Source organism: Thunnus maccoyii, chromosome 2 (genome assembly GCF_910596095.1).
Source record: "Thunnus maccoyii chromosome 2, fThuMac1.1, whole genome shotgun sequence".
Lineage (NCBI taxonomy): Eukaryota > Metazoa > Chordata > Actinopteri > Scombriformes > Scombridae > Thunnus > Thunnus maccoyii.
This window is the reverse complement of record NC_056534.1, coordinates 8,339,394-8,406,734: the sequence shown is the minus strand read 5'-3', so window position 1 is coordinate 8,406,734 and position 67,341 is coordinate 8,339,394. Positions and strand designations below refer to the sequence as shown.

Below are 67,341 nucleotides of genomic sequence, written 5' to 3'. Positions count from 1 at the left end.
GTGATGGAGGTGATCTGCTGGTAACCAGTGTGTCTTATTAAAGACAACATGAACTGCTGATTGGTTTTTGAGTTGATATGACTCGCTTGTGAAGCTGTAAATCACAGTCTGTATAATGACAACACATAATAATTACACAATTACACATTAGATATTTGAAAATACTTAACCATTTCATTTTAGAGATTGTGCCATAAAGACAAAATAAATGCAAGCTTCAGTATAAATCCAAACAATGTTTTACATTTTTTGCAAAAGACCAATATGATGCGTTTAAAAAGGCGTTTTAGCTGCTTTCACATTGTGTGATATTTCCTGATTTGCAGAAAACATGATTTATAAAAAAAACACCTGAACTTCTACCACAGATTTTTTTATTTAAGTATTAGGCAAGGCTACTTTAGCAGTTATTTAGAGTGACTCTATTTTAAGTCTTTAATTTATATTTCAGATGTTGATTATAATAACTGCTGGAGTGTAAATTACATCAGAAGGAGAATCTGCGCCCTGGAAGGCTCTTCAGTGGACATTTCAAGTGAATATTTGCATCCTGACAACCAGCAGCCTGTGTCTAAAGTTTGGTATAAAATGAAGAGTAGTACTGAGGAGGAAGCTGCGGAGCTGACTGAGGATGCAGTTCGCGTGCAGTATCTTGACAACATGAACAACCAGCACATCCTGAGAATCAAAAACCTGAAGAAGACTGACTCAGCAGAATACATATTCAGACCACAAATAGATAGATGGAGATGGACATGGAGACTAAAGGGTGATCCACCTGGAGTGACTTTGATTGTCTCAGGTAATTCCTGTCTGTATACTTTTTATTAGAAACTGTGCTGCTCCCTCACCATGTACTAACAGCAGTCAGCAGACTTTATTCTTTAATGCCTACAAGAAGACTAAAGGCTGGTTCATGCTTAATATGATAACACTAACAAAAGAGTAGAAAGTCAAAACGATATAACTATAAATTAAGTGCACACAATAAGCTGTATGCAGGGTCGTGCACCACCTGAAATTCATAACATCAAAGTGTAAAGATGCATCTGTGTTTTGTCAAAATCAGATCAGTGATTTCTTAGATATCACACAATAAATCATTCACAGTGAAGCCATGGTCCAATTATTAACTGTTTTAAGAACTTTAACAGATAAATCTTAATTTCCCAACTTTGGCTAAATTAGGAGCCTGTATTCTGTCTACTGCCTCAATGGTCTAATTAAAACATCATGCATATTTAAATGTGTCAAATCATTGTAGAAGTTGTATCCCCACTAAAACAGTGTAGGAGAGAGAGAGAGTTCAACATGCTGCAACTTCAAAAAAATGCATGTAAACAGGCAAATGAAGAAAACATTTTCACCACTTTGACACACAATATGAAGAAGTGTGCTTCAAATATAGGAAACAAGCAAATACAGAAACATTTCAAATCATACATAATAAAAGAGAAGTTACAAAAATAAAGAAGTGTCTGGGGGACATGAAAAACTGATGTCTGGATTTGCTTTTTAGTGTTCAAAAATGAGCTAACAATGTTTGTTTGAGCTTCAAATTTGACTTTGTGTGTAACCTACAAGCCTATTTACTACTCTGTACAGTTTGCATTGTTTATTTATTTACAGTGTATTTCTTTATGTCTCATATGTGTCAAAAAGTTGAAGGTCTTCATTTGTTTGTGTTTTAATAAGTTGCAGTGCATTGAGCTCTATCAGCCACCATAGTTAGAGAGGAGATCAGAATGGATGGATGAGCCTACAAAAGGCTGTGACTCTGACACAGGAGTCTGTGCTTCATGTCTCATCTTCTACAAAGCATTTTTTAACCATGATGGTGATTTTAACTAGTACGGTAGTTTTAGTTACCTAAACCTGTCTGGAACTTAAACATAGGAGTGGCAGATTAGAAAACACTTACTGTATATGAGTTGTTTTTTTCTGGAACAGTCATCTGGGTTGTTTTGAAGGACAGTGACAAACCTAGTTTGTAATTTAGGTATGAACACTTTTGAGATGATACGTCTCTTTTACATTTATTGACTAATCTAATCATCTTTCAGGCTTGGAAGTTAAGTTGCATCCTGCTGTGGTGACAGAGGGCCAGAGAGTCACACTGACCTGCAGTACCAACTGTCCTCTGACTGACGACACAAACTACATTTGGTACTTGAACAGTCGACTTCTGATGGTGCCAGAGAGCCAAAACAAACACCTGGTTCTAGACCCAGTCAGCATTCAACATGCAGGAAACTACTCATGTGCTGTCAAAACCCACCAAGACATCAGCTCTGGTGAAAAGACTCTCACTGTCCAAAGTACCACAGGAACATCAACAGCAGCAGTTGGAGTTATTGCTGCTCTCCTGGTTATAATACCACTCACTGAGTTCTTCTGGATTAGGTGAGAAACAATGAGCTTTGTTTCAGAGTCATGACATTTACACACTCACCTGACATCATCTATTCATTTTTATATTTACTCATTTCACTAAGCAGGAGAAAGAGGTCCTCCAGCCGTTCTCCTAGACTTGAAACATCAGACAATATGGAGCAGGTAAAATAAAATAATTTAAACAATTCTGCTACATAACATAACAATACTGACAACAACCCTTGTTAAATGCTTTTCTTGCAGGTTCTTATTTCTTCATTGTTTATCAATATTTTCAGTGTTGATAACTGTCTTGGAGAAACCCTAAATGGGAAAATGTATTTTTATTGTTATTCATGAAACTAGAATGTAAAGTTACCAAATATCTGTTGTTACACTCATTTAATATCTCTTCCAAAACCATTATCAGTTGTGTTCTACTTGGAATTGTTCCATATTGCTTTGGAGGATCAGCCAAAACTTTAACGTAATGTAGAATGATATTACTTACTTTCTTTATCAGCTAAACCCTGGTCCTGTGTATGAAGACATCTCAGCTCAAGCGACAGAGCAGGACGACCTTCACTATAGCAGAGTTAACTTCTCTAAGACCCAGACAGATCCGCTCTACACCACCGTCCAGCCACATCAGCCCCAAGAACAGACGCATGTCCTCTATGCTGCTGTCCGCTTTAGATCCAACACAAGCCCTGAGTAAGCATCTCTTCATTACAACTGATTATATTTGAGGGAAATAAGAATTATGTAGCTTATTACAGGTTGGGCTTTATGATATCTCAGACTCCACTGGTACTGTTTTAATAAAACTTGTGGGTCCTTTCACTTTGGTGTTTAAAATCTACATTGATAATCATTGAACACACCAATGATCAGATTTTCATGAATCTTGCTTAAAAGGTTACTGGAATGTAATTAAAGATTGTGAGACGTATGACGAGACTGCATCAACTGAGAAAAATGTCAGCTATAGCACCTAATCATTTACTCTTTGACAGCCATATCTGGCTGCTCTGTGTCATTAAACACTGCAGGAGTTAAAAATGGTGACTTTATTATGTTACCGTCTGGTGGTAACATCAAGGACACTGTGGCAGACAGCAACACACACCACCACCCACCATTCATAAAACATTTGAACACTAGTGCAGTAGGTCTAGTACCTTGTGGGACAGTAAGAGGCTGGAACGTGGCCGTGGTGGTATACGGGGGCTCTCTGTGGACAGCGAGAGGGTCATAGTTCCTGAAGATGTGCAGTTCTCCTGGATGTCTGTCAGCCAGAACACTGGTCACTATCACCCTGCACAAGAACAAATGTATGAGTGAAAAGATAATAGAGTAAATGTGAGCTTTAGTTCATGTTAAAAGTGTTCAAGTGATCAAGAAATTCTGATCAAAACCTGAAAAACCAGCACTTTGACAAAATTAGCTCATTTACAGATTCTGGATTCTCTACTACTAATTCTTAGCCATGCTAGCAGCATTGTTCATGTGATGGTGAGGTCTGTCTGAAATTTTCATGTCAGACCCACATGCTACCACCTTCACACTGAACAACAGTCAACTCATCCAAATGGTTCATACATTGTTAGTCCTTCCTAGTCATTGTTAGCTGTTACTTGGTCCCATCTGTGATTTGAACACTGCTTACAGTACATTACTTAGTGTCCTGATTAAATTCATGGGGGGCTGCTGACATTAAATGACCTATTGCTGTTAGTTTCAACTTATACTTTTGACAGTCTGGTCATTTTCCATCATCATACTGTATATGGACCTGTGAAAGAGAGACAGCTAACGCTAACTAGACATCCTTCTTTTGATAATTTGGGAATGAGTTGAAATAACATGAACAAAAATGACATCTTGTGGGAATCAGTGCTAACATTAACAAGCTAGTTTACATAGCTCTCACTTTCTGAGTGGAAGCTAGTTAGTCCAGCTCTCTAGTTTCCAGTTTCTGAGTGAAATACAAACTTCACAGCATGATGGGTCCTCCCAAATACTGAATATTGTAAATGCACAGATGTCTTTAATCACTAAGAGGACATAACCAACACTATGTGAACTTGTTGATAAGGGTAAAGGCCTGAAGCTAAGACACTGTTTCCACAAATATGTACAAAACGATTTGATTTTCTTTTGAAACAGAATTATACCCAATATCAAGACAAGATGTTTTTTCCCTTTATCAGCAACATTAAAGGCTATACAGAGTATGACATGCTCTAGTCAGTTGAGCAGCAGCGAGCTGACAGCGTGTCTCCTTACAAGACAGCATTCAAACGTCAGTCAATCGCTACAAAGGGAAACACCCACCCACAGGCCTGAAGCTAAGACACTGTTTCCACAAATATGTCCAAAAACGGTTTGATCTTCTTTTGAAACATTGAGAATTATGCACAATATCTGCAGTTTCATGATTGTTTATATTTCCTTTCACAAAATGTGGAGAGAATTCAAATTGCAGTTTGGCTTTAATGTCACGTCACTAAGATCTAAAACTCACATTGTAGGTCAATTTTACTTAATTAATTAAAAACACTTCGGGCCTTCATATACTTTCGAGTAAGAAAGTAAGATTTTTTACCTGAGTGTGCAGGATTTGCGGTTCCTTCTCAAAGAACAGAATATTTTAAATTGGGATGGGATGATCTTTCAAGTTACACAAAACAACACAGAACTACATTGTACAGTACCATTAGTTTTATGGGTCCAAATTTTGAAAGGTAGATGTGCTGTATATCTACAATTTCTTCTACTGCAGTCCACATTACACAGCTACATTAGTCTTCCAACACAAATCAGCCATTTGTAAATCATTGGATATGGATCAATCATTCATTCATTCATTCATTAATCATTTATCATTGATATCATGAAGATTACTCTGACCTAAAAACTATCTGTAAAAGAAAATAAACATATTTTAGACAAACTAATTATTCCTCTAAGGCTGTGAGGTCAGCAGTTACTCCTTATTATTAGAGGTTTAGTGCCCCACAATGTAAACTAATATTATTTGTCTTGTCTTCTCATCAGTTAAACCCTGGTCCTGTGAATGAAAACATCTCAGCCCAACCAACACAGCAGGATGATCTTCACTGTAGCAGAGTCGACTTTTCTAAGACCCAGACACATCCTCTCTACCCCAACGTTCAGCCACACAAACACTTTGACAAAGCAGATCGAGTGTATCTGAAGACTTTTTCACATTTGCTAGAAAGAAGACCACACTTGTAATATAGAGAACAATTATTGTGATACATATGTGTTTTGGCTTGTGTCCCTCATCAGTGGAACACACAGAGAAGATTTAAATGAGATGAAGTATGATGTATATATTTGGACCACATTTTCACATGCTGTCTTGCTTTGTGCCGATTTTTAGATTTGTTGTGGATTGTTGACGGACATGTTGTATCATTGAGAACAGAGTACTTATAGTAGTGTGCTATGGTGTGCTTCATGTTGTATTACTGTGTTTTCTGTTTGATTTCAAGCTATAACTGTAAAAATGCTTTTGTAAAACTTATTTTGCTCTCGGAAACATGTTCTACTCTGCATGTTCTGTAGTGTATGATGTGAACATAAAAACTATGTCTGCAGCTTCCTCTTCACAAGTGTTTTTTTTTCCACTGTGAAACAAACACAGACAGCCTCACACCTCTCTGACCAACGTGACAACTTTGACACCTTTTATGATAACTTGATGCAGCTTTACACTGCTGCATGTTGCATGATGAGCCGATACATTACTTAAAAATGAGAAACATTGACACCTTAAAGTAAATATGAAGGTTCTCCATGTCAAAATATGACATCAAAAACTAAACTACTGCTGCACTACATAAATTGTTTATCTGTGGTTTTACTAAGAATTATGATGAGGAAGGAGGTTTAATTTTGGTATCAGAGCTACATGCAGCATGTCTGCCAGCTGCCCTCACACTGACCAACAGTCTGTTCTGGCTTCAGTCATTTCTCTATAAACCTGCTCTTAATTTAGACTCTTCAGTAAGGTCAGCAGTTATGATGTAATAGATACAAACACTGTTATACAATCAACTTATAGACCCAGTATTGGTGCCAACATTGATGTTATTATTTACACCTGTAATTTTTCTGCTTGAAAAAGTCAAAGTGTTTGCTGTGAAAAAGGTCCACTGATTATAAGCGAGGGACTAAAACAACCATGTTGTTGGCAGAAGTTGGATGTGTGTTTACTGGTTTCACCCCGTACATCTTACATATAAATGTTTATCCTCTCTGATGTAATGATCATTTACTGTTAACTGTAAGAAATACACATAACATTTTTAATGGAGTTTAGGAGTTATAGTGTGAACAATTTGTAGAAAATTGTGGATTGATTGACAGAAAACAGAAAGGAAGAATAAAAAAACAAAAATGCTATTATTTGTCATATTCTGCATGCTCTGAAGTGTTTTAAGTCACCATAAACTTCTGCAGTTTCCACCACAGATACCACCATCACTGTCCATAGACAGCTTCACGTCTCTCTGTTCTCACTTCAGCAGTTTTTACAACTTCTCAATGAAAATATAATGCAGTTTAACACTAAAATATCTGGCATGAAGAACCAATTCACTATAAAAACAGAAAATAACAGTAAGAATTGTGATGAGATACAGAGTAAGAAAAATAATGGCACCCCCAAGTTAAAGTCAACATTTTCCTTCTCAAAATATGACATCAAATAAATACTGAACTATGTGAGGTAGATTCTGTACTAGAGGAAGAAGCAAGAAGGAAGTGAATTTTAGGTGTCAGAGCTTCATGCTGTGCATCTGCCCGCAACTCTCACAATGACCAACAGTCCATTCTGTCCTCTTAAGTCTTTACTCTGTAAGAGGACTGCTGTTGATTTTGACCATTTATTTATAGATTTGATGTTTTATGAGCTTTCATAAACACAGAAGGTGTGTTAAGGCCATTAAAAAATTAATATAATCAACTTTGTGTTTAGAAGCGGAGGGACTACAACAGCCATGTTGTTGGCAGAAGCTGGCTGTGTGTTTATGGCTTTCATTCTTTGCATCTCAGGTATGAATTATTATTTATCTCTTCTTATATAATGACTATAAACATGATGTATACAATATGAGATTATTAACTGTAATCTGTAAAAAAATAATGTTTTACTTGATTATAGGAGTTAAAGTGCAAGAACTTGAAGAAAATTGCAGATTATACAAATAATGTCCTTCATTTACAATATTTCATACTATAAATTTTTAGTGATTAGTACTAGAAGAACGTTATAATTATGAATTAATGCTTCTGTTAAAGGGGTTCAGGGACAAGCCAAAAGTATCTGTGCCTTAAAGGGTTCATCAGTGGATCTGCCCTGCTCAGCTCAACATCCCAATTCAAGCATGAAATGAAGAAGAGAGTCATCCAACTCTAACAATAAATGATCTAAGAGAGAGTGATGCAAAGTCTTACTATTGCAGCAAAACTACAGAGACACCAACACTCTGCTGGCTCAATAGAACTAAGCTCCGTGTTGCAAGTGTTTGACAAGAAATTCTGATCAAAACCTGAAAAACCAGCACTTTGACATCAAAATTAGTTCATTTACAGATTCTGGATTCTCTACTACTGAACAACAGTCAACTCCTCAAATTAAAGTCTTCAAGGAGACAGCTGTTGATAGTGTATTGACCAGTTGGGTTACAATTTTAATTCTTTGAATGAGGTAGAAGATCAGAGACTACAACAGCCATGTTGTTGGCAGAAGCTGGATGTGTGTTCATGGGTTTCATCCTGTACATCTCAGGTATGAATTTATCACAGTTAATAGCAATTATCTGTCAATGGAAATGTCACACATTCAGTGTGTTTTACTGAGTAAATTCTAACTGTTGGCTGAAATAGTCAAAGAAAAAATGAATAATGACTTGTAAATTGATTTATACAAAAAATAAAAAACAAAAAAAGGATGTAATGCCTTCCAACTGTCAGTTCCAAATGTTTCCAAATGAAAGCTTCTTTTAAAGGGGTTCAGATGAAGCAAACAGCATCTGTGCCTTAAAAGGTTCATCAGTGGATCTGCCCTGCTCACCTGAACATCCCACTTCAATCATAAAATGGTTCACTGGTCACAGATGGAAATCATGTAACATACAACATGTCTGAAGAAAGTGACTACACCCTAACAATCGAAGATCTGAGAAAGGATTCGGAGGTGAGCAACACTGTGCTCTGTTGCAAGAAATTACATTTCATTTCTAATCTGAAATCACTTATTCATGTATATACATTCATTCATTTCACTATCTAGAAAAACAAGGACTTCAGGTTCAAGATTTTGCACAACATTTAATTTTTAAAGTCAAATTACATTAAAATTCATTTTCGCAGAGAACTCTGTACATATGTCATTGGTATTTGTTTAGACTTATGTACTTGTGTACTGTAAATACTGAAAAGAAGAAATTTAAGGGGTTTGTTTTCTGCCTTAATAGCTCCCCCCACATTAGTGTTCTCCAGCTGACAATGATGGTTTGGTAATTTTATTGGTGCAACATCTGTGTGAGCAGGCACTGAAATGGTTCATACATAGTTAGTCCTTGCTAGTCATTCTTAGCTGTAACTTGGTCCCGTCTGTGATTTGAACACTGCTTACAGCATGTTACTCAGTGTCCTGATTCAAATCATGGGGTCTGCTGACATTGAAGGACCTATTGCTCTTAGTTTCAACTTATAGTTTTGACAGTCTGATCATTTTCCATCATCATACTCTATATGGACCTGTGAAAGAGAGACAGTTAACGCCAACTAGACCTCCTCCTTTTGATAGTGTGGGACAAACACAGCACTGAGTGTGCAGAATGACTCAGCAGGAGTTGAATAACATGAACAAAAATGACGTTTTGTGGGAATCAGTGCTAACATTAACAAACAATTTTTCATAGCTCTCACTTTCTGAGTGGAAGCTAGTTAGTCCAGCTTTCTAGTGTCCAGTTTCTGGGTGAAATACAAACTTCACAGCATGATGGGTCCTCCCAAATACTGAATATTGTAAATGGACAGATGTCTTTAATCACTAAGAGGACATAAACAACACTATGTGAACTTGTTGATAAGGGGAAAAAACGTCCCGATACAAGATGTTTTTTCCCTTTATCAGCAACATTAGAGGCTATACAGAGTATGACGTGCTCTAGTCAGTTGAGCAGCAGCGAGCTGACGGCGTGTCTCCTTACAACGACAGCATTCAAATGTCAGCCAATTGCTACAAAGGGAAACACCCACCCACAGGCCTGAAGCTAAGACACTGTTTCCACAAATATGTCCAAAAACGGTTTGATCTTCTTTTGAAACACTGAGAATTATGCACAATATCTGCAGTTTCATGATTGTTTATATTTCCTTTCACAAAATGTGAAGAGAATTCAAATTTCAGTTTGGCTTTAATGACAGGTCACTAAGATTTAAAACTCACATTGTAGGTCAATTTTACTTAATTAATTAAAAACACTTCAGACCTTCGTAGACTTTCAAGTAAGAAAGTAGGATTTTTTACCTGAGTGTGCAGGATTTGCGGTTCCTTCTCAAAGAACAGAATATTTTAAATTCTGCTGCATTGGAAAAACATCACCTTCGTCTGTCCTGCTTCCCCTCAGATGGCATGATCCTTCAAGTGACACAAAACAACACAGAACTACATTGTACAGTACCATTAGTTTTAGGGGTCCAAATTCTGCAGCGTAGATGTGCTGTACATCTAAAATTTCTTCTACTGCAGTCCACATTACACAGCTATATTAGTTTTCCAACACAAATCAGCCATTTGTAAATCATTGGATATGGATCAATCATTCATTCATTCATTCATTAATCATTTATCATTGATATCATGAAGATTACTCTGACCTAAAAACTAACTAAAGAAAATAATCATATTTTGGACAAACTAATTATCCTTCTAAGGCTGTGAGGTCAGCAGTTACTCCTTATTATTAGAGGTTTAGTGCCCCACAATGTAGACTAATATTATTTGTCTTGTCTTCTCATCAGTTAAACTCTGGTCCTGTGAATGAAAACATCTCAGCCCAACCAACACAGCAGGATGATCTTCACTGTAGCAGAGTCCACTTCTCTAAGACCCAGACACATCCTCTCTACTCCAACGTTCAGTCACACAAACACTTTGAAAAAGCAGATCGAGTGTATCTGAAGACTTTTTCACATTTGCTAGAAAGAAGACAACACTTGTAATATAGAGAACAATTATTGTGATACATATGTGTTTTGGCTTGTGTCCCTCATCAGTGGAACACACAGAGAAGATTTAAATGAGATGAAGTATGATGTATATATTTGGACCACATTTTCACATGCTGTCTTGCTTTGTGCCGATTTTTAGATTTGTTGTGGATTGTTGACGGACATGTTGCATCATTGAGAACAGAGTACTTATAGTAGTGTGCTATGGTGTGCTTCATGTTGTATTACTGTGCTTTCTGTTTGATTTCAAGCTATAACTGTAAAAATGCTTTTGTAAAACTTATTTTGCTCTCGGAAACATGTTCTACTCTGCATGTTCTGTAGTGTATGATGTGAACATAAAAACTATGTCTGCAGTTTCCTCTTCACAAGTGTTTTTTTTTTTTCCACCATAAAACAAACACAGACAGCCTCACACCTCTCTGACCAACGCTGACAACTTTGACACCTTTTATGATAACTTGATGCAGCTTTACACTGCTGCATGTTGCATGATGAGCCGATACATTACTTAAAAATGAGAAACAATGACACCTTAAAGTAAATATGAAGGTTTTCCATGTTAAAATATGACATCAAAAACTAAACTACTGCTGCACTACATAAATTGTTTATCTGTGGCTCTGCTAAGAATTATAATGAGGAAGGAGGTTTAATTTTGGTATCAGAGCTACATGCAGCATGTCTGCCAGCTGCCCTCACACTGACCAACAGTCCATTCTGGCTTCAGTCATTTCTCTATAAACCTGCTCTTAATTTAGACTCTTCAGTAAGGTCAGCAGTTATGATGTAATAGATACAAACACTGTTATACAATCAACTTATAGACCCAGTATTGGTGCCAACATTAATGTTATTATTTACACCTGTAATTTTTCTGCTTGAAAAAGTCAAAGTGTTTGCTGTGAAAAAGGTCCACTGATTAGAAGCAAGGGACTAAAACAACCATGTTGTTGGCAGAAGTTGGATGTGTGTTTACTGGTTTCACCCCGTACATCTTACATATAAATGTTTATCCTCTCTGATGTAATGATCATTTACTGTTAACTGTAAGAAATACACATAACATTTTTAATGGAGTTTAGGAGTTATGGTGTGAACAATTTGTAGAAAATTGCAGATTGATTGACAGAAAACAGAAAAGAAGAATAAAAAAACAAAAATGCTCTCAAGCTTTCTTCAGATGTCCTTCATGTACAACATATTATACTATTATTAGTCCTATTCTGCATGCTCTGAAGTGTTTTAAGTCACCATAAACTTCTGCAGTTTCCACCACAGATACCACCATCACCGTCCATAGACAGCTTCACATCTCTCTGTTCTCACTTCAGCAGTTTTTACAACTTTTCAATGAAAATATAATGCAGTTTAACACTAAAATATCTGGCATGAAGAACCAATACACTATAAAATCAGAAAATAACAGTAATAATTGTGATGAGATACAGAGTAAGAAAAATAATGGCACCCCCAAGTTAAAGTCAACATTTTCCTTCTCAGAATATGACATCAAATAAATACTGAACTATGTGAGGTAGATTCTGTACTAGAGGAAGAAGCAGGAAGGAAGTGAATTTCAGGTGTCAGAGTTTCATGCTGTACATCTGCCCGCAACTCTCACAATGACCAACAGTCCATTCTGTCCTCTTAAGTCTTTACTCTAAGAGGACTGCTGTTGATTTTGACCATTTATTTATAGATTTGATGTTTTATGAGCTTTCATAAACACAGAAGGTGTGGTAAGGCCATTAAGAAATTAATATAATCAACTTTGTGTTTAGAAGCGGAGGGACTACAACAGCCATGTTGTTGGCAGAAGCTGGCTGTGTGTTTATGGCTTTCATTCTTTGCATCTCAGGTATGAATTATTGTTTATTTCTTCTGATATAATGACTGTAAACATGATATATACAATATGAGATTGTGAACTGTAATCTGTAAAAAGAATAATGTTTTACTTGATTATAGGAGTTAAAATGTGAACAACTTCAAGAAAATTGCAGATTATACATCAAATGTCCTTCATTTACAATATTTCATACTATCAATATTTAGTGATTAGTACTAGAAGAATGTTATAATATATGAATCAATGCTTCTGTTAAAGGGGTTCAGGGACGAGCAAACAGCATCTGTGCCTTAAACGGTTCATCAGTGGATCTACCCTGCTCAGCTCAACATCCCACTTTAAACAAGAAATGGTTCACTGTACACTACGCTGGCTCCAAGCTTGTTCTCAATGAGCTGTTTCCAGATGGAAATCGTGTAACGTACAGCAAGTCTGAAGAGAGTCATCCAACTCTAACAATAAATGATCTAAGAGAGAGTGATGCAAAGTCTTACTGCTGTACAGAGAATGCAGAAAACCCACAAGACTGCATACAAAGTACAATCTCCCTCCATGTTGCAGGTACAGTGGTTTTCACTAATGTATTACTTTAAGAATGAAATCAGAATATGAATTCTTACATTATTCACCATCATCTCAGACCTGCAGGTGAAGGTGATTCCTGCCACAGAGGGACAGACAGTATCACTGATTTGCAAAACCAGTTGTCGTCTGACTGAAAACCCTGCAGCCTACATCTGGTACAAGAACAGAGAGTTTCTCTATCAGGACTGGTCTCCCTGGTACCAACAGCTGGTCAGCAGTGAGGAAGCAGTCAGATACTCCTGTGCTATCAAAGGCTACGAGCATCTCAGAGCTCCTGAAGTCTCAGTGGGTGAGTGACATCATTTGGCTCCTTTTCATGTTACAAAACTTCAAGTTAAACACTTTCAAGAATATCTTTACTATTTAAGCTTTGCCTTAAATTATAAAGCCTATGAAATACTGTAACTAAGTGTTTACCAGTTAAATTACTAAATGTTATTTGTTTTTGTTCAGATTCTGTCACATCGACCTGCTTTACTGTGACCTACGCTAAAGGAAGAATGTGTTCTGATAAGCAGACATCAGTGGATGAGTCCTGCTCCATCACATATCCCAGAGGTTAACTTTCTCCAAACAGCCACAAACATTTACACAAACACCACTCCCACCCCCCACACCTAGAACACCTTTAAAACAATATTTTGAGAACAGACATCTAAATGACCATGAATCATTTATTTTCATGTCAATATTTTCATGTCATATCTTTGCTTTCTTTCTTTTCTAATTTTTACTGTTACTAACATGTTTACTACAGTTCTACACATTCTTCTTTCCTGCACTAACCACACTTTAATAATTTTGTAATCAATATATTATTTTTATTTAATTCAACATGACACACATAAACTGTTTTTGACATCTCCTAACAGAAGTAGGTCTACAAAGGACTCCTGCAGATAAGAATCATGTTAGACTGACCTGTAACACCAGCTGTCCACTGACTGACAACCAAACTGTCTACAGATGGTACAATAACAGCCAATTAATGTCTGAGAAGAAACAGCAGCTTTCAGGTCCCAGCTCCTCTCCTGATGTCTTCTCCTGTGCTGTCAAAGATCACGAGGATCTGCACTCTGCTGAAGTCTGTGAGTATAAACCAACTTACAGTCTGTTATTACTGTTATTTTATAGGATGGCACATTTGTCTTTAGTTTGTATGCTTATTGGGCAACATGAAATATATTTCAGAGGTGCCGATTCAACCTGATTTTCATTTTCTTTGTAGTGTTATTAATCCATTATCTGACTTATGATTTAGTCAGTGATGGAGGTGATCTGCTGGTAACCAGTGTGTCTTATTAAAGACAACATGAACTGCTGATTGGTGTTTGAGTTGATATGACTCGCTTGTGAAGCTGTATATCACAGTCTGTATAATGACAACACATAATAATTACACAATAATTACACATTAGAAATTTAAAAATACTTAACCATTTTATTTTAGAGATTGTGCCATAAAGAAAAATTAAATGCAAGCCTCAGTATAAATCTAAACAATGTTTTTAATTTTTTATAAAAGATCAATATGAGGTGTCTAAAGAGGTGCTTTCGCTGCTTTCACATTGTGTGATATTTCCTGATTTGCACAAAACATGATTTATAAAAAACACCTGAACGTTTGCCACAGATTTTTTTATTTAAGTATTAGACAAGGCTACTTTAGCAATTATTTAGAGTGACCCTATTTTAAATCTTCAATTTATATTTCAGGTGTTGATTGTAAGAAGTGCTGGAGTATAAATTACATCAGAAGGAGAATCTGCACCCTGGAAGGCTCTTCATTGAACATTTCAAGTGAATATTTGCATCCTGACAACCAGCAGCCTGTGTCTAAAGTTTGGTATAAAATAAAGAGAAGTGGTGAGGAGGAAGCTGTGAAGCCGACTGAGGATGCAGTTCGCATGCAGTATCTTGACATGAACAACCAGCACATCCTGAGAATCAAAAACCTGAAGAAGACTGACTCAGCAGAATACACAATCAGACTCCTAAAAGATGATGTAATACGGAAGGGTGATCCACGTGGAGTGACTTTGATCGTCTCAGGTAATTCCTGTCTGCATACTTTTCAATAGAAACTGTGCTGCTCCTTCACCATGCACTAACAGCAGTCAGAAGACTTTATTCTTTAATGCCTACAAGAGGACTAAAGGCTGGTTCATACTTAATATGATAACACTAACAAAAGAGTAGAAAGTCAAAACGATGTAATTGTAGCTAAATTAAGTGCACACAATAACCTGTATGCAGGGTCGTGCACCACCTGAAATTCATAACAATAAAGTGTAAAGATCCATCTGTGTTTTGTCAAATCAGACCAGTGATTTCTTAAATATCACACAATAAATCATTCACAGTGAAGCCATGGTCCAATTATTCACCGTTTTAAGAGCTTTAACGGATAAATTTTAATATCGCAACTTTGGCTAAATTAGGAGTCTGCGTTCTGTCTACTGTCTCAATGGTCTAATTAAAACATCATGCACATTTAAATGTGTCAAATCATTGTAGAAGTTGTATCTCCACTAAAACAGTGTAGGAGAGAGAGAGAGTTCAACATGCTGCAACTTCAAAAAATGCACGTAAACATGTTCATCATTTTGACACACAGTATAAAAAAATGTGCTTCAAATATAAGAAACAAGCAAATACAGAAACATTTCAAGTCATACAGAATAAAAGGGAAGTTACAAAAATAAAGAAGTGTCTCGGGGACATAAAAACTGATGTCAGGATTTGCTTTTTGGTGTTCAAAAATGAGCTAACAATGTTTGTTTTAGTTTCAAATTTGATTTTGGGTGCAGCCTACAAGCCTATTTACTACTCTGTACAGTTTGCATTGTTTATTTATTTACAGTGTATTTCTTTATGTCTCATATGTGTCAAAAAGTTGAAAATCTTCATTTGTTTGTGTTTTAATAAGTTGCAGAGCATTGAGCTCTATCAGCCACCATAGTTAGAGAGGAGATCAGAATGGATGGATGAGCCTACAAAGGCTGTGACTCTGACACCGGAGTCTGTGCTTCATGTCTCATCTTCTACAAAGCATTTTTTTTAACCATGATGGTGATTTTAACTAAGTACGGTAGTTTTAGTTACCTAAACCTGTCTGTACCTTAAACATAGGAGTGGCAGATTAGAAAACACTTACTGTATATGAGTTGTTTTTTTATCATCATGTCATCTGGGTTGTTTTGAAGGACAGTGACAAACCTAGTTTGTAATTTAGGTATGAGGACTTTTGAGATGATACGTCTCTTTTACATTTACTGACTAATCTAATCATCTTTCAGGCTTGGAAGTTAAGTTGTATCCTGCTGTGGTGACAGAGGGCCAGAGAGTCACACTGACCTGCAGTACCAGCTGTCCTCTGACTGACGACACAAACTACATTTGGTACTTGAACAGTCGACCTCTGACGGTGCCAGAGAGCCAAAACAAACACCTGGTTCTAGACCCAGTCAGCATTCAGCATGCAGGAAACTACTCATGTGCTGTCAAAACCCACAAAAACATCAGCTCTGGTGAAAAGACTCTCACTGTCCAAAGTACCACAGGAACATCAACAGCAGCAGTTGGGGTTGTTGCTGCTCTCCTGGTTATAATACCACTCACTGTCTTCTTCTGGATTAGGTGAGACACATAAGCTTTGTTGCAGAGTCATGACATTTACACACTAACCTGACATCATCTATTCATTTTTATATTCACTCATTTCACTAAACAGGAGAAAGAGGTCCTCCAGCCGTTCTCTTAGACTTGAAACATCAGACAATATGGAGCAGGTAAAATAAAATAATTTAAACAATTCTGCTACATTACATAACATTATTGCCCACAACCCTTGTTAAATGCTTTTCTTGCAGGTTATTTCTTTACTAAACATTGTTTTTTTATTTTCATTGTTTATCATTATTTGTTGATAATTCTCTTGGAGTAACCCTAAATGGGGAAAAGTATTTTTATTATTATTTATTTACTTAATCATACAAAATGGAATGTAAAGTTACCAAATATCTGCTGTTACACTCATTTAATATTTCTTCCAAAACCATTATCAATTGTGCTCTACTTGGAATTGTTCCATATTGCTTTGGAGGATCAGCCAAAACTTTAAATACAACATATTGTAATATTATGTATTTTGTTTCTTTATCAGCTAAACCCTGGTCCTGTGTATGAAGACATCTCAGCTCAAGCAACAGAGCAGGATGACCTTCACTACAGCAGTATTAACTTCTCTAAGAACCAGACAAATCCGCTCTACACCACCGTCCAGCCACATCAGCCCCAAGAACAGGAGCATGTCCCTTATGCTGTTGTCCACTTTAGATCCAATACAACCCCTGAGTAAGCATCTCTTCATTACAACTGATTATATTTGAGGGAAATAAGAATTATTTGGCTTAGTACAGGTTGGACTATATGATATCTCAGACCCTACTGGTACTGTTTTGATAAAACTTGTGGGTTAGGTTCTTTCACTGTTGTGTTTAAAATCTACATTGATGATCACTGAACACACCAATGATTAGATTTTTAATAAGGACACATTTTTGTAAAGTTATGAAAATATTTCAGTCAGTGCAGCCCAGTAGAACACAATCATACCTGGTAATTATCTTGAAAATTACCAAAAAACACATCACTGACACTGACAACAAAAGTTTCTCAAAAATTTTTGCCTTTTAAATTTATTCACAAAATGGAAAAATTTGAAGAGCAAGATTCACTGGCAGCCATTATTAGAGAGCCATTGTATTAAATGACTAACTGTAAATTATTTTATATTGCTAGCTTGCTGTAGCTATGCTAGGTAAAACCAACGCACTGAGAAGCTACAGCCTTCTTTGTGGTTCCTAAAGCAAATTAGCTACTTTTTCCTGTAAAATTACCTTAAATTAACTTTCTTGTGCTATTAGTTTGTGTTAAAACTTATATGGGTAACAATACTGTATTTAATATGCTCATGTATGGTTCATGAAAAAAAACTCATCCAACATTATTTGTCTGCGTTGATACCTTTGTTGCCAATGAGTCATACTAATTAGCAAACTTAACTAACATTAGCTTCAGTGATCATATTTTGTATGTCAGTTTTTGTTTTGTGTTCTCTTGTTTATTTGTTTTGTTAAGAGCAGCTAAAGGTATATATTTTTCGGACATAACATTACAGCAGTTGCCATGGTGATAGCAGAAATTTTGAAATTGTCACATTATTGATTGAAAGGTAATGTTAGTGTCTTGCAAAATTTTGATTAAAGTACTATTGTATAATTGCTAAAACACATGATTATAAAAAAGGATATTGGACTAACCATGAAATGGTTAATAATTCATAATTACAGGTTTCATTTAAAGATGAAAATTAAATCAGAATTTTTTTGTTTAACACGATGTGACATTACAATTAATAAATGGTTTTACTTTCTCTTACAAAGCATCAGAGAATAATTAAAGCTTTTTAGCAGTTGTTGTCTTTAATGCTTTTCTTAAAGGGTCTTTCAACTAAGTTGAATGTAAAAATTAAATGCAATTGTATGTTTTGAGTTTTGATGGTGGGATGACCCTTTTCTTTACTATGGATTGTACCTTTAAATAAAGTTGACTTACTTAAACTGATGCTCTGAATTGTTCAATGGTCACACAGCATTTAATTCATAAAATAGGGATCTAATCTTACCCATGCTGAGTTAAATAACATGTCAGCTGAAAATCAAGTGCACAACAAAGAAACAAAACAGTCATGGACACAACTGAAGTCCATATTAATATATTTTATTACCATGTCAGTATACATTTCAGTATTTAATCCATATGCAAAAAAACATATGTAAATAATTTGTTACTTCTAGTTTAGGTTGTACAAACACCAGTGCAGTATTGTTTCTTTGTCTTTCAAGTAAGTTTATAATTCAAGTGTATAATTCCAGTTGTACAAGTACATGTTAAATATTTGTTCAAGATACCTTTATGAAAGGTTGTAACAAGTGTACAGTGTGCAAGCAAGTTAGCAATGGGAGTGAGGTTATGTTTAAAGTCAGTCTAAATAACCTATAAAAAGGCATGACAGTTTGATATGGAGAGAATGAAAGAAAACAGTACAAATTTGGGCCCCAGACACATAAGGCAGATCTGGTTCATCATCACCATCGTCCAAGCTGTGTTACAGTATATTGCAGATTTTGTTGCGCTACTACAGGGTCCTTCTGATATGCCTTAAGTAATATGTCTGTACATTGTCTTTGCAGCTACTTGGGTAAAAAAAAAAAAAAAAGAGGAACAACAAAATGAAGGATGACGAAGGGCGTTATGGTTTTATCACAACCAATGAGAACTGGATTCAAAAACTTCTCACGCAACACTATAGAGGGGGGAGGGTGACAGTAAACTGACACTATCACAGTCACAGTGTATACTGATCTTAGTATGATTTAGTTGGAACCACTTCCTCCTACAGTTCCCCTGTATTCACATACCAAAGAAGGGAAACTCCACACTCTATTTCAATGGTTTATATACAAACACGGTAAACTTGATAAGCTCAGTGATAAGGTCATAAGATGCTACATAACTTGTCTTCCAATAGGCGACATCCTGTCAGTTGTTTTCCTGTTAGATTTCAGTCTCTGCCATGTTTTATACATTTGCTATCGTGTACTGACATTTGAGTGTAAATATGAAAGTCACTGTGATCACATCGGCTCAAGGGGTTTGTCTTAAAGAAAGAGCACACCGACATAGACATCATAGTTTCGATTCGAACACATGTCTCACTAATCTTTGTGCGTCATCCAATCACTCTTGTCTTTGACTCCACTCAAAAGACTCTCCTTTGCTCTCCTTTTCTCCATTTTGCTTTCACATTCCTTTCTGCTCTTATAGCCCCATCTTCATAGCCTTTCCTCATGATTTTCGTGTGCTTTCAGTTGTCCATTAGCACTTTTGCCAGGGATTGGAGGACTTCTCTCTTCTCATAAAGGTACATTTGGGTTTCCCACAGCATGTCCACCAGGACTGCGTCACTTACTTCATCAGCTGGGGGCTCAATCTGTACAAAAGACAATAAATAAATAGTGAATTTTACATAGTTTTAAAGTACATTAGAGATAATAGACCAACAATGAATACTATAAATGCCCATTTGACAAACACAAACAGAAACAAACTTGATTAACATGCATCTCAGCCTGTAACGATGTGGGTCTCCCAAGCTGAGCTTCACCCGAGCTTCAAGCCAGATGGTGTTGGTTGGTAAAGTTATACTGTCTATGATGTTATAGAGCTGCAGTGATGTCTAGTTTAGGCCAGGAACATAGCAGATAATCATTTACTCTTGGCCAGCTGGAGTTAAAACAGAGAGCAGAGACAGCAGTAAATAAAAAACTGAAGTGCTGCAGATTCATGGTCAGCTGACCTGTGGTAGATGGTGTCGATCATTTCACACCAGGCTCTTGCTCTGTCAACTGCACAGCCATCAGAATCTCTACACTGTCCAGTCAGAGAGAGAGGAAATATTAGAATTAGAGACACTTTCTGAAATGTTATTGATACTGGTTGTCATGTTCAAAATATCAGGAATATTAAAAGGCTTCACAAAAAGTGGAGAACACAACTCTGGCAGGATGAATTCATATGAAAAAACATATAGTTTCAGCAGCGGATGATGAGCATTCAGCACTCATTGATTTACACAAGGAGCAAGGTAAATTTAAAAACAGGTGCTCAAACTATACTCACAAAGTCCACCAGCATCTTGCCCAGCTCTTTGGCTCCTACAAAGCTCTTGGCCAGCTCCAGAGGGTTAGAAGGCCGGAAAACATCCACAGAGCTCACAACCACCTGAGGAGGTTCACCTGGAGACACACGGGAGCACAGATACTGTACAGCTGGAGGAGCAGGAGGAGTTTCTAAATTTAGTTACTCACAATGAGTTGTGTTAATGTTTTTTGTTTAGTTCAGTGGTCAAAGCAAAGTACAAACATAGTAGGAGTTAGTGATGTAAATCACCCCCCCCCCCCCCAACAGCAATTGAATCATCATCCTCTAATCTATGCAATAATAATAATAATCAATAGTTTTCCTATTGTCAACAAATCTCATGTGCAGAGCCAAACCAACAATGAACTGATCCTACTTACAAGTATTGTGTGTTTATCCAAAGCCTGATACATCTTAATACTCTGAGCTCCCCTGTTGTCATTAAAAACACGTCATATTGACCTTTCATCTTGACGTGTCATCATCTCTTGACTTTGCACTGAAATTTACAAAGTCAAGAGGTTGTGACATCTAGCACAACAAGCTGGTGAAGCACTGTAAACAGAGTCACCTTAGCACAATGCATTAGCATGCATCACGCTCAGTAGGACCTGCATTACAAGGAACGTCTCTCCTGAGACTGAAAATGTTATCGCTGTTATTAATCTTTGGAGCCATTTCTAAACAAACTACAGTAACTATTGCCTTCGGGGGGAAGGAACATGTCACTCACAGCGGTGTGGCTCATTGACATGTTTTTAATATTTTTTGGAGAACAACAGAGGTCTATGGCACAGAGGAATATGATATATTAGGCTTTGGATACACAGACAATACTTGTAAGTAGGATAGGTTCATTGTTGGTTTGACTCTGCACATTAAAAGTAATCCAAAAATGTATTCTGGATAATATTTATACGTGAACAAATGGGAATTTGTGAGGTAATTTTGTGACTGACCAAGTTAAGTTCTTTGTGAACCTGTCCCTTTGTTTTTCACTCACAAACACACCTTCAGCTGTCACCTTCCTACGCTTTCTGGCTGGCTCCACTGTGTATCCTACTATCAACACATCCTCATCCTCCCATCCTGTAACAACAACATGGTTGCCACTCAAACAACACAACACAAATGGACTTCTCAGGCTTCGTTTTCTAAATAAATATATAATCCTGAATGAACTGAGTATAATTTACCACCATGTGTAGAGTTAGAAAATACTTTACTATGTCACCATCTGGTGGCGACATTAAGGACACTGTGGCAGACAGCAACACACACCACCAACCACCATTCATAAAACATTTGAGCACTACTGCAGTAGGTCTAGTACCTTGTGGGACAGTGAGAGGCTGGAACGTGGCCGTGGTGGCATACGGGGGCTCTCTGTGGATGGAGGGAGGGTCATAGTTCCTGAAGATGTGCAGTTCTCCTGGATGTCTGTCAGCCAGAACACTGGTCACCATCACCCTGTACAAGAGCAAATGTATGAGTGAAAAGATAATACAGTAGATGTGAGTTTAACATAAAAGGTGAATTTTAGTCAGATATCTCAGCTTTTGTTCATAATAAAAGTGTTTGTCAAGACATTCTGATCTAAACCTGAAAAACCAGCACTTTGACACCAAAAATTGCTCATTTACAGATTCTGGATCCTCTACTACTAGTTTTTAGCCATGCTAGCAGCATTGTTCAAGGGATGGTGAGGTCTGTCACTCATTCTTTCTTTCTCTCCACTTTGGTCCAGAATGAAATATCTCAATAACTACTGAACAGATTGGCATGACATTTTGAACAGATCTCCATTGTCCCCAGAGGACGCATCCTACTGACTCTGGTGATCGCCTGACTTTTCCTCCAGCGCCACTATGAGGTTGACATTTTTAGCTCTACTGTCTCTACTGCCTTTTTACACTTTTCTGCCTATTGCCTAGTGGACACATTTAACCCTAAAATCCCCTTCAGACTTGTGTTAAGACATAAAAATGTGTCTGATGTGGTTAGAAATTCTTAAAATGACATCTACTCTTTCTACCTCACTGAAAAATCCAGACTCTATGAATATGCAAATATTTTTTTATTTCAAGACGTCTCCTACTTCACTGAAAAGTCCATTCTCACTGTATGTGCACTGAAGGTTTCAAATCTCCTCATCACACTTGTGTAAGTTGCATACTGGACCAGAATTAGCAAACTAGTTGTGATGTCACAAATTATGCTCATACGTACACAACTTCTCAGTTAACACAGAAACTTTCCAGCTTCAGCAGTTGAATGTGACAACAGTCTTCTAGTGTCAAACTCTGCACATACATCATTCTGTTAAGTGAAGCTCAAACATTCAAGTGAAGTAACAACGACAAAAACATATTTCTTCTAGGATGAAAGGACTTCAATAAGTTTGACATGAACAGTTACCTGGGGTATTGGACGTCTGTCATCTTGGTGTTCTCTCCAAATTCTTTCTTCAGGAAATCCTCCAGTGGTGCTGATTCATAGGGTCGTGACCCTTTGAACACCTGCTCTTTCATCCTGAAGTACAGGCAGCGAAGGTACTCCATGGACTTTCCTACACATTGAAGAGACGCCATTATTGTTTTGATGCTAGGGTATGAAAACTCTTGGAAGCAGAAAGAAAAACACACTCACCGTGGATTATAGCGAGGGCCAGAACTTTTTTTACACCAGAACTTTTTGTCTCATCTAAGACAGAAAAACATACAATTAACATGTTTTCACGTTAAAGTAATAATAATATATTTTTAAAATAAACAACTTTGTTATTATTATTCATTATCCTTTTGCTACCACATAGCCAGATGCGCAGAATTCATGGAAAAAATATGAGACAAACTTTACTTTAAAGCAACATTATACAACTATTTACCTTAAAATAACAGTTTCATAATCATTTTGATGGTACACTGACTTGTAATAGAGAGAAAGGTGCCTCTTTCATTCCCACTCCGCTCCCTGAACACCTGTTCTTGCACAATGTAACTTGGGTTGAGCGGGTACGATCCCCCACAAGAAATAGTAGTTACCTGGATGTAACTCCAGTTCTATGAGTAGGTGAGTGTTCAGCTAATAAGCGACAGCTGGCGTGCCTGATGAGCCCTTTGGTGAATTATAATCACCTGTTATCTCACCAATATGTAGCTATATAGGTATCAATAGAATTAAGTTACATACTAGCGGCCACCAGACTGTATATTCCGTGGTGTGTGAAGATGATGTGGATCGCAGCATAAGTCAGTCAGTATAACGCTAGCTGTTAGTAGTTACATTTTAGCACACAGGTGCTGTGGGTTCAGACAATCATAGAAATAAGATCAGCCAGAGGCACAGCGAGGGATGTCACAACAGTAACACCGTGTCTAGACCGCAAGTGTAGCAGTGAGCGCTCCGTCTGTGTGTCTACACTGGAGACGTTCTGTGTAGACACACAGACGGAGCACTCACTGCTGCTGCTGCTCTGCTAAACGTGCTGCTCATGTCACACTTGCAGTCTAGATACAGCAAGTGTTGAAGTCTGTTCCCCTTCAAATAGTTTTCCCTCATGTTACAGTAGTGCGGTATCCTCACTGCTCAGATATCAACAGAATTAAATGCACCAGCATCTTTTAACTACCACTTGTGGCAGCAGAGGCCGCTGTTGCTGCTGCTCAGCAGAAGTTACATAATCTTGCTTTAACCATGAAAAACAGACGGGGAACTGTGGAATTACAAACATACTCACTTCCTTTTCCCCGTTTTGGGCCCGTCCACTTCAGATGTGCCTCTGGTCATTGCAGTGACTGCAGCCCCCACGAACATGATGTCCTCAAACCCTGTGAGCCAATCATAACAGCTATTGGTGTGGGACCAACACATGGCAACAGTATTGATCAAATTCATGTACAAAGGATGGAAAAGGAAAGGGGTCACTGGGTTTTCTACAAGCCACAGGGGAGTTATACCAAGAATGTCAAGCAGATATGCGTGCATGTTGCTTTTATGTAAGGATACTTGCTTTATCTTATTTAATTTACAGGAGCTTCTTACTCTCATACTGTCACATTCCTCAGCTCAGATTTCTCAGAAAATTCAGATCTTGTTGGGTCACTTGTGTACTCAAGTCATAATTCAAATCTAGCACTAAAAAAATAACCTCTTTCTGTTAAATACTTTCCTCACATTCCTTCTTTTTGTTATTTGGTATTTTAAGGATTAAGGATTATTCGAAAGTTGCACACAAAACATTTTTTTCACTAATCAGCAAACTAAAAAATGTAAAAAGTTATAGAAAATGTAAAATAGCTCAAACAGAGACATATTCTGTAGATGAGAGAAACATTGAAACAGAGTGCAGTGAAGGGGAGGCAGAGGATGGGACGTTGGTGTTACCTATGCCTGGAGGTGGGGCCTTGTTGGAGATGGGGGGAGGACTGGCAGGGGAGGGGGGGAGGCACCGCTGGACCCCTACACTACACAGCATGTCCAGCAGTATCTTTCTATTCGGACCTTTCGTTTTAACGAAAAAAAACACACACACACACACATGCACGCAAATGGAGTTAGACATGCACAAACACCACAAAAAGCAGAGGAGAAGAGATAGAGGGTGATAGATAAGAGACAGAGAGAGAAAGCAAGAGTGTAAGCAGGATGTTAGCAATTATCATGCATTTACAAAAATCAATAAATGACAACAAACTCCATTTACCATAATTTCTGCTTCAGAGCATCGAGTATGCGGTTTCATACACATTTGTCTCCATGTGAAAACAACAAATATGCTCATATAATCATCTTGTTTCAATAGGCAGACAAATCCAGTAGAAACAATGCACAGACTTTTATTAGAAATCACTGAAATGTCAAATTATTTTGCCTTTTGCATGGCAATGTAAATGTTGTTCAGCTTTTGCAACTGAAATGTTTTGTAAGTGCTGCCCTCTGCTGTTGAACAGGTAAAACATGTGCAGATGGAGAAGGAGACTGGAGCTACATCAACTGAGAAGTTTTCCACAAAATCCCCTTACAGATCAGAGAGCGAGCTCTGAAATCACTGAGTAGCTGGAAATGATCAAATCAAAGCTTTATACATATGCTGCAAATGTACAATGGAGTGTGTGGTGTTTTTACATCATCCATGGTAAAGTTGCATGATGCACCTTTAAAAAGAAATGCTGCAAGCTTTGTAACCATGCTGCTTCTAAACAGTCACAAAACAATGAATTAGTAGCAAGAGCGGTACAACTGGTCTTTATATTTAGAGACAAGGCACTAAAGATTGTTTCATTATATCATAACAACCATTTTCATGCATTGGCTTTACCATCTACATTGGAATACATGCTGTTAAATGAGACTATGGGTTAACATGTTATAATCTGATTAAACTAGAACAAACAGGCGTGTTAGGTCAGTCACATTAAGTTCTATAAATATAACACAGCTTTTCACTGTCCTAACTCAGAATTCCTACTCTGTTCCTTATTTTCCTGATTCAACTTCTGTATACCTTACAGTTGATATCTCTCTTTCCATCCATCCTGTCTCTCTTACCTTTGCTGGTGCGTGCAGCGATCAGTCCAGGCGTTTCTCCCAAGTCGTTGTGGATCTCCACATCAGCACCAAATACAATCAGAGCTTTGATCAACTCCATGTGGTCCATCTAATTAATGAGCACAGTGTCACACAAGTGGTGCATTATTATTATTATTTTCAAAAAAAAGTCTGCATTTCCATAGCAGAATGACAATATCCAGCTCTCTTTAATATATATCATTGATGTGTGATGTTCTTGTAGTGTAAGCATGCTGCCCATTACAGAAAAGCAGATCTGTGAAGTTTGTCCTTATGTGTAATGCAGCCTGATTTCCCTATTGTTTGGGATTTTTAGGATAAATCTCCTGTAATCTGAGTCGTAGCTCTTAGTGTTTTCTCCTCATACCGATACTGTGTTGCCACTACTCCTTTCATGAACACTTTGATTATCAGTAAGATTATTGTTTTCACCTGGAAGATAAGAACAAGGCAGGCGTAATATCTCGTACACTCACCTTCATAGCGAGGTGCAGAGCTGTGTTCCTGTCTTGTCCCTTCAGGTTGGCGTTGGCTCCGTGGGTGAGTAACACCATGGCTGCCTCAAAGCGGCCCTTCTTGGTCAGAATGTGGAGGGCGCTCTCCCCGGTCTTACTGAGATAGTTCACCATACAGCCATGCTCCAGCAGCAAACGACACATCTGGCACAAAGAGAGGAAGACTTTATTAAATGGACAGAACAACAGGACTTCTCCTGTTACTTCTTCCTAAAGCCTAACTTGCATGTCTTGGTGTGGGACGCCTCAATGACAGGCCAGCATTTCTGATTGGAAGCAGTGACATAAACTCATACAGGATGAAATTAGTTTTGTAAATGTTGTTCAAACTCGGGTTGCTTGCTCACAGAGGTCATCAAAGGTCATAGATCCATTATTCTCCTATCAAAGCTTCAACACTTTGGTTTCTCTAGAGTCAGACTACTAATTCTAACTACAAAACACTTGATGTTCCTCACCTCAGCAGTTTTGGCCCAGTGGAGAGGCGTCCCACCATATACAGAATCCTCAGCCTGGAGCTGGCCTGGGTCTGCTTTGAGGATCTCCTCCACACACCTGACAGAAAGACAAAGAGACTAGTCACATGTACTATTAACTTTAAACTATAGACTTTGTATTCTGGGAGTTTAAAACATTAGCTGAAGCACAACATTCAATATCTCTAAAACTGCAAAAAATCCACTCTGTTTTTATTTTGTATGCTGACAATTTCAGTGACCTATTTAAAAAGCCTCTATTTCTTAAAAGCACTGTCCTTGTTCTGTGGAAAAAGCATTTAACAACCTCTACAGATTCACTTCCGACCAAATATATTCTGATAATTCGGATACCCAGTACCACTCCTATACATTTATTGGATGTAGTGCTTCAGAGATGTAGTCTCCAGCATTATGAAATAGGTTTGCTGTTCTTATACCAAAGTCAATACACACTGGTCCTGTATGCATAAGTTCACAAGACTAGGTCAAAACCTGGTGTATGGCTGGACCGGGTATGAAACGTTAGAGGGATTTTAACTTGTACGTTGCCTGGTTACCATCAGACATGAACATTGCTTTAACTTTATTTATTTGTATTGCACTTTTCATGCAGTAGTTGTAACTCAATGTGCTGTACACATAAAAAATATTAAAAATACTTAAATACATTGCACCAGATTTTAGGTGTAGACTATATGGTGCTGGTGTGAGAAGGGTTGAGTTACGATTATTTTTTATATGTTTTATATTATTTCACTTACCCACAACCTAAAATATAGTTTTAATACAGTAACTGTCAAGTTACTCATTAATGCTAAGTATAAATAACCCTAATACAGTGTGTTTCATGTGTGTAAAGTTTGTATTCATACATTTATTTGTTATATTGCTTTTGTTTTATTTACCATGAACACAGAAATGCTTTATTTCAAAAAACAATGGTGTAACTGTAAGTGACTCAGTGACTCAGTGATGGACAGACGCATTTGAAGTCTGTGAGTATAAACCAACTTACAGTCTGTTATTACTGTTATATTATAGGATGGCACATTTGTCTTTAGTTTGTAAGCTTATTGGGCAACATGAAATATATTTCAGAGGTGTCAATTAAACCTCATTTTCATTTTTTTTTTGTAGTGTTATTAATCCATTATCTGACTTATGATTTAGTCAGTGATGGAGGTGATCTGCTGGTAACCAGTGTGTCTTATTAAAGACAACATGAACTGCTGATTAGTGTTTGAGTTGATATGACTCGCTTGTGAAGCTGTAAATCACAGTCTGTATAACGACAACACATAATAATTACACAATAATTACACATTAGAAATTTAAAAATACTTAACCGTTTCATTTTAGAGATTGTGTCATGAACATATACACATTATTACACTAACCACAAATATCCTGACTTACTATTTAGCCTACAGTAGGCTTAGTATGTATGATGATTCACTTCCTGAAAAATCCCCAATCACTATGCTGATGAGGGTCTCTGGGTGTCACAAATAGGCAAATAAACCAAAAGTTGCTCTGGAAAGTAGGGTTGGTCACTCTACTCTGTGATGCAATAATGATCTTGCAGATATTAAAAAGTTGCTTTCACAACTTGTGGACACTAGATGTCCCTGTGCGACCCTGTCTGATCAAAGAGTCAATGAGGGGAAACAGGAGCATTTTCTCATCATAAAGCTATTCATAAAACTACAAATTGGACTACAGCTATAAATTGATGAAACCATTTCTTTCTACAACACTCAACTGTAAAGAACAGAAAATTTAACTGAATTTACAAATTGCCTTAGACTGTTTTTTCTGTGACTCTGAATGAACAAAGGTGCCTGTGAGGAGTGTGCTCTTGTCAACTTACTGCACATGCTCACAGCAGAAAAATGCACAAACCTTCAAAACTGAAATAAGATTTAATTTATAATATATGACTTATTTTTTGATAAGGTTTGTGGTCCACCTCAAGATTTTATGTGTAGTTTATTTGCAAAAATAACAAGAATGAAAAAAAAAACATTATGCATTAAAGGAGCAAAAATAGATTGTGCTGGTGAGATTTTAAAAAACCCAAAAGGGCTCATAAAGACAACTCACCAAAATGAAAAAAAAACTGCATCTGAAGTTGAAGTTCTGATGAAGAAAATAAAACATACATACTATGACATATATACATATATTCAACATATACTGTACATTGAAAACTGATATACACTATATTTTTCTATCTTGATGGAAAAAGAAAAACTTGATCTGTTTTTTTCTTTTTGCATTTTCCAAATTGGATAAAATAATTGATTGAAGATATTTAAAGACATTGCAAAAGAATGACAATGGTGGAAACTGAATGAATAGTCATTCGGACATTTAACCTAAAAACTACTGTAAGTCTATTCAGTCTGTTCTGTCTATTTCAGGTGTTGAGGATAAGAACTGCTCAAGTGTGAATTATGTCAGGAGGAGGATCTGTGCTCTGGAAGGCTCTTCAGTGAACATTTCAAGTAATTACTCGTATCCTAACAACCAGAGGCCCAAGTCTAAATTATGGTATAAAATAACGGCAGGTGGTGAGGAGGAAGTTGAAAAGGTGATTGAGCTTGCAGGTCGTGTAAAGTATCATGACAGAGTGAATAACCAACACATCCTGAGAATCAAACAGCTGAAGAAGAACGACTCTGCAAAATACACATTCAGATTGGGACAACATCATGGAGGACGGAAACAGTCGGATTTTCCTGGAGTGACTTTGGTTGTCACAGGTAATTCTTACATTTAAATGCTTTGTAATGATGCAGATTGCAGAGTGGGTTTGTCTAAAAAATAGAAACAAGAATGATTGATTGATTACAGTGCTGTTTTGTTTATTTTTCCTTATTGGAATTTTTTTTTCCTTATTGGAAAAATAAACAAAAGCTGCAGCTGAAATATCAATTTGTCTAGTTAGGTGATTAAGGTAATTAAATACCAGAGACACAGTATTTTTCTTGCAGTCCAACTGTCTTTAATAAATCAGTAAAGCGTTTGCATACGAGCTCCCTGAGCTGTGCAGCAAGAGGAACACCTTGAACAGCTCACACAAACACTTTATACTTTCAGCCTCCACCCAACACAACTGTTAACAGACACACTTTGTGCGTAGTCAAAGTGCGTTGTCTGCAGACACCTGTTTCCTGTAAGATAATCAATAACAATTGCATATATTGTGTCATGCCTGTCTTGTACAATTTCCAGTTTGCATTTTGTTCATTTTTCTAACTATCACTTCTTAGAATCAGAGTCAACGTGTATCATTCACTTCAGATAACCTTTTCCATTTCTTCTTTCCTAACAAACTAGACATTAATTTGCCTACATTAACAAGGTGCGAGACATTTTACTTAAAACAGAACAATGTGATTACGACATATAAACGTCAATATACAAGGTCAAGAGTGCATCATGTTATTTAAAGACAAAATCGATCAGTTGATCACACTTCTACACTGGATTAATGATCATCAAAATACAATAATATAGTAATTTCTCTAACAGTACACTTCTAATATCATTATTTCCTCCACACTTCCTCCACCAATGTTACAGGTTTGACAAATGAGGAATTTGGTCATTTAGGAATAAGGACTTATTATTTAGGTTTGATGACTTATGGATATCTTTTTCTTTACATTTACTGACCAATCTAACCATTTTTCAGGCCTGAGAGTGAAGTTGCATCCTGCTGTGGTGAAAGAGGGCCAAAGAGTCACACTGACCTGCATGACCAGTTGTCCTCTGACTGACAACACAACCTACATTTGGTATTTGAACAAACAACTTGTGAACCTGCCGCACAACAAAAGCAAACAACTGGTACTAGACTCAGTCAGCAGTCATCATGCAGGAAACTACTCCTGTGCTGTGACATCTCACAAGAACTTCAACTCCCGTGAAAGGACTCTTACTGTTGAAAGTAAATGCACATTTGCTGCAGCTGCAGGAGCTGTTGTTGCTCTCCTAGTTATAACACCTCTTTTTGTCTTCTTGTGGATTAGGAGGTAAGCAAAACCCTGCTCTGTTGCAAGAAATTACATTTAATTTCTAACCTGAAATCACTTATTCATGTATATATATTCATTTGTTTCACTATCTAGGAAAAGAAGGACTTCAGGTACCGAAGCAACAGTCAACATGGAGCAGGTAAAGAACAGAAATTTCAGAAACATTTTGCACAACGTTTAATTTTTAAAGTCAAAATTACGTTAAAATTAATTTTCACTGAGAACTCTGTATATATGTCCTTGGTATTTGTTTTGACTTATATACTTGTGTACTGTAAATACCAAAAAGAAGAAATTCAATTCAATTGTGCCTTAATAGTTCCCCCCACATTAGTGTTCTCCAGCTGACAACGATGGTTTGGTAATTTGATTGGTGCAACATCTGTGTGAGCAGGCACTAAAATGGTTCATACATTGTTAGTCCTTGCTAGTCATTGTTAGCTGTTACTTGGTCCCATTTGTGATTTGAACACTGCTTACAGCACGTTACTCACTGATTAAATTCATGGGGGGCTGCTGACATTAAAGGACCCATTGCTGTTAGTTTCAACTTATAGTTTTGACAGTCTGGTCATTTTCCATCACCATACTGTATATGGACCTGTGAAAAAGAGACAGCTAACGCTAACTAGACCTCCTCCTTTTAATAATGTGGGACAAACACAGCACTGAGTGTGCAGAATGACTCAGCAGGAGTCAATGTAAACTAATATTATTTGTCTTGTCTTCTCATCAGTTAAACCCTGGTCCTGTGAATGAAAACATCTCAGCCCAACCAACACAGCAGGATGATCTTCACTGTAGCAGAGTCCACTTCTCTAAGACCCAGACACATCCTCTCTACTCCAACGTCCAGCCACACCAGTCTAAAGAACAGGACGATGTCGCTTCTGCTGTTGTCAACTTTAGACCCAACAGGACCCCAAAGTGATCAACCATTACAACTGATTCAAGATCCACTTAGTGACCTTGCTCATCTTGAACAGTACTATTTTCAACAACCCTTCAATACACATATAGTGTTGGGGTGTATCTGACACACCACAGGTCTGATGTTAATAAATCTTGGTGAGATGTTTCGCAGTGGGAAACCTTTCTGCCTGATATATGCCAGACTTCAATGTCACATTTCAAGGTTTCTAATCTCTGGCACCATTACACTCCACTCCACGTTTAGCATCAGTTACCCAAAAGTACTGAACACTTTGAAACAGCAGATCAAGTGTATCTGAAGACTTTTTCACATTTGCTAGAAAGAAGACAACACTTGTAATATAGAGAATAATTATTGTGATACATATGTGTTTTGGCTTGTGTCCCTCATCAGTGGAACACACAGAGAACATTTAAATGAGATGAAGTATGATGTAAATATTTGGACCACATTTTCACATGCTGTCTTGCTTTGTGCAGATTTTTAGATTTGTTGTGGATTGTTGACGGACATGTTGCATCATTGAGAACAGAATACTTATAGTAGATTAACCAATGGCATTGCCAGACCACAATGCAATGACATGTAAGCTTATTGAAACATTTTGTGGTTTTTTTCTGGTGTGCTTCATGTTGTATTACTGTGCTTTCTGTTTGATTTGCAGTTATAACTGTAAAAATGCTTTTGTAAAACTCATTTTGCTCTCAGAAACATGTTCTACTCTGCATGTTCTGCAGTGTATGATATGATCATAAAAACTATGTCTGCAGCTTCCTCTTCACAACTGTTTTTTTTCACCATGAAACAAACACAGACAGTCTCACACCTCTCTGACCAACACTGGCAACTTTGACACCTTTTTATGATAACTTGATGCAGCTGTACACTGCTGCATGTTACATGATGAGCCGATACATTACTTAAAAAGAAGAAACAATGACACCTTAAAGTAAATATGAAGGTTTTCCATGTAAAAATATGACATCAAATAACTAAACAACTGCTGCACTACATAGATTGTTTATCTGAGGTTTTACTATAAACTATTTACTATTCTCTATAAACCTGCTCTTAATTTAGACTTTTCAATTACATTTTTTATGAGCTTCATAAAGTCAGCAGTTATGATGCAGCAGATACAAACATTGTTATACAATCAACTTATAGACCCAGTATTGGTGCCAACATTAATGTTGTTATTTACACCTGTACTTTTTCTGCTTGAACAAGTCAAAGTGTTTGCTGTGAAAAAGGTTCACTGATTAGAAGCAAGGGACTAAAACAACCATGTTGTTGGCAGAAATTGGATGTGTGTTTACTGGTTTCAGCCCCAACATCTCAGGTATAAATGTTTATCCTCTCTGATGTAATGAATATTTACTGTAAACTGTAAGACATACACATAACATTTTTAATGGAATTTAAGAGTTATAGTGTGGACAATTTGTAGAAAACTGCAGATTGATACAGAAAACAGAAAGGATGAATAAAAAAAGGCTCTCAAGATTTTCACTTCATCTGGCAGAATGAGCTCTTCAGATGTCCTTCATGTACAACATATTATACTATTATAAGTCCTATTCTGCATGCTCTGCAGCGTTTTAAGTTACCATAAACTTCTGCAGTTTCCACCACAGAATCCACCATCACCGCCAATAGACAGCTTCACATCTCTCTGTTCTCACTTCAGTAGTTTTTACAACTTTTCAATGAAAATATAATGCAGTTTAACACTAAAATATCTGGCATGAAGAACCAATACACTATAAAAACAGAAAATAAAAATAATAATTGTGATGAGATACAGAGTAAGAAATATAATGACATCCATAAGTTAAAGTCAAAGTCTTCTTTCTCAAATTATGACATCAAATAAACACTGCACTATGTGAGGTAGATTCTCTAATACAGGTTTGACTAAGAATAACAATGAGGAAGCAAGTGAATTTTAGGTGTCAGAGTTTCATGCTGTACATCTGCCCGCAACTCTCACATTGACCAACAGTCCATTCTGTCCTCTAAAGTCTTTACTCTGTAAGAGGACTGTTGTTGATTTTGATGATTTATTTATAGTTTTACAGCTTCACATCTCTCTGTTCTCACTTCAGCAGTTTTTACAACCTTTCAATGAAAATATAATGCAGTTTAACACTAATATATCTGGTATGAAGAACCAATACACTATAAAAACTGCAAATAACAATAATAATTGTGATGAGATACAGAGTAAGAAATATAATGACATCCACAAATTAAAGTCAAAGTTTTCCTTATCAAAATATGACATCAAATAAATACTGAACTATGTAAGGTAGATTCTCTAATAGAGGTTTGACTAAGAATAACAATGAGGAAGGAAGTGAATTTCAGTTGTCAGAGCTTCATGCTGTGCATCTGCCCGCAACTCTCACAATGACCAACAGTCCATTCTGTCCTCTAAAGTCTTTACTCTAAGAGGACGGCTGTTGATTTTGACCATTTATTTATAGATTTGATGTTTAATGAGCTTTCATAAACACAGCAGGTGTGGTAAGGCCATTAAAAAAATAATGTAATCAACTTTGTGTTTAGAAGCGGAGGGACTACAACAGCCATGTTGTTGGCAGAAGCTGGCTGTGTGTTTATGGCTTTCATTCTGTGCATCTCAGGTATGAATTATTGTTTATTTCTTCTTATAAATGACCGTAAATATGATATATACAATATGAGATTATTAACTGTAATCTGTAAAAGAAATAATGTTTTACTTGATTATTGGAGTTAAAATGTGCACAACTTGAAGAAAACTGCAGATTATACATCAAATGTCCTTAATTTACAATATTTCATACTATCAATATTTAGTGATTAGTACTAGAAGAATGTTATAACTATGAATCAATGCTTCTGTTAAAGGGGTTCAGGGACAAGCCAAAAGTATCTGTGCCTTAAAAGGTTCATCAGTGGATCTGCCCTGCTCAGCTCAACATCCCACTTCAAGCAGTAAATGGTTCACTGCACACTGGGATGGCTCCAAGTCTGTTCTCAAAGAGCTGTTTCCAGATGGAAATCGTGTAACATACAACATGTCTGAAGAGAGTCATCCAACTCTAACAATAAATGATCTAAGAAAGAGTGATGCAAAGGTTTACTGCTGTAGAGAGAATGCAGAAAACCCACAAGACTGCAGGCAAAGTGAAATCTTCCTCCGTGTTACAGGTACACTGGTTTTCACTAATGTATTACTTTAAGAATGAAATCAGAATATGAATTCTTACGTTATTCATCATCATCTCAGACCTGCAGGTGAAGGTGATTCCTGCCACAGAGGGACAGACAGTATCACTGATTTGCAAAACCAGTTGTCCTCTGACTGAAAACCCTGCAGCCTACATCTGGTACAAGAACAGAACGTTTCTCTATCAGGACTGGTCTCCCTGGTACCAACAGCTGGTCAGCAGTGAGGAAGCAGTCAGATACTCCTGTGCTATCAAAGACTACAAGCATCTCAGAGCTCCTGAAGTCTCAGTGGGTGAGTGACAACATTTGGCTCCTTTTCATGTTACAAAACTTCAAGTTAAACACTTTCAAGAATATTTTTACTAGTTAAGCTTTGCCTTAAATTATAAAGCCTATGAAATACTGTAACTAAGTGTTTACCAGTTAAATTACTAAATGTTATTTGTTTTTGTTCAGATTCTGTCACATCGACCTGCTTTACTGTGACCTACGCTGAAGGAAGAATGTGTTCTAAAAAGCAGACATCAGTGGATGAGTCCTGCTCCATCACATATCCCAGAGGTTAACTTTCTCCAAACATCCACAAACATTTACACAAACACCACTCCCACCCCCCACACCTAGAACACCTTTAAAACAATATTTTAAGAACAGACATCTAATTGACCATGAATCATTTATTTTCATATCAATATTTTCATGTCATATCTTTGCCTTCTTTCTTTTCTAATTTTACTGTTACTGACATGTTTACTACAGTTCTACACATTCTTCTTTTCTGCACTAACAACACTTTAATACTTTTGTGATCAATATATTATTTTTATTTAATTCAACATGACACACATAAACTGTTGAAAAATGTTTTTAACATCTCCTAACAGAAGTAAGTCTACAAAGGACTCCTGCAGAGGTGAATCATGTTAGACTGACCTGTAACACCAACTGTCCACTGACTGACATCCAAAGTGCCTATAGATGGTACAATAACAGACTCTTAATGTTTGAGAAGAAACAGCAGCTTTCAGTTCCCAGCCCCTCTGCTGATGTCTTCTCCTGTGCTGTCAAAGACCACGAGGATCTGCACTCTGCTGAAGTCTGTGAGTATAAACCAACTTACAGTCTGTTATTACTGTTATATTATAGGATGGTACATTTGTCTTTAGTTTGTATGTTTATTGGGCAACATGAAATATATTTCAGAGGTGTCGATTCAACCTCATTTTCATTTTCTTTGTAGTGTTATTAATCCATTATCTGACTTATCATTTAGTCAGTGATGGAGGTGATCTGCTGGTAACCAGTGTGTCTTATTAAACATGACATGAACTGCTGATTAGTGTTTGAGGTGTTTTGACTCACTTGTGAAGCTGTAAATCACAGTCTGTATAATGACAACACATAATAATTACACAATAATTACACATTAGAAATTTGAAAATACTTAACCATTTCATTTTAGAGATTGTACCATAAAGAAAAATTAAATGCAAGCTTCAGTAAAAATCCAAACAATGTTTTACATTTTTTGTAAAAGAGCCATATAAAATATTTAAAGAGGCGTTTTAGCTGCTTTCACATTGTGTGATATTTCCTGATTTGCAGAAAACATGATTTATAAAAAACACCTGAACTTCTACCACAGATTTTTTTATTTAAGTATTAGGCAAGGCTACTTTAGCAGTTATTTAGAGTGACCCTATTTTAAGTCTTTAATCTATATTTCAGGTGTTGATTATAATAACTGCTGGAGTGTAAATTATATCAGAAGGAGAATCTGCGCCCTGGAAGGCTCTTCAGTGGACATATCAAGTGAATATTTGTATCCTGACAACCAGCAGCCTGAGTCTAAAGTTTGGTATAAAATAAAGAGAAGTGGTGAGGAGGAAGCTGTGGAGCTGACTGAGGATGCAGTTCGCATGCAGTATCTTGACATGAACAACCAGCACATCCTGAGAATCAAAAACCTGAAGAAGACTGACTCAGCAGAATACACATTCAGACTCCTAAAAGATGATGTAGTACGGAGGGCTGATCCACCTGGAGTGACTTTGATTGTCTCAGGTAATTCCTGTCTGTATACTTTTCAATAGAGACTGTGCTGCTCCCTCACCATGTACTAACAGCAGTCAGTTGACTTTACCCTTTAATGCCTACAAGAGGACTAAAGGCTGGTTCATGCTTAATATGATAACACTAACAAAAGAGTAGACAGTCAAAACGATGTAACTGTAGCTAAATTAAGTGCACACAATAAGCTGTATGCAGGGTTGTGCACCACCTGAAATTCATAAGAACAAAGTGTAAAGATGCATCTGTGTTTTGTCAAAATCAGACCAGTGATTTCTTAAATATCACACAATAAATCATTCACAGTGAAGCCATGGTCTAATTATTCACAGTTTTAAGAACTTTAACAGATAAATCTTAATTTCACAACTTTGGCTAAATTAGGAGCCTGTATTCTGTCTACTGCCTCAATGGTCTAATTAAAACATCATGCATATTTAAATGTGTCAAATCATTGTAGAAGTTGTATCTCCACTAAAACAGTGTAGGAGAGAGTGAGAGCTCAACATGCTGCAACTTCAAAAAAATGCATGTAAACAGGCAAATGAAGAAAACATGTTCACCACTTTGACACACAGTATAAAGAAATGTGCTTCAAATACAGGAAACACAAGCAGATAAAAGGGAAGTTACTGAAATGAAGAAGTGTCTGGGGGACATGAAAAACTGATGTCAGGACCTGCTGTCTGGTGTTCAAAAATGAGCTAACAATGTTTGTTTCAGTTTCAAATTTGATTTTGTGTTTAACCTACAAGCCTATTTACTACTCTGTACAGTTTGCATTGTTTATTTATTTACAGTGTATTTCTTTATGTTACATATGTGTCAAAAAGTTGAAGATCTTCATTTGTTTGTGTTTTAATAAGTTGCAGTGCATTGAGCTCTATCAGCCACCATAGTTAGAGAGGAGATCAGAATGGATGGATGAGCCTACAAAGGCTGTGACTCTGACACAGGAGTCTGTGCTTCATGTCTCATCTTCTACAAAGCATTTTTTTAACCATGATGGTGATTTTAACTAAGAACAGTAGTTTTAGTTACCTAAACCTGTCTGTACCTTAAACATTGGAGTGGCAGATTAGAAAACACTTACTGTATATGAGTTGTTTTTTTTATCATCATGTCATCTGAGTTGTTTTGAAGGACAGTGACAAACCTAGTTTGTAATTCAGGTATGAGGACTTTTGAGATGATACGTCTCTTTTACATTTACTGACTAATCTAATAATCTTTCAGACTTGGAAGTTAAGTTGCATCCTGCTGTGGTGACAGAGGGCCAGAGAGTCACACTGACCTGCAGTACCAGCTGTCCTCTGACTGACAACACAAACTACATTTGGTACTTGAACAGTCGACCTCTGATGGTGCCAGAGAGCCAAAACAAACACCTGGTTCTAGACCCAGTCAGGATTCAACATGCAGGAAACTATGCATGTGCTGTCAAAACCCACCAAAACATCAACTCTGGTGAAAAGACTCTCACTGTCCAAAGTATCACAGGAACATCAACAGCAGCAGTTGGAGTGGTTACAGCAACAATTCCTGCAACTGTTGAAGTTGTTACGGCAACAACTCCTGCAACTGTTGGAGTTGTTGCTGCTCTCCTGGTTATAATACCACTTACTGTCTTCTTCTGGATTAGGTGAGAAACACTGAGCTTTGTTTCAGAGTCATGACATTTACACACTAACCTGACATCATCTATTCATTTTTATATTCACTCATTTCACTAAGCAGGAGAAAGAGGTCCTCCGGCCGTTCTCCTAGACTTGAAACATCAGACAATATGGAGCAGGTAAAATAAAATAATTTAAACAATTCTGCTACATTACATAACATTACTGCCCACAACCCTGTTTAAATGCTTTTCTCACAGGTTATTTCTTTACTAAACACTGTTTTATCATTATTTTCAGTGTTGATAATTCTCTTGGAGAAACCCTAAATGGGGAAAAATATTTTTATTGTTATTCATGAAACTGTGACATAAAGATACCAAACGTCTGTTGTTACAATCATTTAATATACCTTCCAAAACCATTATCAGTTGTGCTCTACTCGGAATTGTTGCATATTTCTTTGTTATGGAGGATCAGCCAAAACTTTAAATACAACATAGTGTAGTATTATATATTTTGTTTCTTTATCAGCTAAACCCTGGTCCTGTGTATGAAGACATCTCAGCTCAAGCAACAGAGCAGGACGACCTTCACTACAGCAGAATTAACTTCTCTAAGAACCAGACAGATCCGCTCTACACCACCGTCCAGCCACATCAGCCCCAAGAACAGACGCATGTCCTCTATGCTGTTGTCCACTTTAGATCCAACACAACCCCTGAGTAAGCATCTCTTCATTACAACTGATTATATTTGAGGGAAATAAGAATTATGTAGCTTGTTACAGGTTGGACTATATGATATCTCAGACCCTACTGGTACTGTTTTGATAAAACTTGTGGGTTAGGTTCTTTCACTGTGGTGTTTAAAGTCTACATTGATGATCACTGAACACACCAATGATCAGATTTTCATGAAACTTGCTTAAAAGGTTACTAGAATGTAGTTAAAGATTGTGAGACGTATGACGAGACTGCATCAACTGAGAAAAATCGCTTTTCTTGTTTATTTATAAATAGCCTATTTTGAAACATAATGAACCCTCATTACACTTATTCTTTTCTTTTTTCTTTTTTTTCAGGTAAATGGCCAGATGGTGGATCCCTAAAATTACACAGCAAACAAAAACTTCAAGAGAATGAATGTAACCTTCCTTCATGATGTACAAAGGGATATGTTTCTGGTCTTACATGAGCGAGCACCTCAGGAGCACACTGGCAGTGATGGACATCCATAGAAACAAGGACCTTTTACAAGACATCCTGTTAAACCATTTTAACTCAATACAGTAATTTCACTATTGCCATGAAATGTTGAGCAGACTTTCATAGTGTCAACATACAAGAGTTGGACTACCTAATGCTCTTCAATACACAGAAAAAAAATCCTTTAACCACTTCTGTAAAACATAATAAGGACACAGTTTTGTAAAGTTATGAAAATATTTCAGTCAGTGCAGTCCAGTAGGACACAATCATACCTGGTAAATATCTTGAAAATTACCAAAAAACACATCTCTGACACTGACAACAAAAATCAAAAATTTTTGCCTCTCTTGCCTTTTATATTTATTCACAAAATGGAAAAATTTGAAGAGCAAGATTCACTGGTAGCCATTATAGGAGAGCCATTGTATTAAATGACTCATGGTAAGCTATTTCATATAAATATGCTAGCTAGCAGTAGCTATGCTAGGTAAAACCAACGCACTGAAAAGCTACAGCCTTCTTTGTGTTGCTAAAGCAAATTAGCTACTTTTTCCTGTAAAATTACTTTAACTTACTTGTGCTATTAGTTTGTGTTAAAACTTATATGGGTAACTTTTGCTGTATTTAATATGATAATGTATGGCTCATGAAAAAAAACTCATCCAACATTATTTGTCTGCGTTGATACCTTTGTTGCCAATGAGTCATGCTAATTAGCAAACTTAACTAACATTAGCTTTAGTGGTCATATTTTGTATGTCAGTTTTTGTTTTGTGTTCTCTTGTTTGTTTGTTTCGTTAAGAGCAGCTAAAGGTATATATTTTTCGGACATAACATTACAGCAGTTGCCATGGTGATAGCAGAAATTTTGAAATTGTCACATTATTGATTGAAAGGTAATGTTAATGTCTCGCAACATTTTGATCAAAGTACTATTGTATAATTGCTAAAACACGTGATTATAAAAAAGGATATTGGACTAACCATGAAATGGTTAATAATTCATAATTACAGGTTTCCATTAAAGATGAAAATGAAATCGGAATTTCTTTGTTTAACACAATGTGACATTACAATTAAAAAATGGTTTTACTTTCTCTTACAAAGCATCAGAGAATAATTAAAGCTTTTTAGCAGTTGTTGTCTTTAATGCTTTTCTTAAAGGGTCTTTCAACTAAGTTGAATGCAAAAGTTAAATGCAATTGTATGTTTTGAGTTTTGATGGTGGGATGACCCTTTTCTTTACTATGGATTGTACCTTTAAATAAAGTTGACTTACTTTAACTGATGCTCTGAATTGTTCAATGGTCACACAGCATTTAATTAATAAAACAGGGATCTAATCTTACCCGTGCTGAGTTAAATAACATGTCGGCTGAAAATCAAGTGCACAACAAAGAAACAAAACAGTCATGGACACAACTGAAGTCCATATTAATATATTTTATTACCATACCAGTATACACTTTGGTAATTAATCCATATACAAAAAAAGACATTTGTAAATAATTTGTTACTTCTAGTTTAGGTTGTACAAACACCAGTGCAGTATTGTTTCTTTGTCTTTCAAGTAAGTTTATAATTCAAGTGTATAATTCCAGTTGTACATGTTAAATATTTGTTCAAGATACCTTTATGAAAGGTTGTAACAAGTGTACAGTGTGCAAGCAAGTTAGCAATGGGAGTGAGGTTATGTTTAAAGTCTAAATAACCTATAAAAAGGCATGACAGTGTGATGTGAATGAAAGAAAACAGTACAAATTTGGGCCCCAGACACATAAGGCAGATCTGGTTCATCATCACCATCGTCCAAGCTGTGTTACAGTATATTGCAGATTTTGTTGCGCTACTGTAGGGTCCTTCTGATATGGCCTTAAGTAATATGTCTGTACATTGTCTTTGCAGCTACTTGGGTAAAAAAAAAAAAAAAAGAGGAACAACAAAATGAAGGATGACGAAGGGCGTTATGGTTTTATCATAACCAATGAGAACTGGATTCAAAATCTTCTCAAGCAACAATATAGAGAGGGAGAGGGTGACAATAAACTGACACTATCACAGTCACAGTGTATACTGATCTTAGTATGATTTAGTTGGAACCACTTCCTCCTACAGTTCCCCTGTATTCACATACCAAAGGAGGGAAACTCCACACTCTAATTCAGTGGTTTATATACAAACACATTAAACTTGATAAGGTCAGTGATAAGGTCATAAGATGCTACATAACTTGTCTTCCAATAGGCGACATCCTGTCAGTTGTTTTCCTGTTAGATTTCAGTCTCTGCCATGTTTTATACATTTGCTATCGTGTACTGACATTTGAGTGTAAATATGAAAGTCACTGTGGTCACATCGGCTCAAGGGGTTACTTGAGCCGATGTACAAAAGACAATGAATAAATAGTGAATCTTACATAGTTTTAAAGTACATTAGAGATAATAGACCAACCATGAATACTATAAATGCCCATTTGACAAACACAAACAGAAACAAACTTGATCAACATGCATCTCAGGCTGTAACAATGTGGGTCACTCAAGCTGAGCTTCACCCGAGCTTCAAGCCAGATGGTGTTGGGTGGTAAAGTTATACTGTCTATGATGTTATAGAGCTGCAGTGATGTCTAGTTTAGGCCAGGAACATAGCAGATAATCATTTACTCTTTGCCAGCTGGAGTTAAAACAGAGAGCAGAGACAGCAGTAAATAAAGAACTGAAGTGCTGCAGATTCATGGTCAGCTGACCTGTGGTAGATGGTGTCGATCATTTCACACCAGGCTCTTGCTCTGTCAACTGCACAGCCATCAGAATCTGTACACTGTCCAGTCAGAGAGAGAGAAGAAATTTTAGATTTAGAGACACTTTCTGAAATGTTATTGATACTGGTTGTCATGTCCAAAATATCAGGAATATTAAAAGGCTTCACAAAAAGTGGAAAACACAACTCTGGCAGGATGAATTAATATGAAAAAACATATAGTTTCAGCTGTGGATGATGAGCATCAAGCACTCATTGATTTACACAAGGAACAAGGTAAATTTAAAAAGCAGGTGCTCCAACTGTACTCACACAGTCCACCAGCATCTTGCCCAGCTCTTTGGCTCCTACAAAGCTCTTGGCCAGCTCCAGAGGATTAGAAGGCCGGAAAACATCCACAGAGCTCACCACCACCTGAGGAGGTTTACCTGGAGACACACAGGAGCACAGATACTGTACAGCTGGAGGAGCAGGAGGAGTTTCTAAATTTAGTTACTCACAATGAGTTGTGTTAATGTTTATTGTTTAGTTCAGTGGTCAAAGCAAGGTACAAACATAGTAGGAGTTAGGGATGTAAATCACTCCCCCCCCCCCAACAGCAATTGAATCATCATCCTCTAATCTATGCAATAATAATAATAATCAATAGTTTTCCTATTGTCAACAAATCTCATGTGCAGAGCCGAACCAACAATGAACTGATCCTACTTACAAGTATTGTGTGTTTATCCAAAGCCTGATACATCTTAATACTCTGAGCTCCCCTGTTGTCATTAAGAACACTTCATATTGACCTTTCATCTTGACGTGTCATCATCTCTTGACTTTGCACTGAAATTTACAAAGTCAAGAGGTTGTGACATCTAGCACAACAAGCTGGTGAAGCACTGTAAACAGAGTCACCTTAGCACAATGCATTAGCATGCATCACGCTCAGTAGGACCTGCATTACAAGGAACGTCTCTCCTGAGACTGAAAATGTTACTGCTGTTATTAATCTTTGGAGCCGTTTCTAAACAAACTACAGTAACTATTGCCTTCGGGGGGAAGGAACATGTCACTCACAGCGGTGTGGCTCATTGACATGTTTTTAATATTTTTTGGAGAACAACAGAGGTCTATGTCACAGAGGAATATGATATATTAGGCTTTGGATACACAGACAATACTTGTAAGTAGGATAGGTTCGTTGTTGGTTTGACTCTGCACATTAGATTTGTTTACAATAATAAAAATATAGAAAACCACCAGCCTTATACTTTAATAGACTCATGTTGAATAGTGAAGATGGGGTAAGACATAAACTAAGCTAACTAAACTAAGTGACCATTGGTTTTGCATGTAGAAAAGTTAGTGTGAATTACATTATTTGCCATTGCAGACACAACTGTGTGGCTTACCAGTTCCAAGGGAGACCACTATACCCAGCTTCTTGACCTCCGTCCCATGGCCCTGAGAGAGAAGAGTTAAAAAGAGAGATGACACATTATTTGATTTTTTTTTAAAATCCATGTTTAAACGTGCAGTTAACAGACGATCAAAGGTGGACTAGATAATTAAGGTGTTAGGTTACCTACCTCTGCTTTTAAGGCTTTGTTGTACTGATGGATTTCTGACATGGCGTCTAGTGTCGGGTTGTTGGCCAATAGCCCTCCGTCCAGAAAGCGGCCCATCGGTCGGAAGTAGGTGGGGGCAGCACCACTGGAGCGGGCAGCTCGCCACACAAGTTGTTCTGATATTAAGATTTTAAAAAGGCATGAAACAATCAATCTAATCGACTAGTTTATCATTCTGGGTGCAAGCTTAAGTACAAAGTGAAATGTGCCAAAATGTCACTGTGTATCAATAACCGAGTTTTAAACAGTGAAGAAGTAAACACATTCATCCATGTTGAAAAGGGTGTGGGGCTGAAACATGTTTTTTGCTGCTTTGCTATTTAAAGTATTCAAAAGCATGTATTCTGGATAATATTTATACGTGAACAAATGGGAGTTTGTGAGGTAATTTTGTGACTGACCAAGTTAAGTTCTTTGTGAACCTGTTCCTTTGTTTCTCACTCATAAACACACCTTCAGCTGTCACCTTCCTACGCTTTCTGGTTGGCTCCACTGTGTATCCTACTATCAACACATCCTCATTCTCCCTTCCTGTAACAACAACATGGTTGCCACTCAAACAACACAACACAAATGGACTTCTCAGGCTTCGTTTTCTAAATAAATATATAATCCTGAATGAACTGAGTATAATTTACCACCATGTGTAGAGTTAGAAAATACTTTACTATGTCACCATCTGGTGGCAACATGAGGGAAACTGTGGCAGACAGCAACACACACCACCACCCACCATTCATTAAAACATTTGAGCACTAGTGCAGTAGGTCTAGTACCTTGTGGGACAGTGAGAGGCTCGAACGTGGCCGTGGTTGCATACGGGGGCTCTCTGTGGACGGAGGGAGGGTCATAGTTCCTGAAGATGTGCAGTTCTCCTGGATGTCTGTCAGCCAGAACACTGGTCACCATCACCCTGTACAAGAACAAATGAATGAGTGAAAAGATAATAGAGTAGATGTGAGTTTAACATAAAAGGGTTAATTTTAGTCAGATATCTCAGCTTTTGTTCATAATAAAAGTGTTTGTCAAGACATTCTGATCAAAACCTGAAAAACCAGCACTTTGACACCAAAATTAGTTCATTTACAGATTCTGGATCCTCTACTACTAGTTTTTAGCCATGCTAGCAGCATTGTTCAAGGGATGGTGAGGTCTGTCACTCATTCTTTCTTTCTCTCCACTTGGTCCAGAATGAAATATCTCAATAACTACTGAACAGATTGGCATGACATTTTGAACAGGTCTCCATTGTCCCCAGAGGACACATCCTACTGACTCTGGTGATCGCCTGACTAGTGTCTCTATTGCCTTTTTACACTTTTCTGCCTATTGCCTAGTGGACACATTTAACCCTAAAATCCCCTTCAGACTTGTGTTAAGACATAAAAATGTGTCTGATGTGGTTAGAAATTCTTAAAATGACATCTACTCTTTCTACCTCACTGAAAAGTCCAGACTCTATGAATATGCAAATATTTTTTATTTCAAGACATCTCCTACTTCACTGAAAAGTCCATTCTCACTGTATGTGCACTGAAGGTTTCAAATCTCCTCATCACACTTGTGTAAGTGCGTATTGGACCAGAATTAGCAAACTAGTTGTGATGTCACAAATTATGCTCATATGTACACAACTTTTCAATTAACACAGAAACTTTCCAGCTTCAGCAGTTGAATGTGAAAACAGTCTTCTAGTGTCAAACTCTGCACATACATCATTCTGTTAAGTGAAGCTCAAACATTCAAGTGAAGTAACAACGACAAAAACATATTTCTTCTAGGATGAAAGGACTTCAATAAGTTTGACATGAACAGTTACCTGGGGTATTGGACGTCTGTCATCTTGGTGTTCTTTCCAAATTCTTTCTTCAGGAAATCCTCCAGTGGTGCTGATTCATAGGGTCGTGACCCTTTGAACACCTGCTCTTTCATCCTGAAGTACAGGCAGCGAAGGTACTCCATGGACTTTCCTACACATTGAAGAGACGCCATTATAGTTTTGATGCTAGGGTATGAAAACTCTTGGAAGCAGAAAGAAAAACACACTTACCATGGATTATAGCGAGGGCCAGAATCCCTCCAGTGCTCGTGCCAGCCACCCAGTCGAAGAGCTCTCCACCATCTAGACACAGCAGTCTTTCCATCCTGCAGAGGAGAGGAGATATCACTTTTTTTACACCAGAACTTTTTGTCTCATCTAAGACAGAAACACATACAAATAACATGTTTTCACGTTAAAGTAATAATAATATATTTTTAAAAACACAACTTTGTTATTATTATTCATTATCCTTTACACCACATACTACCACATAGCCAGATGCGCAGAATTCTTGGACAAAATATGAGACAAACTTTACTTTAAAGCAACATTATACAACTATTTACCTTAAAATAACTTGGGTTGAGCGGGTACGATCCCCCACAAGAAATAGTAGTTACCTGGATGTAACTCCAGTTCTATGAGTACTGGCAGGTGGGTGTTCAGCTAATAAGCGACAGCTGGCGTGCCTGATGAGCCCTTTGGTGAATTATAATCACGTGTTATCTCACCAATATGTAGCTATATCGTTATCAATAGAATTAAGTTACATACTAGCGGCCACCAGACTGTATTTTCCGTGGTGTGTGAAGATGATGTGGATCGCAACATAAGTCGGTCAGTATAACGCTAGCTGTTAGCAGCTACATTTTAGAACACAGGTGCTGTGGGTTGCTGCTCATGCCACACTTGCAGTCTAGATACAGCAAGTGTTGAAGTCTGTTCCCCTTCAAATAGTGTTCCCTCACGTTACAGTAGTGCGGTATCCTCACTGCTCAGATATCAACAGAATAAAATGCACCAGCGTCTTTTAATTACCACTTGTGGCAGCAGAGGCTGCTGTTGCTGCTGCTCAGCAGAAGTTACATAGTCTTGCTTTAACCATGAAAAACAGACGGGGAACTGTGGAATTACAAACATACTCACTTCCTTTTCCCCGTTTTGGGCCCGTCCACTTCAGATGTGCCTCTGCTCATTGCAGTGACTGCAGCCCCCACGAACATGATGTCCTCAAACCCTGTGAGCCAATCATAACAGCTATTGGTGTGGGACCAACACATGGCAACAGTATTGATCAAATTCATGTACAAAGGATGGAAAAGGAAAGGGGTCACTGGGTTTTCTACAAGCCACAGGGGAGTTATACCAAGAATGTCAAGTAGATATGCATGCATGTTGCTTTCATGTAAGGATACTTGCTTTATCTTATTTAATTTACAAGAGCTTCTCACTCTCATACTGTCAAATTCAGATCTTGTTGAGTCACTTGTTTAATCAAGTCATAATTCAAATATAGCACTGAAAAAATAACCTCTTTCTGTTAAATACTTTCCACACATTCCTTCTTTTTGTTATTTGGTATTTTAAGGATTAAGGATTATTCTTAAATTGCACACAAATCATTTTTTTCACTAATCAGCAAACTAAAAAATACAGTAAATGTAAAAAGTTATAGAAAATGTAAAAGAGCTCAAACAGAGACATATTCTGTAGATGAGAGAAACATTCAAACAGAGTGCAGTGAAGGGGAGGCAGAGGATGGGACGTTGGTGTTACCTATGCCTGGAGGTGGGGCCTTGTTGGAGATGGGGGGAGGACTGGCAGGGGAGGGGGGGAGGCACCGCTGGACCCCTACACTACACAGCATGTCCAGCAGTATCTTTCTATTCGGACCTTTCGTTTTAACGAAAAAAACACACACACACATGCACGCAAATGGAGTTAGACATGCACAAACACCACAAAAAGCAGAGAAGAAGAGATAGAGGGTGATAGATAAGAGACAGAGAGAGAAAGCAAGAATGTAAGCAGGATGTTAGCAATTATCATGCATTTACAAAAATCAATAAATGACAGCAGACTCCATTTACCATCTTTTCTGCTTCAGAGCATCGAGTATGCGGTTTCAGACACAATTGTCTCCATGTGAAAACAACAATTATGCTCATATAATAATCTCAGGACAGATCCAGTAGAAACAATGCACAGACCTTTATTAGAAATCACTGAAATGTCAAATTATTTTGCCTTTTGCATGGTAATGTAAATGTTGTTCAGCTTTTGCAACTGAAATGTTTTGTAAGTGCTGCCCTCTTTTGTTGAGCAGGTAAAACATGTGCAGATGGAGAAGGAGACTGGAGCTACATCAACTGAGAAGTTTTGGTTCCACAAAATCCCCTTACAGATCAGAGAGCGAGCTCTGAAATCACTGAGTAGCTGGAAATGATCAAATCAAAGCTTTATACATATGCTACAAATGTACAATGGAGTGTGTGGTGTTTTTACATCATCCATGGTAAAGTTGCATGATGCACCTTTAAAAAGAAATGCTGCAAGCTTTGTAACCATGCTGCTTCTAAACAGTCACAAAACAATGAATTAGTAGCAAGAGCGGTACAACTGGTCTTTATATTTAGAGACAAGGCACTAAAGATTGTTTCATTTTATCATAACAACCATTTTCATGCATCAGCTTTACCATCTACATTGGAATACATGCTGTTAAATGAGACTATGGGTTAACATGTTATAATCTGATTAAACTAGAACAAACAGGCGTGTTAGGTCGGTCACATTAAGTTCTATAAATATAACACAGCTTTTCACTGTCCTAACTCAGAATTCCTACTCTGTTCCTTATTTTCCTGATTCAACTTCTGTATACCTTACAGTTTATATCTCTCTTTCCATCCTTCATGTCTCTCTTACCTTTGCTAGTGCGTGCAGCGATCAGTCCAGGCGTTTCTCCCAAGTCGTTGTGGATCTCCACATCAGCACCAAATACAATCAGAGCTTTGATCAACTCCATGTGGTCCATCTAATTAATGAGCACAGTGTCACACAAGTGGTGCATTATTATTATTATTTTTTAAAATGTCTGCATTTCCATAGCAGAATGATAATATCCAGCTCTCTTTAATATATATCATTGATGTGTGATGTTCTTGTAGTGTAAGCATGCTGCCCATTACAGAAAAGCAGATCTGTGAAGTTTGTCCTTATGTGTGGTGCAACTTAATTTCCCTATTGTTTGGGATTTTTAGGATAAATCTCCTGTAATCTGAGTCGTAGCTCTTAGTGTTTTCCCCTCATACCGATACTGTGTTGCCACCACTTAGCAAAATCACTCCTTGACATTTCTCCTCCCTTTCATGAACACTTTGATTATCAGTAAGATTATTGTTTTCACCTGGAAGATAAGAACAAGGCAGGCGTAATATCTCGTACACTCACCTTCATAGCGAGGTGCAGAGCTGTGTTCCCGTCCTGTCCCTTCAGGTTGGCGTTGGCTCCGTGGGTGAGTAACACCATGGCTGCCTCAAAGCGGCCCTTCTTGGTCAGAATGTGGAGGGCGCTCTCCCCGGTCTTACTGAGATAGTTCACCATACAGCCATGCTCCAGCAGCAAACGACACATCTGGCACAGAGAGAGGAAGACTTTATTAAATGGACAGAACAACAGGACTTCTCCTGTTACTTCTTCCTAAAGCCTAACTTGCATGTCTTGGTGTGGGACGCCTCAATGACGGGCCAGCATTTCTGATTGGAAGCATTGACATAAACTCGTACAGGATGAAATTAGTTTTGTAAATGTTGTTCAAACTTGGGCTTGCTCACAGAGGTAATCAAAGGTCATAGATCCATTATTCTCCTATCAAAGCTTCAATGCTTTGGTTTCTCTAGAGTCAGACTACTAATTCTAACCACAAAACACTTGATGTTCCTCACCTCAGCAGTTTTGGCCCAGTGGAGAGGCGTCCCACCATATACAGAATCCTCAGCCTGGAGCTGGCCTGGGTCTGCTTTGAGGATCTCCTCCGCACACCTGACAGAAACACAAAGAGACTAGTCACATGTACTATTAACTTAAAGCTATAGACTTTGTATTCTGGGAGTTTAAAACGTAAGCTGAAGCACACCATTCAATATCTCTAAAACAAACTGCACAGAATCCACTCCGTTTTTATCTTGTCTGCTGACAATTTTACTGACCTATTTTTAAAAAAACTCTATAATTTGTGTAAGCACAAAGCCTTTATTTCTTCTTATTCTATGGAAAAAGCAAAAAAAACAACCTCTACAGATTCCCTTCCGACCACATATATTCTGATAATTCGGATACCCAGTACCACTCCTATATGTTCATTTGATGTAGTGCTTCTGAGAGGTTCTCTCCAGCATTATGAAATAGGTTTGCTGCTCTTATACCAAAGTCAATACACACTGGTCCTGTATGCATAAGTTCACAAGACTAGGTCAAAACCTGGTATATGACTGGACCGGGTATGAAACGCTAGAGGGATTTTAATTTGTACGTCGCCTAGTTACCATCAGACATGAACATCGCTTTAACTTTATTTATTTGTATTGCACTTTTCATGCAGTAGTTGTAACTCAATGTGCTGTACACATAAAAGAAATAATAAAAATACTTAAATACATTGCACCAGATTTTAGGTGTAGACTATATGGTGCTGGTGTGAGAAGGGTTGAGTTAAGATTATTTTCTATATGTTTTATATATTATTTCACTTACCCACAGCCCAAAATATAGTTTTAATACAGTAACTGTCAAGTTACTCATTAATGCTAAATGTAAATGACCCTAATACAGTGTGTTTCATGTGTGTAAAGTTTGTATTCATACATTTATTTGTTATATTGCTTTTGTTTTATTTACCATGAACACAGAAATGCTTTATTTCAAAAAACAATGGTGTAACTGTAAGTGACTCAGTGACTCAGTGATGGACAGACGCATTTGAAGTCTGTGAGTATAAACCAACTTACAGTCTGTTATTGCTGTTATATTATAGGATGGCACATTTGTCTTTAGTTTGTAAGCTTATTGGGCAACATGAAATATATTTCAGAGGTGCCGATTCAACCTCATTTTCATTTTCTTTGTAGTGTTATTAATCCATTATCTGACTTATGATTTAGTCAGTGATGGAGGTGATCTGCTGGTAACCAGTGTGTCTTATTAAAGACAACATGAACTGCTGATTAGTGTTTGAGTTGATATGACTCGCTTGTGAAGCTGTAAATCACAGTCTGTATAATGACAACACATAATAATTACACAATAATTACACATTAGAAATTTAAAAATACTTAACCGTTTCATTTTAGAGATTGTGTCATGAACATATACACATTATTACACTAACCACAAATATCCTGACTTACTATTTAGCCTACAGTAGGCTTAGTATGTATGATGATTCACTTCCTGAAAAATCCCCAATCACTATGCTGATGAGGGTCTCTGGGTGTCACAAATAGGCAAATAAACCAAAAGTTGCTCTGGAAAGTAGGGTTGGTCACTCTACTCTGTGATGCAATAATGATCTTGCACATATTAAAAAGTTGCTTTTATAACTTGTGGACACTAGATGTCCCTGTGCGACCATGTCTGATCAAAGAGTAAATGAGGGGAAACAGGAGCATTTTCTCATCATAAAGCTATTCATAAAACTACAAATTGGACTACAGCTATAAATTGATGAAACCATTTCTTTCTACAACACTCAACTGTAAAGAACAGAAAATTTAACTGAATTTACAAATTGCCTTAGACTGTTTTTTCTGTGACTCTGAATGAACAAAGGCGCCTGCGAGGAGTGTGCTCTTGTCAACAGTTACAACTTACTGCACATGCTCACAGCGGAAAAATGCACAAACCTTCAGAACTGAAATAAGATTTATTTTCTAATATATGACTTAGTTTTTGGTGGGGTTTTTGGTCCACCTCAAGATTTTATGTGTAGTTTATTTGCAAAAATAACAAGAATGAAAAAATCGAGTAAAAATAGATTGTGCTGGTGAGATTTTAAAAGCCCAAAAGGGCTTATAAAGACAACTCACCAAAATGAAAAAAAACTGCATCTGAAGTTGAAGTTCTAATGAAGAAAAGAATACATACATACTCTAACATATATACATGTATCCAACATATACTGTACATTGAACACTGATATACACTATTTTTCTATTCTTGATGGCCACAGAAAACTAATTGAAAAATAATTGATTGAAGATATTTAAAGACATTGCAAAAGAATGACAATGGTGGAAACTGAATGAATAGTCATTCGGACATTTAACCTAAAAACTACTGTAAGTCTATTCAGTCTGTTCTGTCCATTTCAGGTGTTGAGGATAAGAACTGCTGGAGTGTGAATTATGTCAGGAGGAGGATCTGTGCTCTGCGAGGCTCTTCAGTGAACATTTCAAGTAATTACTCGTATCCTAACAACCAGAGGCCCAAGTCTAAATTATGGTATAAAATAACGGCAGGTGGTGAGGAGGAAGTTGAAAAGGTGATTGAGCTTGCAGGTCGTGTAGAGTATCATGACAGAGTGAAGAACCAACATATCCTGAGAATCAAACAGCTGAAGAAGAACGACTCTGCAGAATACACATTCAGATTGGAACAACATCATGGAGGACGGAAACAGCTGGATTTTCCTGGAGTGACTTTGGTTGTCACAGGTAATTCTTAAATTTAAATGCTTTGTAATGATGCAGATTGCAGAGTGGGTTTGTCTAAAAAATAGAAACAAGAATGATTGATTGATTACAGTGCTTTTTTGTTTATCTTTCCATATTGGAAAAATAAACAAAAGCTGCAGCTGAAATATCAATTTGTCTAGTTAGGTGATTAAGGTAATTAAATACCAGAGACACAGTATTTTTCTTGCAGTCCAACTGCCTTTAATAAATCAGTAAAGTGTTTGCATACGAGCTCCCTGAGCTGTGCAGCAAGAGGAACACCTTGAACAGCTCACACAAACACTTCATCCTTTCAGCCTCTGCTCAACACAACTGTTAACACACACACTTTGTGCGTAGTCATACTCCTTTGTCTGCAGACACCTGTTTCCTGTAAGATAATCAATAACAATTGCATATATTGTGTCATGCCTGTTTTGTACAATTTCCAGTTTGCATTTAGTTCCCTTTTCTAACTATCACTTCTTAGAATCAGAGTCAACGTGTATCATTCACTTCAGATAACCTTTTCTATTTCTTCTTTCCTAACAAACTAGACATTAATTTGCCTACATTAACAAGGTGCGAGACATCTTACTTAAAACAGAACAATGTGATTACAACATATAAACGTCAATAGAGAAGGTCAAGAGTGCATCATGTTATTTAAAGACAAAATCGATCAGTTGATCACACTTCTACACTGGATTAATGATCATCAAAATACATTGAAATCTTTATTGTGTGATTGCTGGAAGCAATGACACATTGTTCTTCTCACTCTTTATTCTTATTCCGTCTTCCGTACGTTTTTTGCCGCGTTTCAACTGCTGCGTAGTTTGTGCTATAAAAACCATTTAACTGTCAATCTGTGTAATGGCAGACTATGGGATGAACCATCCACCTAAATTGGAACTATTGTCACTTTGACACTCAACTGCTTGGATGTCCCTTATCCTACAGACGCCATTTAAACTTTAAAATGTTCACAAAACTTTGAATTTTCAAAGTTATCAGATTGTTTAGTGATATCTTTTATAATTTTTCAGCAATTTAAGCCAAAAGTCAGGGGTTTGGCAGACTTTTTCAGGTCTCACAGTGTGTCATGTAATCAGGCACAGTGGAGAGCACAGATATTTTTAGGCCAGAAATGTTTTTCTAAACGCTGTCACTCCCACAATTTTAACTCCTCACGCACATATCTTGCCTCAGTATGTTGCCACAAGCCTCCTCTCTCTCACAATGTAAATACATTTCACATAGGACTTATAATTTTGAGATCTGAACCTTAATTGATAGAGAGTTGCTGTCATGTTCTCATTGACTGTAATACAGTCTGCAGGATGCGTGTCTCCTCTCACTCTGGTTTCTTAAACTTACAGATTCTCTCTTCCTTCAAACACCTTTTACACGTATTATTCATTCTCATATTAAACTAGTCTTGCTTTCACTAATGATGTACAAATCTCTGGGTTTCAAGCTCTAGTTTGAGACAAATACATTTTCATCATCAAAATGGAGATTTTTTGCTTTCCTTACTGGGAATGTCTGTTGGCTCAGTGATTTAGAACACTGTTTTCTGATCAGCTTCACCTCAGATGACAAGGTTGTGTGTTTGATACCCACTCAATGCTTTACTCCTCAGAATATTTCTCTCATGTACAAAGTTGCTTTACATCTCTATCATGTACCATAAGTCAATTCCTCTTTAGCTTACATTAACATTATTACCTAAATTGTGGATTGCTATTCTTGTGAAATTCATCTTTTCTGACTTAACAGATCCTGTCTGAGCAGGCCATTGGTTTAGGCTCATGTCACATATCAACTCCTTTTAGATCCAAAGGCTGTGAGTTCAAGTCCCGCTTAAGGCAGAACTCAGTAGAGTTGAAGGATGAAGGATTCCAGGTGATGTCAATCTGCTTAATGAGACTGCTTTCTCATCAATTTCATGCAATTGACAGAGTAAACACCAGAATCTAGCCTGGCATTGCTGTGTGACAATAATCAATAGTGTTCAGCCTCCAGTTATGCAATCTAAATTCGCTTTCAGCAATCACACGCAATTTCTACAAAAATTGCTTTTTCTAGTTCTTCTTTTTCTTCTTATTCTTCCGTACGTTTTTTGAAAGCTTTCAACTCCTCTATATTTTGAGCGACATAAACCATTCAAATATCAAAATGTTCAGCTCTTTCAGGACATCTATGCTATACCTTTTCAGCTTTCTATCTTAATCCAGTGATTTTATATATATATTTTTTAACATTAAAATTTATAATGGAAAGTCTATGGAAGGAATGTTTGAAAGCTAATATCTCAAAAACTAAAAGTGCTAGGCTATTCATATTTAAGGTACAGTTGTCCCATTTGAAAATGCATATTAAAATATGGTATCAATAGCATCACCATGTGGTCAGTTATTAAATGTTTTGCGTTTTGGCTAATAACTCATGAACGGTAAGTCCTATCAAAAAAAATATTTGGTCAGGATGTTCCTTGGATGATGCTGATTAGACTGATATGGGCCACGCCCATTTGCGCCTATAAAATTTGTCCGCCATTTTGTTTTTTTTCAACAAACATATGTTTTGCTTCTGTTGGCACATATTTCATCCAATCTTCACCAAATATGGTACATACCATGTTTAGAGGACCCTGAACACAACTTATTTATTTGTTTTCAGATATCACTTTCGGTTTGTCTGTTATTGGTTAGCAAACTTTTGAAGGTGTGGCCTAATGCACTTAATGGTCAATAACTCCTCAATAAAGAGTCGGATTGTGACCAAATTTGGGAATTTTGTACACAAGGTGACCTGTCAGAAGTGTGTAACATTTCATGAAATTTTTCCCCACAGGGGGCGCTAAATTCACCTTATAACTTGATATTTCAGCAATTCTGTTGTCTTTAATGAAATGAAACTTTGTAGACAGGTTTTCCATGAGAATCTGCACGACACACTGAATCATGGCATCAATAGCCCCACTTTGTGGTCATAAATAAAACCCCACCATACTACTTATTAACCACCAAATCTCTTAAATGTAACATGCCATGGTAATCAAATTGTATTCATACAGACGGGGATCCTGAACAAGTGTTTAGTGTTTTCAGCAATGCTTTGCGATTTATTTCAGTATTCAGCATTCACACGCATTTTCCGCAGGAAATGCATTTCTAGTGGCAGCTGTTCTCTCTCATTAGCATAAAGGTGGAACAAAAGTAGCAAAACTGCAGAAAGTCTTATTGTAGGGTGGATGGTTGGTCATACAAGGCAGGTTACTGGCAACAAAAATCAGTGCTTGTGTCCCAATCAGCATTAAATTCTTTTAAGGAGATCTTTCCTCCAACAAAGTAGCCTTGGTTTCCTACTTTTAATCAGACCTTGAACCTCAGGGTGGCAGAACAGAAAACGCTCATACAAGTCACTTATGGAACACATGTTACAGGTTTGACAAATGAGGAATTTGGTCATTTAGGAATAAGGACTTATTATTTAAGTTTGATGACTTATGGATGTCTTTTTTACATTTACTGACCAATCTAACCATTTTTCAGGCCTGAGAGTGAAGTTGCACCGTGATGTGGTGGGAGAGGGCCAAAGAGTCACACTGACCTGCATGACCAGTTGTCCTCTGACTGACAACACAACCTACATTTGGTATTTGAACGAACAACCTGTGAACCTGTCACACAACAAAAGCAAACAACTGGTACTAGACTCAGTCAGCAGTCATCATGCAGGAAACTACTCCTGTGCTGTGACATCTCATACGAACTTCAACTCCAGTGAAGGGACTCTTACTGTTAAAAGTAAATGCACATCAGCTGCAGCTGCAGGAGCTGTTGTTGCTCTCCTAGTTATAACACCTCTTTTTGTCTTCTTGTGGATTAGGAGGTAAGCAAAACCCTGCTCTGTTGCAAGAAATTACATTTAATTTCTAACCTGAAATCACTTATTCATGTATATATATTCATTTGTTTCACTATCTAGAAAAAGAAGGACTTCAGGTACCGAAGCAACAGTCAACATGGAGCAGGTAAAAAACAGAAATTTCAAAAACATTTTGCACAACATTTAATTTTTAAAGTCGAAATTACATCAAAATTAATTTTCACAGAGAACTCTGTATATATGTCCTTGGTATTTGTTTTGACTTATATACTTGTGTACTGTAAATACCAAAAAGAAGAAAGTCAATTCAATTGTGCCTTAATAGCTCCCCCCACATTAGTGTTCTTCAGCTGACAATGATGGTTTGGTAATCTTATTGGTGCGACATCTGTGTGAGCAGCCACTAAAATGGTTCATACATTGTTAGTCCTTGCTAGTCATTGTTAGCTGTTACTTGGTCCCATCTGTGATTTGAACACTGCTTACAGTACGTTACTCAGTGTCCTGATTAAATTCATGGGGGGCTGCTGACATTAAAGGACTCATTGCTGTTAGTTTCAACTTGTAGTTTTGACAGTCTAGTCATTTTCCATCACCATACTGTATATGGACCTGTGAAAGAGAGACATCTAACACTAACTAGACCTCCTCTTTTTAATAATGTGGGACAAACACAGCACTGTGTGAAGAATGACTCAGCAGGAGTTGAAATAGTGTGAACAAAAATGACGTCTTGTGGGAATCAGTGCTAACATTAACAAGCTAGTTTACATAGCTCTCACCTTCTGAGTGGAAGCTAGTTAGTCCAGCTTTCTAGTTTCCAGTTTCTGGGTGAAATACAAACTTCACTGCATGATGGGTCCTCCCAAATACTGAATATTGTAAATGGACAGATGTCTTTAATCACTAAGAGGACTTAACCAACACTATGTGAACTTGTTGATAAGGGGAAAAAACGTCCTGATACAAGATGTTTTTTCCCTTTATCAGCAACATCAGAGGCTATACAGAGTATGACGTGCTCTAGTCAGTTGAGCAGCAGCGAGCTGACAGCGTGTCTCCTTACAACGACAGCATTCAAATGTCAGTCAATTGCTACAAAGGGAAACACCCACCCACAGGCCTGAAGCTAAGACACTGTTTCCACAAAAGTGGTTTGATCTTCTTTTGAAACACTGAGAATTATGCACAATATCTGCAGTTTCATGATTGTCTATATTTCCTTTCACAAAATATGGAGAGAATTCAAATTTCAGTTTGACTTTAATGACAGGTCACTAAGATTTAAAACTCACATTGTGGGTCAATTTTACTTAATTAATTAAAAACATTTCGGATCTTCGTAGACTTTCAAGTAAGAAAGTAGGATTTTTTTACCTGAGTGTGCAGGATTTGCGGTTCCTTCTCAAAGAACAGAATGTTTTAAATTCTGCTGCATTAGGAAAACATCACCTTTGTCTGTCCTGCTTCCCCTCAGATGAGATGATCCTTCAAGTGACACAAAACAACACAGAACTACATTGTACAGTATCATTAGTTTTATGTGTCCAAATTTTGCAACGTAGATGTGCTGTAGAGCTAAAATGTCTTCTACTGCAGTCCACATTACACAGCTACATTAGTCTTCCAACAAAAATCAGCCATTTGTAAATCATTTGATATGGATTAATCATTCATTCATTCATTCATTAATCATTTATCATTGATATCATGAAGATTAGTCTGACCTAAAAACTATCTGTAAAAGAAAATAAACATATTTTAGACAAACTAATTATCCTTCTAAGGCTGTGAGGTCAGCAGTTACTCCTTATTATTAGAGGTTTAGTGCCCCACAATGTAAACTAATATTATTTGTCTTGTCTTCTCATCAGTTAAACCCTGGTCCTGTGAATGAAAACATCTCAGCCCAACCAACACAGCAGGATGATCTTCACTGTAGCAGAGTCGACTTCTCTAAGACCCAGACACATCCTCTCTACGCCAACGTCCAGCCACACCAGCCTAAAGAACAGGACGATGTTGCTTGTGCTGTTGTCAACTTTAGACCCAACAGGACCCCAAAGTGATCAATGATTACAACTGATTCAAGATCCACTTAGTGACCTTGCTCATCTTGAACAGTACTATTTTCAACAACCTGTCAATACACATATAGTGTTGGTGTGTATCTGACACACCACAGGTCTGATGTTAATAAATCTTGGTGAGATGTTTCACAGTGGAAAACCTTTCCGCCTGATATATGCCAGACTTCAGAGTCACATTTCAAAGTTTCTAATCTCTGGCACCATTACACTCCACTCCATGTTTAGCATCAGTTACCCAAAAGTACTGAACACTTTGAAACAGCAGATCGAGTGTATCTGAAGACTTTTTCACATTTGCTAGAAAAAAGACAAAACTTGTAATATAGAGAACAATTATTGTGATACATATGTGTTTTGGCTTGTGTCCCTCATCAGTGGAACACACAGAGAACATTTAAATGAGATGAAGTATGATGTATATATTTGGACCACATTTTCACATGCTGTCTTGCTTTGTGCAGATTTTTAGAGTTGTTGTGGATTGTTGATGGACATGTTGCATCATTGAGAACAGGATACTTGTAGTAGTGTGCTATGGTGTGCTTCATGTTGTATTACTGTGCTTTCTGTTTGATTTGCAGCTATAACTGTAAAAATGCTTTTGTAAAACTCATTTTGCTCTCGGAAACATGTTCTACTCTGCATGTTCTGCAGTGTATGATGTGATCATAAAAAGTATGTCTGCAGCTTCCTCTTCACAAGTGTTTTTTTTTTCACCATTAAACAAACACAGACAGTCTCACACTTCTCTGACCAACGCTGACAACTTTGACACCTTTTTATGATAACTTGATGCAGCTTAACACTGCTGCATGTTGCATGATGAGCCAATACATTACTTTAAAATGAGAAACAATGACACCTTAAAGTAAATATGAAGGTTCTCCATGTTAAAATATGACATCAAATAACTAAACAACTGCTGCACTACATAGATTGTTTATCTGTGGTTTTACTAAGAATTATAATGAGGAAGGAGGTTTATTTTTGGTATCAGAGCTACATGCAGCATGTCTGCCAGCTGCCCTCACACTGACCAACAGTCCATTCTGGCTTCAGTCATTTCTCTATAAACCTGCTCTTAATTTAGACTCTTCAGTAAGGTCAGCAGTTATGATGTAGCAGATACAAACACTGTTATAATCTTATAGACCCAGTATTGGTGCCAACATTAATGTTATTATTTACACCTGTACTTTTTCTGCTTTGACAAGTCAAAGTGTTTGCTGTGAAAAAGGTCCACTGATTAGAAGCGAGGGACTAAAACAACCATGTTGTTGGCAGAAGTTGGATGTGTGTTTACTGGTTTCAGCCCGTACATCTTACATATAAATGTTTATCCTCTCTGATGTAATGATCATTTACTGTTAACTGTAAGAAATATACATAACATGTTTAATGGAGTTTAGGAGTTATAGTGTGGACAATTTGTAGAAAATTGCAGATTGATTGACAGAAAACAGAAAAGAAGATTTAAAAAAAAATGCTCTCAAGCTTTCTTCAGATGTCCTTCATGTACAACATATTATACTATTATTAGTCCTATTCTGCATGCTCTGCAGTGTTTTAAGTTACCATAAACTTCTGCAATTTCCAACACAGAAACCACCATCACCGTCCATAGACAGCTTCACATCTCTCTGTTCTCACTTTGGCAGTTTTTACAACTTTTCAATGAAAATATAATGCAGTTTAACACTAAAATATCTGGCATGAAGAACCAATACACTATAAAAACAGAAAATAACAATAATAATTGTGATGAGATACAGAGTAAGAAAAATAATGGCACCCCCAAGTTAAAGTCAGAGTTTTCCTTCTCAGAATATGACGTGAAGTAAGCACTGAACTATGTGAGGTAGATTCTGTACTAGAGGAAGAAGCAGGAAGGAAGTGAATTTTAGGTGTCAGAGCTTCATGCTGTACGTCTGCCCGCAACTCTCACAATGACCAACAGTTCATTCTGTCCTCTTAAGTCTTTACTCTGTAAGAGGACGGCAGTTGATTTTGACCATTTATTTATAGATTTGATATTTTATGAGCTTTCATAAACACAGCAGGTGTGGTAAGGCCATTAAAAAAATAATATAATCAACTTTGTGTTTAGAAGCGGAGGGACTACAACAGCCATGTTGTTGGCAGAAGCTGGCTGTGTGTTTATGGCTTTCATTCTGTGCATCTCAGGTATGAATTATTGTTTATTTCTTCTTATATAATGACTGTTAACATGATATATACAATATGAGATTATTAACTGTAATCTGTAGAAAAAAAATGATTTACTTGATTATAGGAGTTAAAGTGTGAACAACTTGAAGAAAATTGCAGATTATACATCAAATGTCCTTCATTTACATTATTTCATACTATCAATATTTAGTGATTAGTACTAGAAGAATGTTATAATTATGAATCAATGCTTCTGTTAAAGGGGTTCAGGGACAAGCCAAAAGTATCTGTGCCTTAAAGGGTTCATCAGTGGATCTGCCCTGCTCAGCTCAACATCCCACTTCAAGCAGGAAATGGTTCATTGTATACCAGGCTGGCTCCAAGCTTGTTCTCAATGAGCTCTCTGCAAATGGAAATCATGTAACATACAACATGTCTGAAGAGAGTCACCCAACTCTAAGAATCAAAGATCTGACAGACAATGATGCAAAGTCTTACTGCTGCAGCAACACTACAGAGACACCAGAACTCTGCTGGCACAATAGAACTGAGCTCTATGTTTCAGGTACAGTGGTTTTCACTAATGTATTACTTTAAGAGTGAAATCATAATATGAATTCTTACGTTATTCATCATCATCTCAGATCTGCAGGTGAAGGTGATTCCTGCCACAGAGGGACAGACAGTATCACTGATATGCAAAACCAGTTGTCCCCGGACTGACAACCCTGCAGCCTACATCTGGTACAAGAACGGAGAGTTTCTCTATCAGGACTGGTCTCCCTGGTACCAACAGCTGGTCAGCAGTGAGGAAGCAGTCAGATACTCCTGTGCTATCAAAGGCTACGAGCATCTCAGAGCTCCTGAAGTCTCCGTGGGTGAGTGACAACATTTGGCTCCTTTTCATGTTACAAAACTTCAAGTTAAACACTTTCAAGAATATTTTTACTATTTAAGCTTTGCCTTAAATTATAAAGCCTATGAAATACTGTAACTAAGTGTTTACCAGTTAAATTACTAAATGTTATTTGTTTTTGTTCAGATTCTGTCACATCGACCTGCTTTACTGTGACCTACGCTGAAGGAAGAATGTGTTCTGAAAAGCAGACATCAGTGGATGAGTCCTGCTCCATCACATATCCCAGAGGTTAACTTTCTCCAAACATCCACAAACATTTACACAAACACCACTCCCACCCCCCACACCTAGAACACCTTTAAAACAATATTTTAAGAACAGACATCTAATTGTCATATATTTGCTTTCTTTCTTTTCTAATTTTACTATGTTACTGACATGTTTACTACAGTTCTACACATTCTTCTTTTCTGCACTAACCACACAAAATAATTTTGTGATCAATATATTATTTTTATTTAATTCAACATGACACACATAAACTATTGAAAAATGTTTTTAACATCTCTTAACAGAAGTAGGTCTACAAAGGACTCCTGCAGAAGTGAATCATACTAGACTGACCTGTAACACCAACTGTCCACTGACTGACATCCAAACTGCCTATAGATGGTACAAGAACAGACTCTTAATGTTTGAGAAGAAACAGCAGCTTTCAGTTCTCAACTCCCCTCCTGATATCTTCTCCTGTGCTGTCAAAGACCACGAGGATCTGCACTCTGCTGAAGTCTGTGAGTATAAACCAACTTACAGTCTGTTATTACTGTTATATTATAGGATGGCACATTTGTCTTTAGTTTGTATGCTTATTGGGCAACATGAAATATATTTCAGAGGTGTTGATTCAACCTGATTTTCATTTTCTTTGTAGTGTTATTAATCCATTATCTGACTTATGATTTAGTCAGTGATGGAGGTGATCTGCTGGTAACCAGTGTGTCTTATTAAAGACAACATGAACTGCTGATTAGTGTTTGAGTTGATATGACTCGCTTGTGAAGCTGTAAATCACAGTCTGTATAACGACAACACATAATAATTACACAATAATTACACATTAGAAATTTAAAAATACTTAAACATTTCATTTTAGAGATTGTACCATGAAGACAAAATAAATTCAAGCTTCAGTATAAATCCAAACAATGTTTTACACTTTTTGTAAAGGAGCCATATAAAGTATTTAAAGAGACACTTTTGCTGCTTTCACATTGTGTGATATTTCCTGATTTGCAGAAAACATGATTTATAAAAAACACCTGAACTTTTACCACAGATTTTTTTATTTAAGTATTAGGCAAGGCTACTTTAGCAGTTATTTAGAGTGACCCTATTTTAAGTCTTTAATTTATATTTCAGGTGTTGATTATAATAACTGCTGGAGTGTAAATTATATCAGAAGGAGAATCTGCGCCCTGGAAGGCTCTTCAGTGGACATTTCAAGTGAATATTTGTATCTTGACAAACAGCAGCCTGTGTCTAAAGTTTGGTATAAAATAAAAAGAAGTACTGAGGAGGAAGTTGTGAAGCCGACTGAGGATCCAGTTCGCGTGCAGTATCTTGACATGAACAACCAGCACATCCTGAGAATCAAAAACCTGAAGAAGACTGACTCAGCAGAATACACATTCAGACTCCTAAAAGATGATGTAGTACGGAAGGGTAATCCACCTGGAGTGACTCTGATTGTCTCAGGTAATTCCTGTCTGTATACTTTTCAATAGAAACTGTGCTGCTCCCTCACCATGTACTAACAGCAGTCAGCAGACTTTATTCTTTAATGCCTACAAGAAGACTAAAGGCTGGTTCATGCTTAATATGATAACACTAACAAATGACAGTCAAAACGATGTAACTGTAGCTAAATTAAGTGCACACAATAACCTGTATGCAGGGTCATGCACCACCTGAAAGTCATAACAACAAAGTATAAAGATGCATCTGTGTTTTGTCAAAATCAGAACAGTGATTTCTTAAATATCACACAATAAATCATTCACAGTGAAGCCATGGTCCAATTATTCACAGTTTTAAGAACTTTAACAGATAAATCTTAATTTCACAACTTTGGCTGAATTAGGAGCCTGTATTCTGTCTACTGTCTCAATGGTCTAATTAAAACATCATGCATATTTAAATGTGACAAATCATTGTAGAAGTTGTATCTCCACTAAAACAGTGTAGGAGAGAGAGAGAGTTCAACATGCTGCAACTTCAAAAAAATGCATGTTAACAGGCAAATGAAGAAAACATGTTCACCACTTTGACACACAGTATGAAGAAATGTGCTTCAAATATAGGAAACACAAGCAAATAAAAGGGAAGTTACTGAAATAAAGAAGTGTCTGGGGGACATAAAAAACTGATGTCAGGATTTGCTGTCTGGTGTTCAAAATTGAGCTAACAATGTTTGTTTTGGTTTCAAATTTGATTTTGTGTGTAACCTACAAGCCTATTTACTACTCTGTACAGTTTGCATTGTTTATTTATTTGCAGTGTATTTCTTTATGTCACATATGTGTCAAAAAGACGAAGGTCTTCATTTGTTTGTGTTTTAATAAGTTGCAGTGCATTGAGCTCTATCAGCCACCATAGTTAGAGAGGAGATCAGAATGGATGGATGAGCCTACAAAGGCTGTGACTCTGACACAGGAGTCTGTGCTTCATGTCTCATCTTCTACAAAGCATTTTATAAACCATGATGGTGATTTTAACTAAGTACAGTAGTTTTAGTTACCTAAACCTGTCTGTACCTTAAACATAGGAGTGGCAGATTAGAAAACACTTACTGTATATGAGTTGTTTTTTTATCATCATGTCATCTGGGTTGTTTTGAAGGACAGTGACAAACCTAGTTTGTAATTTAGGTATGAGGACTTTTGAGATGATACGTCTCTTTTACATTTATTGACTAATCTAATAATCTTTCAGGCTTGGAAGTTAAGTTGCATCCTGCTGTGGTGACAGAGGGCCAGAGAGTCACACTGACCTGCAGTACCAGCTGTCCTCTGACTGACGACACAAACTACATTTGGTACTTGAACAGTCGACCTCTGACGGTGCCAGAGAGCCAAAACAAACACCTGGTTCTAGACCCAGTCAGCATTCAACATGCAGGAAACTACTCATGTGCTGTCAAAACCCACCAAAACATCAACTCTGGTGAAAAGACTCTCACTGTCCAAAGTATCACAGGAACATCAACAGCAGCAGTTGCAAGAGTTGTTGCTGCTCTCCTGGTTATAATACCACTCACTGTCTTCCTCTGGATTAGGTGAGAAACACTGAGCTTTGTTTCAGAGTCATGACATTTACACACTAACCTGACATCATCTATTCATTTTTATATTCACTCATTTCACTAAACAGGAGAAAGAGGTTCTCCAGCCGTTCTCCTAGACTTGAAACATCAGACAATATGGAGCAGGTAAAATAAAATAATTTAAATAATTCTGCTAAATTACATAACATTACTGACAACAACCCTGTTTAAATGCTTTTCTTGCAGGTTATTTCTTTACTAAACACTGTTTTATCATTATTTTCAGTGTTGATAATTCTCTTGGAGAAACCTTAAATGGGGAAAAGTATTTTTATTGTTATTCATTGACAAACTGTTGATCAGGGGAAAAAACGTCCTGATACAAGATGTTTTTTTCCCTTTATCAGCAACATTAAAGGCTATACAGAGTATGACGTGCTCTAGTCAGTTGAGCAGCAGCAAGCTGACAGCGTGTCTCCTTACAATGACAGCATTCAAATGTCAGTCAATCGCTACAAAGGGAAACACCCACCCACAGGCCTGAAGCTAAGACACTGTTTCCGCAAATATGTCCAAAAACGGTTTGAGCTTCTTCTGAAACATTGAGAATTATACACGATATCTGCAGTTTCATGATTGTTTATATTTCCTTTCAGAAAAAGCGGAGCGAATTCAATTTTCAGTTTGACTTTAATGACAGGTCACTAAGATTTAAAACTCACATTGTAGGTCATTTTTACTTAATTAATTAAAAACACTTCGGGCCTTCGTAGACTTTCAAGAAAGTAGGAATTTTTACCTGAGTGTGCAGGATTTGCGGTTCCTTCTCAAAGAACAGAATATTTTAAATTCTGCTGCATTAGGAAAACATCACCTTCATCTGTCCTGTTTCTCCTCAGATGAGATGATCCTTCAAGTTACACAAAACAACACAGAACTACATTGTACAGTATCATTAGTTTTATGGGTCCAAATTTTGCAGCGTAGATGTGCTGTAGAGCTAAAATTTCTTCTACTGCAGTCCACATTACACAGCTACATTAGTCTTCCAACACAAATCAGCCATTTGTAAATCATTTGATATGGATCAATCATTCATTCACTCATTAATCATTTATCATTGATATCATGAAGATTACTCTGACCTAAAAACTATCTGTAAAAGAAAATAAACATATTTTGGACAAACTAATTATCCTTCTAAGGCTGTGAGGTCAGCAGTTACTCCTTATTATTAGAGGTTTAATGCCCCACAATGTTAACTAATATTATTTGTCTTGTCTTCTCATCAGTTAAACCCTGGTCCTGTGAATGAAAACATCTCAGCCCAACCAACACAGCAGGATGATCTTCACTGTAGCAGAGTCTACTTCTCTGAGACCCAGACAGATCCTCTCTACTCCAACGTCCAGCCACACCAGCCTAAAGACCAGGAGGATGTTGCTTGTGCTGTTGTCAACTTTAGACCCAACAGGACCCCAAAGTGATCAATGATTACAATTGATTCAAGATCCACTTAGTGACCTTGCTCATCTTGAACAGTACTATTTTCAACAACCCTTCAATACACATATAGTGTTGGGG

General features: G+C 37.2%; 4 protein-coding genes and 3 long non-coding RNA genes across 7 annotated transcripts; 4 read left to right on the top strand and 3 right to left on the bottom strand.

Annotated features, from left to right (window-relative positions):
- The first annotated feature begins 2,392 nt into the window (after positions 1-2,392).
- Positions 2,393-5,796, top strand: LOC121910182. Its single transcript, XR_006099612.1, has 3 exons — positions 2,393-2,403; positions 2,499-2,556; positions 5,434-5,796. It is a non-coding gene; the product is annotated as an uncharacterized LOC121910182 (long non-coding RNA).
- A 13,125-nt stretch (positions 5,797-18,921) lies between these two features.
- Positions 18,922-20,941, bottom strand: LOC121910161. Its single transcript, XR_006099607.1, has 3 exons — positions 20,831-20,941; positions 20,508-20,581; positions 18,922-20,141 (listed from the first exon to the last, which is right to left on the bottom strand). It is a non-coding gene; the product is annotated as an uncharacterized LOC121910161 (long non-coding RNA).
- An 823-nt stretch (positions 20,942-21,764) lies between these two features.
- LOC121883923 (85/88 kDa calcium-independent phospholipase A2-like) lies at positions 21,765-27,989 on the bottom strand. Its single transcript, XM_042392375.1, has 11 exons — positions 27,961-27,989; positions 27,396-27,492; positions 26,899-27,081; positions 26,402-26,510; positions 25,238-25,354; positions 24,591-24,681; positions 23,781-23,851; positions 23,501-23,554; positions 23,270-23,420; positions 22,185-22,321; positions 21,765-21,940 (listed from the first exon to the last, which is right to left on the bottom strand). Exons 1-11 carry the CDS (start codon positions 27,987-27,989, stop codon positions 21,765-21,767), a joined length of 1,215 nt encoding a protein of 404 aa, XP_042248309.1.
- Positions 27,990-31,378: 3,389 nt separating this feature from the next.
- On the top strand, positions 31,379-32,986 carry LOC121910166. The gene is made up of 3 exons (XR_006099609.1): positions 31,379-31,456; positions 31,553-31,598; positions 32,196-32,986. It is a non-coding gene; the product is annotated as an uncharacterized LOC121910166 (long non-coding RNA).
- Positions 32,987-37,531: 4,545 nt separating this feature from the next.
- On the top strand, positions 37,532-39,328 carry LOC121883878 (sialoadhesin-like). Its single transcript, XM_042392346.1, has 2 exons — positions 37,532-37,676; positions 38,919-39,328. Exons 1-2 carry the CDS (start codon positions 37,532-37,534, stop codon positions 39,326-39,328), a joined length of 555 nt encoding a protein of 184 aa, XP_042248280.1.
- Positions 39,329-41,972: 2,644 nt separating this feature from the next.
- Positions 41,973-51,027, bottom strand: LOC121883859 (85/88 kDa calcium-independent phospholipase A2-like). Its single transcript, XM_042392319.1, has 14 exons — positions 51,023-51,027; positions 50,655-50,751; positions 50,161-50,343; positions 49,636-49,744; positions 48,484-48,600; positions 47,854-47,944; positions 46,936-47,030; positions 46,705-46,855; positions 45,662-45,798; positions 44,847-45,001; positions 44,670-44,721; positions 43,582-43,697; positions 43,256-43,329; positions 41,973-43,135 (listed from the first exon to the last, which is right to left on the bottom strand). The coding sequence occupies exons 1-14, from the start codon at positions 51,025-51,027 to the stop codon at positions 43,108-43,110; spliced, it is 1,410 nt and encodes a 469-aa protein (XP_042248253.1). The 3' UTR covers positions 41,973-43,107.
- Positions 51,028-51,196: 169 nt separating this feature from the next.
- LOC121883832 lies at positions 51,197-59,448 on the top strand. The gene is made up of 5 exons (XM_042392279.1): positions 51,197-51,209; positions 53,079-53,420; positions 56,981-57,320; positions 57,417-57,462; positions 59,192-59,448. Exons 1-5 carry the CDS (start codon positions 51,197-51,199, stop codon positions 59,384-59,386), a joined length of 936 nt encoding a protein of 311 aa, XP_042248213.1. The 3' UTR covers positions 59,387-59,448.
- The last annotated feature ends 7,893 nt before the right edge of the window (positions 59,449-67,341 follow it).

Coding starts and splice junctions, on each gene's coding strand:
- LOC121883878 (XM_042392346.1), top strand. CDS start 37,532: ATGCAGTATCTTGACATGAACAACCAGCACATCCTGAGAATCAAAAAC. Junction 37,677..38,918: donor AGTGACTTTGATTGTCTCAG/GTAATTCCTGTC, acceptor ATAATCTTTCAG/ACTTGGAAGTTAAGTTGCAT.
- LOC121883923 (XM_042392375.1), bottom strand. CDS start 27,989: ATGTTCATGTCTGATGGTAACCAGGCAAC. Junction 23,852..24,590: donor CCCAAAACGGGGAAAAGGAA/GTGAGTATGTTT, acceptor GCTCAACCCAAG/TTACATTGTGCAAGAACAGG. Junction 23,555..23,780: donor CACCTTTCTCTCTATTACAA/GTCAGTGTACCA, acceptor TTTCTGTCTTAG/ATGAGACAAAAAGTTCTGGT.
- LOC121883859 (XM_042392319.1), bottom strand. Junction 50,344..50,654: donor ACTGGGCCAAAACTGCTGAG/GTGAGGAACATC, acceptor TCTCTGTGCCAG/ATGTGTCGTTTGCTGCTGGA. Junction 47,945..48,483: donor GGCCCCACCTCCAGGCATAG/GTAACACCAACG, acceptor ATTGGCTCACAG/GGTTTGAGGACATCATGTTC.
- LOC121883832 (XM_042392279.1), top strand. Junction 53,421..56,980: donor AGTGACTTTGGTTGTCACAG/GTAATTCTTAAA, acceptor ACCATTTTTCAG/GCCTGAGAGTGAAGTTGCAC. Junction 57,463..59,191: donor CAACAGTCAACATGGAGCAG/GTAAAAAACAGA, acceptor TCTTCTCATCAG/TTAAACCCTGGTCCTGTGAA.